This window comes from Gymnoscopelus braueri (genome assembly GCF_963280865.1).
Source record: "Gymnoscopelus braueri genome assembly, chromosome: 4".
In the NCBI taxonomy this organism is placed as follows: domain Eukaryota; kingdom Metazoa; phylum Chordata; class Actinopteri; order Myctophiformes; family Myctophidae; genus Gymnoscopelus; species Gymnoscopelus braueri.
The window spans coordinates 27,638,908-27,710,996 of NC_137605.1; the positions used below are offsets into that span (position 1 = coordinate 27,638,908).

The window sequence follows — 72,089 nt, forward strand, 5'->3', positions numbered from 1 at the left end:
TTATTTATTTTCTATTTCAAGGGGACCAACTACATGCTCAGTCTCTTTGTTTGTGAAACATAATTCCTCAGTTTGATTTGCCAGAGTCACTCCATAAAAAAGTCCTCTAACCCCCTAAATGAGATCATTAAAGTAATGTGCGAAATTGCTTTTATTGTAACACAATAACCACCTGCCTACAGGCCCATGGGAACATAATAACCTCATTAGCGCAACAATGACTGGATGTTTATTGGACAAGCAAACCCATACAGTACAGTTTGCCTGATATCTCCTGTATATCGTCACTGTCGGTCGGATACCTCGTATCTCCATATTTCAACTTTTGGGGGTTTTTTTCTTCCTTTTTTAAAAATGTATGACCTACTTCATCATACAAGAGTGTCACACAAAAGTAGTGAAAATAGCAGGTCTACAAGCTCACAACATGTCACGACGAGAGCTGTTGTAAGCTTAAGTAGATCGGCTACTTTCACACATATATATATTTTTTAATAATAATAAAAAAGGAACGGTTTTAGACATACGAGGTTTCCACCCAACAGCGACGATATCCTTTACATGATTTAGCATGTGACAATGTAAAGAGCACAGCTGTAAGCAACTCACCACCTCCCCAGCCTCCCATCCACTTCCTTCCCTCCCCCTCATTTGCAGCGCCTCCTCTCCCTCCGCAGCTGACTGAAGATGAGGTATGCAGAAATAGGAGGGAGGGGAAGGGCGAGGGTGAGGGAGGAGGGTGGGGGGGAAGGATGGAGGGAGGGTGGGGGGGCGTCATTGGGGAAAACCCGCTCTGGGTTGAGGCTTATGTGGGCCTCCACCTGACACAGCACTCACAAAGACACAAAAAGAAGGAAATTCCCCTCGTCCCGTCTGATCTCACAGAGGAAGTATTTGCTGGCTGCGGAGGCATTTCGCTGTGGCTTTGCCAAATACTAGGATAAGCTTGCTGTAAAGTGTAGGCTACTGTCTAGGCTAGACAAAGTTGTTTGCCTATTAGGACCGCAGATGTTTGTTTGGTGTCTTGGTGTTTGGCGCCTTGATGATTCAACCGTTTGATGTAACATAACAGACAGCAAACCTAAACCAGTAAACTTGAGGACATTTCGGCATTTTAATGAAAAATCAAGTTCATGTACACATAAAAATATATATAAATATCACTGTTTTGACCAAATCCTGACGACATATAAATAAAGACAATAAATACGTATAATACATGATGATAAGTGGCAATAGTGAGTAATACAGAATAAATTACAATAATCTGTGAATCTGCACTCTCCAGTTAAGAGCTGTGTCAACACTTGGCTCAGAATGTTTACCCTACAATCTCTGGTCTATATCAAAATGTACAAAAGTGCATAAAATAGTAATAATATTCCAAACTGTTGCAGTTTGAAAATATTTACATGACGGTAATCTCCATGGAGATCTTAAAATAACATGTCACCATGAAGATGAATAAAGAGTTTTAACATAAAACATAGGGTATGTCAATACCACGGCATAGTTAGTAACAGCTGTTACTATTATAATCATTCCCTTCCTGCTCTCACGTTTTAAAGTGCAAACACACCAAAAAATGTCTTGCCCCCTTCAGACTCCAACTCGGCCAACTGATTGGTCTCGCTCCACAGTCTGTCTCCCTTGCGCAGCTGAAACACGGCACCGAGGTATATGGCATTGTACCAGCGCTCTCCAACTCTGTAGCTGTCCTCTTGAGAAGCACGCTGGCATGCTGACCTCACTGCACTCATCAGAGAAACCTTGCTGCCCAAGGAGTCAGAGTAACGCCAGATTCTGTGGCTGAGCGGTGCATTGTGCTTGCTTGCACTCTCCTCATCGCTGCAGGACACCCGGAAAGATGCTTGGGTGTAGACAAAGTAGAGACCGGATTGCGGGATAATGATTTTGTTGTTCTCCAGTCCGAACCCACCCTGAACAAAACCCTGACCTTGATCCTTCCTCCACTCCACCTGGTTTTTTAAGTCATTGCTCTCATCATAGCTGCCTATAGAAACAGGAAAAAACATGTTTAGACTTTGAAACCTCTTGAGCTATTCATGCAGCAGATAGTGTAATACAGAAGTGAGCAATCCACAGGTAGGCCATGTGGAAGTCAGGTATGTTTTAAAATAACAGGCAGGCAATAAATAACTTGTGCAGTCACTTCCTCATGGCCAACCCACTTCTAATGAGAAGCCATCCTCAAAGGAGACAGAGAAAGAGTTTGAGAGGCTGTGGAAAAACTAGACCATGGACTCATTGTTTGCAGAAAGATAAGTCAAGGTTGACTATGACTCACCCTCTAAATGGATGGCTGCTTTGGATTTGCTGCCAATTCTCCTCAGTGTGTGGTGGGGTTCTAAAGGGAAAGGGAAAAAAGAGAAGAACTTGTCTCAAATGATCCGTAAGGGCTCAAAATATCCCATGATGAATTCAATGCGCAGCATTTGGGAAGGAGCAACAAGGCAAATTATTCACCTGCTGCAAAAGTTTCGTTCTGCTTTTGCTCCTGTCTTGCTTCTGATTGGCCAGGCTGCATCTGTGACAAAAACAGATCAAAGGTCCAAAAGTAAATTAATTTGAATATAGCACCTCCACTTTTTAACCTACATCATTCTGAATTATTTCCAATTAAGTTTAAGAGAGAGAGAGAGAGAGAGAGAGAGAGAGAGAGAGAGAGAGAGAGAGAGAGAGAGAGAGCGAGAGAGAGAGAGAGAGAGAGGTAAGTATTCCTTACCATTGTCTCTGGCCTTCCGCTCCAGTACCAAGCAAATAACAGGGCTCCAGCAACACAAAGGGCCACAATGAGGATGGCCCCGCACACCTTACATAGCCACCCCAGGGATGACTTCTTCTCAACCACAACCACTGTCCTTTCACCAAGCCCAGTCTCCAAGTCTCCTGATGTCATTGTGTATGCCACCATGTTGCCTCTAGCCACTGAGCTCAAAAAGTGTTACTGCTGCTGTGTAGAAACCCTCTGGCAGCTAAATATCTGGTGCAAATAGCCAGTGTCTTCGAGTGCTTCCAGTGTGCAGTGACGATATGCCTATTGTGTTAAGTGAACTTCTGCCAGGGAGGCTGTAGTATTTATGCTGCGGCAGCTGCTTCTACAAAAGGGGAAACTCCAGTGATGTCACGCTGTAAGTGGAGACAGTGCAGCAGGCAGTAGAGCGACCCAGGGCCACGGAGAGACCGCTATGCTTTTGGGAGGGAAAGAAAGCGAACAGAAATCTGTTCTACCAGACTGCGGTATCAAATGGGAAGCGCAACATTTGAGGATGGGAAAGTGGTTAGTTCCTAGTTTCAGCTTTTGAAAAAATAAATAAAAATGACATGGTGTAATTGGCACACGGGTACTCAGAGAGTCTCAGACACACAGACAGACACACACACACACACGCACGCACGCACGCACGCACGCACGCACGCACGCACGCACGCACGCACGCACGCACGCACGCACGCACGCACGCACGCACGCACGCACGCACGCACGCACGCACGCACGCACGCACGCACGCACGCACGCACGCACGCACGCACACACACACACACACACACACACACACACACACACACACACACACACACACACACACACACACACACACACACGCAGGCAGGCAGGCATGCACACATGCACAAACACACACACACACACACACACGCACACGCACACGCACACGCACACGCACACGCACACGCACACACACACACGCACACACACACACACACACACACACACACACACACACACACACACACACACACACACACACTCATGAGTCATGACTAGTGAGTTTATCCAGCAAGTTTATTATTCTTCAGGTCACCAGGGGAATGTTGTTTGTCACTGCTGTGGTTTACACCTTAATTGCTCATTCATTCTCCACAAAGTGTGTTTGGGACAGATTATACCCACTCAGTCCAGATGGTTAGGTCAGCCTTTACTACTGCAGTGCTGCTGTGACACCTGAATATCCCATGGGGATCAATAAATGTATAGGAGTCTTTGAAAGTTTTTAAACAACAAAGTTTGTAACTGAGTCACCAGAAAAGTTGTGTTCTGTAATCATTAAAGCATTTTAGGTTTCCACCCTGAAGGGATTATTCTAGTGAGCAGTGAGATTCCATTTTGTCTATTTTTCCAGATATTGTCAAATATCCTTAAAATAGCCAAGAGCTGTTCTGTCATATTGGTGTAGCTTTGTTCTTACATAATTATTGATTGATTACTTACCATTACAGTAATCCTTTTTTTTTTTTTTTTTTTGTAATGCTTTATTTACAGATTGTAAAGTTACAGGAAACCTAGGAAACACAAGTTTCATTATGTTCAGCGCAGTAACTGGCTAAGCTGCCAGGCAGGCACCCCATTAATATTTCTAATACGCTTGAATGTGTAATAAGCAACTTGAGGCCGGAAGAAAATAGCACTTTTGAGTTTAGTGAGTGAATCATCTATATTCCAGACATATTGAATAATTAATTACTGTATTATTAATATTATTCATAGTTATTTTTCAAACTCCTACTACTTTCTTTGTTTACACTGACACACATTTCAGAATGTCTATATAGAGTCTGCCAGCATTCCTTTCTGACTCATTACTGGTCAGTGATGCAACCATGTAAAAACCAGGCAGCTAAACAGGTTTCAATAAGTTACTTCTCCTTCTTGATGCCTGTCTCTTATATGGGTTCCCCGTTTCTTCCACTTTCTCACCTGACCGCTTGTGAATGTTAGGAAGGGGAAATTATATGCAGTCCGAAAATGTCCAGGACAGCAAGTTTTGTTTTTCTCATCGCTTCTGTTTTCTCATTCAGTATCACTTTCTACTTTCTTTAGCCCCACACACACACACACACACACACACACTTCAGTTAACGCCTTCTAAATTTCAGAAAAACTGTTTTCTGAAAAACATTTTTTATAAACAAAATAAATAATTACAATATTGTTGCTACATAGCAGAATCTAAAATGGCAAAGATGCTGTCCCAGATTGAAAGGCATAAGACGTGTAGGTTAAACAGGTCTAAATGAATGATTTGTTTAATACTCAACTCCAGATACACAAGATATACACAAACACTATTCAGTTTGTGTATCTTGGAAACGTTCAAAGACATCAGTGCAGCAACGGTGACTATTACAATTGGGGTTGTTTTTATTGTGACATCTGTCTCACCTCATGCTATTTCAGCTTTCTGTAGAACTGCTGTAAAACCCTGTTAACACTTCAGGATTACAGTTCAATGTTTCCTTCCTGTGCCAGTGCAATTTTGCAAACCAACAACATGATGCATTTTGGGCGTCATCATCCACACTGTGGATGCACACACACACACACACACACACACACACACACACACACACACACACACACACACACACACACACACACACACACACACACACACACACACACACACACACACACACACACACACACACACACACACACACACACACACACACACACACACACACACACACACACACACACACACAGCACAACACAATCCTCATCTTGCACCAGCGACTTTTTGATGTGCATGACAATACCTATTGAATTGTAGCCTCAGTTTCCTAACAGGAGTGGCACCTGGTACGTGTAAGTCATGGGTTGCCGGTTCCTTTTTGGAACTTGGAATTTCCAAGATGGTGGATTTGAATTAGCTGAAAAAAGACTTTAAAAAAGGTCTGTAGAAATCAATGGGTGACGTCACCGTTCCCTTTGTCTATATTTTTTTGTGTCCAAAACACTTGCACACTACAGAATTACGACAGATGGCTTTTAAGCATAACTGTTCAGAGACTTTCCTTTTACTAGATTTTCAGGCCTTCAAATCTAGCCCTATATTGCGCTGATTAGAGCAATTGTCAGAGTAATGGCCATTTGCAGTGTTAAACACTGCTGTAACACTGCTGTAGTGCCCCATATGTGTGCAATTTAGGCTTATTTTGTGACTTTGAGTATTATTTTTCAGATTTTAGCAACTTTTAAGAAGTTATACTTAAATTAGTTACTTTTTACCTACTTTAATTACTTTTCAGTAATTGTTCTAAAAATAATTATACCCACTTTAGTGACTTTTAAGTAGACTACTTTTACCTAAACTAGAGGATCAGGCCGCTGTGCGGCCCTCACAACTACGTCCCACTGCCGATCCGACCAAAATGTCTGAGTCATGGTGTTGGGGGCTTTGTCAAAGTGCCCGTTGTACCCATCTGTCTGTCTCTCTTTTGTGTCCATATATGGAGATGTCTGTTTCTGTCTGTCTACCGTGTCCCTTTTATGCCCATAGGGCTCCTGGTGTGGCTAAATTTGATTTCAGTGTTTGCACCAAGTTTGGTGCGGACCGACCAAGGGCCCAGCTTGAAAGTTTTACATTGAGGCTAATACGGAAGAGACAGTTCATATGAATGGCCTGTAGTTTCGCTGTTTTACCCCTGCTGGTGTCAGAAAGAATTTATCTTAACGCAAGCGGATGGGTTTTTGTCAAACTTTGGACTAGATTTTCTTACCTTAATAAAAATTGTCAGAAATACTATGCTTCCAGTCGCTAGTTTAAAGTCTCCTTTCAATCATCATGATATGCGTTTTGGTAAACTATGGTCCCGTTTATTTTAAAATTGACGATAAAGTAGGTTATGCTCTAGGAGGGGTGGGATGATTTGATTGACAAGCTACACAACCAATAGCATTCATTCCCCGCCCCCGCTCTTGATTGACAAGCTACCCAATAATGGTCTGGTGTCATTCTGCAGGATATGACGCGATATGACGCGATATTGAAAGATGGCGGATTTGAAATTGCCGAACAATCGGCTTCATTTGCGGTCTGTAGAGGGGGGCGTAACGCTGTCCATTCTTTTTATAGAGTCTATGGGACGGACAGACTTTCAGGTCCGGATGTTTCGTTAGTGACTGTGGTCCACGGTCCACCCACCCTCTAGGCAATTTTAATATAGGATTCACTCATGTAGATTGTTGATTGATTGTACATACAGTATATTCATTCAGATACTCACTGCTGAAGGTCTGTTAAACTGCATTTATATTGATTCTCATATTCACTGCTAATAGAAAGACTGTTACACACATTCATTCTTATATTCATTTTAGATAATATTTTTGACACATTGGAAAAAGAAGGTGGCTACTGCATTTAAAGATGGAGTGCCATGATATTTTTCAACCCTAAAACCTGATCATAAGGTATTATTATTATGTAAGGATTTTTTTCAACAAAAAGAAAGTGTACAGTAAGTGTTAAAATGTTGTTTTTATGTAGACACGCCTCCAGTTCATTAAGTATACCTGGTTCTCACCTTAGCACCTCCTCCACCACCTTAGCACCACCCACCTGTCCTAGTCCCTCCTCCTCCTCATGCCCACACCTGTTGTGTTATGATAATGAGGGGGAGGGTATGGCTTTGTGATGTCACTAAAGCGCTGTTTCTCTATTGGCACGTTTGACCCTCAAGGTTTCAGCCTCCAGGAAGAAACTCCAAATAGTCAGAGAAGACATAAAACACCATAAAAACACCACCGGGGGGCTTAATGAAGTTCTATCAACCTCATAGACACATGAAAAACAGAAAAAGTGCAAAAACATGGCACCACCTCTTTAAACATTGGCTCAAGTACACTTCACCTCGAGAGAATAAGGTACTCCATAAAAAATAATAGTAGCAATTTACGGACAGGACACCATTAGTGTGGTCAACTGTCTATCATCATTTTCACAAGTGTTGTTTTTGTTTTCCATGGCAACATTTCATTTTACTACTTTATTTTATGTAGTGTCACTGTGTGGGTGAGAGGGATTGAGTGTTTTCTTTTCTTTTTGTCTCATTTGTTGTTTTATTTTCAAAACATCTTATTTGGGAGAGATGCACACACTCACGGCTAGTTATACACAAAATATCAGAGTATATTTACAGAGTCTCTGCTAATCTCACCTAATCTCAATAACACATATTCACGTTAATGACGTTGGCTACTGCTTTATGTTTATATATATCACTTACCAATCACCTGTCATTTGATTTTATACCAAAGGTTTTGTAAATGTTTGACTATAGTGTGTTTGATTGTGTCATTCTGACAAAAGCTGTATTTCCCCCTCTGTGACGAAAGCAGAGGTCATCTGTAATATGTAACTCAGCAACCTCCCACTGGATTCCACAGGGAGACAAATGGCCCTTTTCATTGTGCTGGGCAGCATTAAACTAATAAGATCAAAGTTGGGAAACTCAACCTCCACAATTTGAGACTTCATATCTAGGTGGCCTTTCCCACCCTGCCTGTCCTGCTCACAATGCTGTTACCTTTAACACTCCATTTGCTGTAGAATATTAGTGCCGCAGTCCCTTCCCAAAGGTAGTTTGAGCGCTTTCAGAAACCCTACTTGTGTTCTTTCCTGAATTTTCCCAAGGATGATGTCTGATCCTCGGGTCCTTGAAATGTAAAAGATTGAGAACCACTGATTTAGGCAGTGTAAAGGCTTATTTAAACAATCAAAGATTTGTTTTCCTTTTTTTCTTTTCCTCTGTGGTCATCGCACAGTAAAGGCCAATTTCTTGTTGCCGAATGACGATAGAGGAAGGAAGGAAGGTTGCTCTTGAGTATTTACACCACTATGTGTTATCTGTCATATCTCAGTTCCAGGAGAAGCCTGGGAAGTATACATAACTTTTCATTTAGTTCCCAGCTATTTCACTTGGCCAGTTAGGTAGTGCTCTGCTCTGGACTGGGGCACAAAACCAGTGATCGTTGTGTTGAGTGAGAGGGGAGTGTTTTTCATTCATTTGGCTACACGTTTTACTACTTTTCCCACTCAGATTATCTATATATCAACATTTTCACACGACTTGCGCTCCCTCCACTGTCTCCTGGTTGTTCCATTTCATTTCAAAACACTGGTGATTACCTACAAGGCGACCAAGTGCATGCCCTAGTCTCACAGGGTCAGGCTGACCGGATAACATCATCAAGAGACGGACATCGATCTAATCATTTGGCTGCTGCGAGACTAATGGCATGCTACCTACAGGATATGATACAACTCTACACCCCTTCCCACACACTTACATCAGCAAACACAAGATGTCTGTTCCTCCCTTCTCTACAACACCCTGGCCAACACTTCAAACATCCTAGACTCTTCTCCCTCCTGGCTCCCAAGCTGTGGAATAAGAATGTCTAGTATGAAAGGTCACCTATTCAGACACACTCTAGCACTCTTTTCTTTGCGTCTGAACCTGTTGCTATTAACTGTAGATAGATTATCTTATTTAGATAGATGTATTGTATGGTGTTTGCTTGTTCACATACGGTATGCTATGGTATACGTATATGCCATATTTTAAATCCCTCTTAAAACTAGTTTTTACACAGTTGCTTTTAATGCGTAACCCTCCTAATTTTGATTTATTTACCATGTTTTTATCTATAGCCTATGCTGTTGTCTACATATGTGTTTTATTTCTTGTGTGAAGTGTAACAGCTTTTGAATGTAGGCGGGCTCTAGAACAGATGACACTGGTTTAAAAATGTCATGGAAACCAGCCTTTCCACAGCTCGGATACGTTGTGACTGAGAGCTGAGTTAACTGACCGACAGACGTAATGTAGTGATTTTGATTGAAATTGATTGATTTAAAAATTTATCAGGCAAAAGAATGTGATTTCTCCTTCCAGATCCCACTGCAAATAAGGCCACTAGGGGGCCCGCCCTATGTGCCATGCCATCTTGTGGGAGTTGCAGAGAGCACCTGCCCCATTCACTCAAACAGGGCTGCAGTGGGAAGTGAGCCGTTTTCTCTGGGTTCACATCAGCGAGGACCTGTGCAGGTCTAATCATGTGGGCATCATTGTTAAGATGGTGAGACAATGGCTCACTGCTTGGTATGAAAGATGCTCACACCACCACAAGCCGAGGCTCTACAGAGGGTGGTTAAAACAGCACAGCACATCATCAGGACTGAGCTGCCAGCCTGGGACTTATACACCCAGACCAGACAGTAGCAGAGTGAAGATTCTGCCATGCCGGCTTTTCAACAATCAGCAGTAACAAAGGTCAGGGGCAAGAGAATGAAAGAGTTTGCAGGAGGGGCGGCCAGCTCATACACTATAGCTTCTCCAGGGGAAAGAGAACCAGCAGCATGAAAGTTTTTACGGCAACGTTAGGGACACTAACAGACAGAACAAGCTGGTGAAGAAAGCTCTGTTGTCGCCTGTGCTAAACTGGACAGTGTGGAGTTGGTGGCAGAGATGAGAACTAGGAAGAAGCTGGAGGCTATCCTTGCCAACTCCTCCCACCCCCCTCTGAAAGAAGATAGAGTTGGGCGGCTTAGCTCCATGGATACTGGAAGTTTCATCTTCCGACACAGAAGAATAAAAGACTTGGTCAGTCCTTCGTGCCACTGGCCTTGAGGCTTTTCAATGCCACGGCTGCCAATGGTCACTCTGCTCGGTCCAGTGACTTATGTCTCATAACTGTGGTGTTGTGTTGTTATTGTTATTTTCTACTCTGCTGCTCTAACATCCATTTTATGTTAATATTGTACATACACTGTATTTTACAGTACATACATATAGTTCCAAGTGCGGTGGGCCAGGCAAGTTGTTGTTTTGTTTCTGCAGTAGGCTACAAACTGGTGTCTGGGACTCCTTTCCCAATGGGTTGCTACCTGCTGACCCTTTTTTGTATCTTTCAGGTAGGAAGTTTTTTTTAAAGTTTTTTTTTCATTAACTCACCAATATGAAAAAGTTAACTGATGAGTCATGTTGACAACCCAACATGGTGCTAATTTGTTCACGCTTCGTTTCACACTTTATTCTTACCAGTTCTCCTCAGTTATTTGGACTGGACAATCACATGATAAAATGGTAATCATCATGCCATAAATCACATGTGGATAGTGTGACTATCCACATCAACCACAGCATACAAAGCACAACATGAGTTAAAAATGAGTGGAATATTACTGTACTTCATTAGAAAATGACATTGTAATACTGGAAACTTGAAGTCATGTGATTCACAGCTGAGGAACTACAATGAAGTGATAATGGGCCTTTGTTTTTCTGCCACCAGTGATTGTTTCATGCCAAGGTCTTGGATCTTTCTTTTACTGTATTTCTTCTCTCTCTCTCTCTGACTCACCTTTCACTTCATTCATCCTGTCAGTTGCCACTTTCAGTTTTTCTGATAATCAATCAGACTTGTCCCATGTCTGGGGGGCGGCCATAGCTTTAGCTGAGTGGTTAGTGAGCCCGCCTGGGGAGCCAGAGGCCCTGGTTGCCCCAGGTACGATTCCAGGCCAGGCTCTTAACCCCTAATTGCTCACAGGCCCTCATTGGAAACAAGGCCGCAAGGACTTTCATGAACGGACCTGTTAAAGGAATTATCCTTATCCTTATCCTGGCACCAGCCAATACACTGGCTCTATGAACTCTTACATAAATCACCCGTGCCACTTGCCTTTGCTTTCCCCCATGTTGGTACTATGTAAGTTGCGGTCCTTTAAAGTCTATGGATAGTTTTCTGACTTAAGTTTGTGGGGATCCCCCCCCCCCTCTTTTTTATTAAGTTCTTTAATTGCTATCGCATGTTGTTCTTCACTAGTGTTTCTGTTACTATGGATGTAGGTAGCTGTAAATAGTTTTGGTTCATAAACATCACTTCCACTTCCAACAACCCCTGCTCACTTTGCTAGGGTGGGATGGTTCAGGGTAGAGGACAGATTGCAGCAACTTGCAATGGGCCTGGTCTACAAGATACACTACACCAGGGGTTTTCAACTGGTGGTCCGTGGACCACTGGTGGTCCGTGAAGGTATTGCATGTGGTCCCTGACCAATGACCATGCATTTAGTAATGTAGGAAAGTGAAGATTTGTATATTTATCGACCACTAGTTGAGAAACGGTGCACTAAATTACATGGTGACGTAGAATGACGGGTCAATGTTGTCAATTACTGGAAAGTCAGACGTGAAGAACTTCCACAGAAAAGGGAGTTAGAATCTCAAGGGACCACAAGTTGAGAAACGGTGCACTAAATTACCTGGTGACGTAGAATGACGGGTCAATGTTGTCAATTACTGGAAAGTCGGACGTGAAGAACTTCCACAGAAAATGGAGTTAGAATCTCAAGGGACCACAAGTTGAGAAACGGTGCACTAAATGCACTGCCCATAAAATATAATCAATCGCATGTGTCTGCTCGCTCATACATAAGTTAGTTAAAGGGATATTTCACTTTCAAAAAAACTTTTGGTCATTTTATCATCTACTCAGGCCTTTGTGAACCCCCCAGACCGTTTTTAAGTCGCCTGGGGAGCCAGAGGCCCTGGTTGCCCCAGGTACGATTCCAGGCCAGGCCAGCACATGTGTCGATGAAATGAAATATGTCCCTGAGCAAGACTCTTAACCCATAATTGCTCACAGGCCCTCATTGGAAACAAGACCGCAAGGACTTTCATGTACGGACCTGTTAAAGGAATTATCCTTAGGTTAAGAGAACAGAATAGGGGCAACCATGGGAAAAGAATAGATCAGTGGTTCCCTAATCTTCTTTTAGCTCTGGACTGGACCACATCTCAGTTAAATAATGACTGTTAAGGGCACACTCCCTGAATGCCACAGCAGAACCTCTGCCCCACATTTTTCAGATCAGCCTGTAATAGCGCCACCATTTTTTTATATTACTCCTACAGATTTTGTCCAAAAAACACGCGAATCACAGTATCTCCATAGCCATGTGATCAACACGGATCTGTCCGATTTTCCATATTCCATCCTGATTGGCTAAGATTGGCTTCCAAAGTTTGCAGGATGGTTCATTTTGAACAAAATGCCTCAAATCATGAACGCAGCATTCCATTTCCGTGAAATTTTCCACGTAGATTCCCACTTGGCCCAGGAAGAAATGCCACTTGAAAACTTTCAAATCAGCCTCATGGTGGTGCTATAACTGGCCGATTCACGTTTTTAGCTATAACTGCACCGATCTGCGTGAAACTTTGCACATACACTCCCTAGAGGCCAAGGAAAAACCTATGCCCTGCATTTTTCACATATGCCTTTTAGATTATGTGAAATATGATTATGATTATGCATGCACTTCATGGTATCACAACACCTCCAAGGCCTTAAAAACAAGGCTCCAAACATCCCAAAACAAACTTGTAAGGCTACTTCTTGGCCTCAATCACAGAACCCATCTAACCCCTGCTCATTTTGCTAGGATTGGATGGCTTAGGGTTGAGGACAGAGTACAGCAACTTGCTATGGGCCTGGTCTTCAAGATACACCACAACATTGGGATCCCCCTGTATTTGTCAAAATACTTCCAAAATGTTAATGAAGTCCATGATCATAACACCAGAGGCAGCTCCACTGATCATGTTCAACCCAGATTTGGCTCAACTAAGGGTATGAACTCGTTCTCATGCTATTCATCAAAAATGTGGAATGCCCTACCAAAAGGAGTAAAGGAGTGTAAATCCCTACTCACTTTCAAAACTGCCCTAAAGATACACCTTCAGGAGGCTGCAATTCGAAAATGGCCCCTGTCTAAGTCTTAACCTACCCCCCCTACCCCCCCCCCTCCTTCATTTTCCTCTTTTGTATATATATATTTTATTTTTTTTCTCTCGTCATACCAGTAACCTGAAAGCTGATTGTATGACATTCTGTATAGTAGTGTGTATATCTGCCTGCCTCTTATATTTCATCATGATTTGTGTGCATGGGGTTCTCATCTTAAACAAGCGTAATGCTTAATGAGGGTTTCCAGTTTAGTAGACCTTGTATTGTGAATTTGTACTACCATGTACTGTTATGTACTGTCATGTACTATTCGCATGTCTTTCTAAATAAACTACATCAATCAATCAAAGAGCGAGTTTTGTAAAACAATTTTTTTGCTCTTACTCCTTCAGATTCTGTCCAAAAATCAGTACACAGTATCTCTATAGTCATGTGATCAATATCTCTATAGTCATGTGATCAAGATGGATGTGTCCGATATTTAATATTCCATCCTACTTGGCTAACATTAGCTTCCAAAGTTTGCAGGATAAGTCCGTTTTGAACAAAATTCCTCAAATCATGAACACAGTGTGCGATTTCCGTGACATTTTGCACGCACATTCCCACTAGGCCGAGGAAGAAATGCCACCCTTTTCACATTGGCCTGTTATAGCGCCACCAGCAGGTCTAAGCTAGCAAACCACATTTTTGGAACAAAATGCCTCAAATCATGAATGCAGTTAGTCAGGGGATATTAGCAGAAAGATTTCCAATCTTGGAATAAATTCCTTACCAAAAAAAATCTTCACCAATGTGTTTGTAAAGGTGTCTAGTAACACATCTCACAAAGACTGAAATTCAGTTTCCCTAGGAGAATTTTTGACAGCTGCTGAAAGTTGGGGCACCCACCATTTCCCTGCATTTCCATGCAGGGCAAAAAATAATAATTTTTAATTCTGTTTAAAGTAGCATGTGAGGGGTCAAACTAGGGTGTTTTTATGATTCTGAATCCATTGCAAGCATTTGTTTTGCACCAAAACCACTCCTTGGGCTAAAAACAGCCCAATCTCAATGGGCTTTTTACACAAAAAGTATACCTGGACAAGGATGGCTATGGCCGTTTTTAGCCCAAGGAGTGGTTTTGGTGCAAAACAAATGCTTGCAATGGATTCAGAATCATAAAAACACCCTAGTTTGACCCCTCACATGCTACTTAAAACAGAATTAAAATTTGATTTTTTTTTTGCCCTGCATGGAAATGCAGGGAAATGGTGGGTACCCCAACTTTCAGCAGCTGTCAAAAATTCTCCTAGGGAAACTGAATTTCAGTCTTTGTGAGATGTGTTACTAGACACCTTTACAAACACATTGGTGAAGATTTTTTTTGGTAAGGAATTTATTCCAAGATTAGAAATCTTTCTGTTAATATCCCCTGACTAAGTGTCCGATTGCCGTGCAAGGCCTAAGAAGAAATGGCACCCTTTTCACATTGGCCAATTATAGCGCCACCAGGAGGCCATAATAACCTACCTGACCTGGCGGAGACTTGTGCTCCGAGGAGCACTTTTTCTAGTTTAATTTCAAGCTTTTCCCCCCACACCACGCCCATATCCCCCCTCCCAACACAACAGTCGTCCCCAGGTTGATTCTTAGTCAGGGTGGTGGTCCCTGGTTCATAATCAGTTGAAAACCCCTGCACTACACCACAAAGACACCCATGTACCCGTCAAACTACTTCAAAAACGTCAATGAGGTGAAATATATTTCCATTAATAATGCGGCTAGGAACTATCCACTACATGATTTCCCCTTTAAAATTGCTCAGGATGGGTTTACTTACCTTGGAATTCATGTCTCGCGGGAGTATGAGGATCTCCATAAGACAAACTTTGCTCCCTTACTGAAAAGAGTCAAGGCAGACTTCGACGATGGTCTTTACTTAATCTATCCCTAGTTGCACGAATCAACTCGGTTAAGATGAATATTCTCCCTCGGTTTTCTTATCTGTTTCAATGTATTCCCCTTTTTCTCCCCCAGACCTTTTTCAGTAAATTAGATAGCATGATCTCTGAGTTTATCTGGGATAAGAAAGTGCAGAGGTTGCGTAAACAATACTTGCAGAGACCCAAATCTCTTGGAGGAATGGCTCTACCTAATTTCAGGTTTTATTATTGGTCTGCCAATATTAGAATTCTCAAATATTGGATTCAATATTGTCACGATCTGCCTCCCCACAGACCGTGTCACCACTTCGGCCACTCCCACTTTCCATTCCTGCTCTCAGTCCTAGTTACACACCTGCCCTCACTCCCTCATCAGCCCAGCGGTGCCCTGCCCTTTGCCAACCTGTGAACACTTTTCTAATCAACCTGCTGCCTATAAAAGTGGACTCATTTCACACACACATTGTCAGTACATGCTTTGACGTTCCTGTGAGCTGCCTTCGACTTTCATGTTCGTTGCTTCGTGCCTTGTTGGAGGTTTGCTTTTCCTGTTTATTGCTTATTGACTATGTGTTGCTGTAAGCTAAAAATACTGCCTTAATAAATCTGTCAATTGAAACTATTCTGCTTGTGGTTCTGCATTCCTGACAAATATGAAGCCTTTGATCCCCCCCCAACGTGGTTGGTCATGGAGTCAAATTCGGCTGGACCCGTAACATTGAGTGCTTTAGCACACTCCCCTATTCTCTCCTCTACCTCTCCATACACTAAGAACGTTATTGTTAAAAAATCTTTAAAAATATGGCTCCAATTTAGACGCCACTTTGGTCTACAGTCTTTCTCTATTCATGCCCCAGTGGCAGCTAACCATGTTTTTTATCCCTCTCTGGTGGACGGTGCTTTTTCAATATGGTCAGGCCTAGGCATTAGTACTTTTAAACACTTCTACGTCGATAATGTTTTTGCATCCTTCCAGCAACTTCGGGATAAATATTCAATTTCCAGACAGTATTTTTTTCAGATATTTACAGGTCCGTAGCTTTGTTCAAAGAACATTTCCCATATTTCCCAATCTACCTGATGACTCTGTTTTAGACACTTTTTTAACTCCACTACCAACTTTGAAGGGTGCAATTTCATGTGTTTATGATGAGATCTGTTGTCTACGCCTGAAACTCTGAACTCTATAAACGCTTGTTGGGAGGGGGACTTGGGGGAGGAAATAACTGATGAGGTTTGGGATGCAATTCTGCGGCGAGTACATGGGTCCTCTATTTGCGCAAGGCATGCTCTCATTCAATGTAAACTTTTACACCGTATCTATTATACCAAGGCCCGGTTGTCAAGGATTTATGATACTGTATCTCCTGATTGTGATGAGGATAATTCCTTTTAACAGGTCGTTCATGAAAGTCCTTGCGAGAATGAGAACCTGTGAGCAATTAGGGGTTAAGAGTCTTGCTCAGGGACAAATTTCATTTCATCGACACATATGGACTGGACACATATGGCCTGGAATCGAACCTGGGGCAACCTAGCCTCGGTCCCAGCCTCACTCATCTGCGAAGAGAAGAGCCTGGTCACGACCTAAAGCAGCGAGTGTCTAGGAAGTCCTGAGTGGACAGGATTTCCGTTTCCCCCGGAAACTATATTTTTGGACCAATCACAACACTCGTTTCATTCACGTAGAATGTTAACAGATTTGTAAAGCATCAACGTCATTTCCTTTGGCAGTACTTCCGGCAAATTCAACCATTTCTGGTTGTCAACTTCCTACACAACCAACATCCCAGGTCTTGCCCAGCGTGGGGGCAACCAGGGGTCTATTCCACGAAAGCGGAATTAAAGCTGGTTTGAAAGGCAAATCCAGGTTTGGCAAGCCTGCGCTGTTCAGCCTGGTTTATTCAGTTCCACGAACGCCAAGCCGGGCTGAGAAGGAGAGGTTTGTCGAGCCAGGATCGTTAAACCAGGCTGAATGTGAGTTCACATATTCCTATAAAAGACCATGAAAGTCGATAGCAGAATCCTTGAACTTGACCAATCATGGAGCCCAAAACCAGAGCGGCGTTCTTCTCTGTGGCTGAACAGCAGCACTGCAGCAGCTCATGAAATCATACAAGGAAGTAAAATGTATAATAAGCAAGAGAGGAAACACAGCCGCAATAAATATAGATCCAGGGAGAAAGCGTGGCAAAGTATTGCAGACAAATTAAATGCACAAGTTGTCCAAAAATATGCAATTAATTTATATACAAATCCATAAATATATAATTCAGTTAGGCTTAAACATAAGGAGTTTAAGTGAATGTTGGAATTATAATTACACACTTAGAATAATTTTCTAATTTCTAAAATCGAAGATCTACAAGTGAAAAGCTTGCCTTTTGGCGGCCGGGGGTCCCCGGTCCACGGGGGTCAACGGGGGGCCGGGGGTCAACGGGGGGCCGGGGGTCAACGGGGGGCCGGGAGTACCCGGCCCCCCGTGTACTCCCGGACCCCCGTTGACCCCCAACAGAGGTCCGGGGTATACGGGGGTCCACGGGGGTCCGGAGGTACACAGGGGGCCGGGGGTACACGGGGACGGGGGTCCGGGGGTCCACGGGGGTCCACAGGGGTCCGGGGGTCCACGGGGGCGGGGGTCCATGGGGGGCCGGGGACCCCCGGCCGCCATAAGACAAAAACATTTCGGGCTTGTAGATCTTCGATTTTCGCATAAGAATTGAATAAGTGTGGAAAAACTCATTGGTTTATGATTGGAGTCATTGGACTAACAGCTATTTCACAAAACTTGAAGAACAAGGCACTGGATTAATAAAGCTTGGCTGTTAGCCTGGTCCGGACCAGGCTAACTTCACAGCTAAATTGCCATGGTAACTAAGGCAGGATTGCTTCAATTTTCTTTTGTGAAACAGGATCATGGATAAACATGTCCAGGTTTACTGGCTAAGTTAATCTGCCGAGCTAACGCAGCTTTCGTGAAACCGATTCCTGGATAATTTAAGCCAGGATAGCCGATTAAACCCGGTTTAAACCCGGTTTATCCCTAATCCAGGTTTCGTGGAATAGACCCCAGGGCCTCTGGCTCCCTAGGCGGGCTCACTAACCACTCAGCTATGGCCACCCCAATAAAAATAGATGTCAACATTCTCCAGCAGACCTCATCCATATGTTCTGGCTTTGCCCATCTATACACAAATATTGGACAGAGGTCTTTCAGTCCATATCAGGGATAGTGGGGAGAAGGGTGGAGCCTACTCCTTTAGGCGCGCTGTTTGGGGTTTTGCCCTCGCTTTCTAAACTGGAAAAATATGTTTTGGCTTTTGTCACTCTATTGGCCAGGAGACTCATTTTAATTAATTGGAAATCACCTACTTTCCCCTCTCACACTCATTGGATAAGAGACATCTTGTATTGTTTAAAACTGGAAAAGATAAGATTCTCATTAAATGGCTCCTCCAGTAAGTTTGGGAAGGTATGGGGTCCATTCTTTCAATTTGTCTGGAATTTGAATCCATCTCTGATCGGGGATACGTGAGGTCTGGTGGATCATTGATATGATGGGTTTGCGGTGGCGGGGGTGTTGTGCTGTATAGCGGATTTTAAACGTGACATTGATATGTATTGTTTGACTGATGTGTCCTAGTTTTGTTTTTGTTTTTGTCTTGTTCGGTCTGTGTTTGCTTTATATAATTTGTATGTATTTTTATTTTATTTGTACCTGTCCTTTATGTCTTGGGGTGATAATTCAATGTGATTATTGAGCTTTTGTATTTTATTGGTTGCACTAAGGAGCTTTTTTATGCACCTGATCATATGCATTTAATGCTGAATCCTGCTGTGAAAAACCCAATAAACAAAGTTAAAAAAAAAACAATCAAACCACAATCACAACACCAGAGGGAGCTCCACAAATCACGTTCAACCCAGATTTGGCTCTAACAAGGGATAACATTTGTTCTACTGCTATGCCACAAAAATGTGGAATGCCCTACCGACAGTCATAAATTTTTTTAAATCCTTACTCTCCTTCAAAACCGCTCTAAAAGAGCACTTACAGTACAGGTGGCTGCAATTCAGAACGGGCCCCTGTAAAAAGTTAACGCAAAGTATTCAATCAATTGATCAATCCAATTTGTAACTCAAGGATTCAGCCTTTAGATCTGAGTATGTCCGGTGTCTGACTGAGTGAGCAAGTTACAGCAAACAGACAAGCAAAATGTAGAGTTCCAATTGTCCCTCCAGGCTATGGGATGTTGACTTTTCACAGTACATACAAGTACACTGGCCATACACTGGGCTTTGACCCAGTCTTGTTTGTAAATAAACTATGCACATCTACATTTCTGTCTTCATCTTCTGTCAGCCTCCTGGTAGGGGTCATATTAGTGACAGTAGAGAAAGCTCCATAATGATGTTACACATGTGCGATGAAGTTAGGTCTAAGATATGATGTCACACTTTGAACTTGAAACAGAAAGTGCCATTGTTAGTATTCACACGTAGTCAGACCCTCCGTCGCTGGAAACGATGACGTAACACAAGTCAGAGCAAGTCAGCCCTTGGATGGCAGGGGAAGACTTATGAATATTTAATCATAACACTAACACTTGACACAAGGCAGGCAGAGGTCACAGAGTGACGCTTCATAAAATGCTGCATACTCTGATTGGCTGGGAAGATGAAATAAGCTCAGTTACCACGGAGATGCACGAGACTATACATTCACTTCCTTGTTTACATTTTCTGGTACAGCTGCCAGTGAGTTGCAGACGGTATCAATGCTCAAAATGCAGAACGTTGTGAGACACGTAAGTGTGAAGTGTCATTCAGCACTTGTTGCTCAAAGCATAAATTGACCTTTAGCGAGGCGATAGCTGAGCGAGTGCTTGCAGCAAGCGGTGCTCTGACTGCATAGCCGACTCAGCGCCTTCCGAGTTGCATACTGATAGGGTAGAAAATAGAAATCCATTGTTCATGGAGAAATTGCAAATAGTACTTGACCATAAGTCCATAAATGTATTTTTGGTCCAGAAATGTCGACATTCAAGATGGTTTGCAGGAATGCCAACATTTTTCGTCCACCATTAAAAAACAAAATGAATCCTGGAACATGATTGGGTGGCTCCGAATACAAGGTCAAAATGAAAAGGAATATGTGACTGGATGACTCTGAACACAAGGACCCTGCAATCGGTCACTTTTTTTGTGTTAGGGTGGTGGTCCTTGAAAGGAGGTTGAGCCCACACACCATTCTCCAGGAAAAGGATTTACTTTAATTAGCGACAACGTTTCGATCTCACAGGATCTTAATCAGGTCAGTATGGTGGTTTTCAATAGTTGTGCCTCAGAAGTTAAATAACTGCAAGAGAAGACTAGTGTCATTAATTTGACTCATTACCTCGGATTGCACAATAAATGTGTTTTCCCAGGAGGTAGAAATTAATGGGAAACAAAGGAAAACAATATAAAACAAAACTGCATTTGTGCTGCATGCATAGTGATAAGATCAGAGGGTTGAAAACTGATGTCATTCTCAAAACATGAAATTGAAGCTCCTAGGATTTAATTGTCTTGGTGGATCTCATAGTCATTTGAAGTCAAATTAAATGGATTTATGGGACACTTAAGTGTTTTGCAAAGCAACAGAGGATACAAATAGCTATAGAAACACATACATTCAGCATTCAATAGTTCTTGTCCTTATGTTTCTTGATTGAGAGGAACAACTTAGCCTACCCCTGGGACAAAACAATAAATAATACACAATGTTACGTTACTTACTTACTTATACAGAGGGTGCTTTAACTACTTAAACGCCAGATTGTCGATCTGCTATTTTCAGCGACAAACAAAACAGAAAAGACACTAGTATTGAGCCCTGAGGGACTCCGGTTACCCAACCTGTATGGGGTTGAAGTGGTTAAGTTCAAACAGTCCCCGTCTGATCATGGAGCAATGAGAGCAAGGATGTTGGAGCCACAGTGACTAATATTGCACCAAATGTGGTTTCCTGTCTTGTGCTTGTTGCTAGTGCCTGCAAGACATAAAGCCTAATTAAATGTAACTTGCAGTAAACTGCGGTTGTAGTTTTACACAGATTGGATGCATGGACCTTAGGCAAATGCATTCAGAAATGGTATTTTTATGTTAGCACTGTCAAGGTCTTGAAAGTCATTGGCGATATATACTTGCAATTTTGCAAAGCTTTTATTGTAATTGCAGGTACAATGGATTTAATATCTGCAATATCCGAATCCAAGTCAATGCTCTAAAATAAAATGATAAAAACAAAATAATTTGGGATAACTAGACCAACCTACATGTACAGTATAATCTAAATCTAAATCTACAAATCTAAATAACTGAATGAATAAAAAGTGTTTGTAAAGACTATGCGATGCAATGTTAAAATAATAGCATGTTTGTATGCAAAACGTTTGACAGTTTATGTATTTGTGTTGGGGGATGGTGGCACCAGTGCACCACTGTGTGGTCAGTGGCTTTTTAACAGTTGTATGTTAAGCTTTTCCTATACAGAAAGTATTTCTTATTAGTCATTTGTATACTCTCCACATGAATCACAATTAATAAATTAATTACAGTTAAAATCTTAACCTAAACAGCAAAACAATTGACATGAATCTGAATATAGCTTAATTGTTCACAATGCCCGCAAAACTCCACACACTTTTCCACAAGGATATTCAGTTGGAATATATAACTGCAAATGCTGTTGTTTCTTGTTCAATGCAGAGGGCCAGTGACTCTGCCTTCATGGATTTAGATTTGATAGGCACCCCAATATGTATTTCCCGCTTCAGCTCGATACTTATTTGTGATATCTAACCTGACACTATCACCATCTTCGAGCCTCACCATCTTGGCCATTGACACTGAACCCTCTCCCTCATTAGAATAGACACCCTCAAACAGCTTCTTCTCACTTTTGTCAACACCATTACCATTTCCATAAAGAGTCACTGTTTTTTTCTGCATGTTTTGATGCTCTGCGTCAGTTTGAATCTTGAAGAAGGTGACATGAGCATAGAAGAAGTAAACACCGTCCCTTTTGCAATGGATGGAGTCGTTCTGGAGGATGAGGGAGTAGGGCTCGAAGGCGCCAACAACATCGGTCTGCCATGAGTGTCCATCGTCGTGACCTGAGACAGGAGGAAAGCAGGTGATTAAGCAAACCTATATTCAAAGTATACTTCAGTGATATGACATTTATCATGAAAGCCTACTTAAGTTCACCACAGAGAGTTTTAGGAAATGGCAAAGAGTCCCCGCTTTAAGCTGTTGTTTCATTACAATTTACAATTTAGGCATTTGGCAGACGCTCTTAATCCAGAGGGATTTACAGTAAGCACGATAAACATGAGTTAATACATCAAATGCATAGAGATAGTCATCTAGGATCATAGGTAAACCAAGAACCTATTTCATCAGTCTAAACAGTATGATATCAAAAAAGAAATAATCTGCACACATGAAATTATACAAACTGTAGGATGCCAGGTCAACAAATGAACCTGCCATCTGTCTAAATAACTAATCTAAATTACATTTTAACCTTTGCATATGTATGCAAGGTTGTCAAGGCTAGCATATGTCTGCAAGGTCGTCAAGGCTAGGGCAAGTGCTACAGGCTAGAATTATCACATTATCCATTACCAGTCAACTCATCATAACACATTGAACACTGTATACTCCTACACAGGTTCAAATCAGGTTCATTTGAAGACATCAATAAAGAGTTGAAGTTTAGATTACTGTCTGATTTCTGTTTCTGAGTGACTACTGTACACTTCGTCCCACACTCTCTTCGACACATTTTTAGTTCTGTGGAGCAACATAGTCATGCAAAGTGTGAACGAGCAGCTCTTAGCAAACTAACTTTTTTTTGTCTCTGTGGGCTGTGGGTAATTACACCTCGCTGTATTTGCAGCTCAGCTTTGGGTTTGTTGTGGTTCTTGGAACCCACTTCACACAGGAAAAAGACAATGAAGTAGGAGGAACAATACAATAATGGAGTGTCTGATCTTATTTTATCCTGTGTGTGTGCACGTGTGTGCCTGAGTGCGTGCATACATGCATTGTGTAACATTAAGCACATATAGTTTGTTTATAGCAAAACAAGTACATCACCTAATATCACCCATAAGTACTGTAGATAAAGCATGACATTGTCGCTCCCAGAAAATAACAGATTTTCAAGTTAACAATATGATGTGATGTGTAAATCATACATTAGACTTCATGCTTGCAAGATTTAAATTGTCATTTTTGGGAGGTCAGGCCATCATCACACTTTCTATCATACCCTATCCACTCCTGTCATCTACATAATAACTCAAACACACTAGCTACACCTAAAACAGGGAAACGAACACATTGGCTATCTGCTAAATGTCTAAACTGTTGGCAACAGAGGAAGGGCTATAAAACATTAGCAGCTTGAAATGAACAGAACATCTGAATCACACAAGAGAGAAGTGTAAACAGCATACCAGACCATTAAATGAAGTATACTTACTCGAAGTTAGCTGGATGTAGGAGAGTGGAGGACCTGGAACACAAACCTTGTTTTTTTATTCCTGCACTGATATTGTGTACAGAACACCACTTCACACATCAGTTCTCCCATTTGTGCCTTTCACTGCACGGAGTGAATTCTGCAACTCGGTTCAAGGAGACAACTCGAGCTGTGCTTGATAAATAAACTTTGAGTTGAGTTGAGTCACACTGACACATTATGCATTCTTTTCACTGCAACACACATCCAACTACATAATTTTGTAATAAGGTGGTCTATTTAAGCTGTAGAATGCAATTGGTCACTCTCACTCTGCTATGCCACTGCTCCACTGTTCAGATTGCGAGCATTGCCGTACAATTATTACTGCTGATTACCTTTCCAGCATTTCATCACCTCCACCTCCATCCCCTCAGCATCCACCTCTGATTCTAGATTTCCCCTGAGGGAAGTTCACTATTGTCCTGGCAAATTCAATCCACATTCACCCTCAGGTAAATGTGTGTTTTTTTTTTACTGAGTTGAGTTGAGTTGTCTGACTGAAATATCTGTTTTGAAAAGTCTGGTGCTCGTAGACATGATAGTTATAGCTCACATCACAATAAATCATTCATTCACTTTTTATAGATTTCTCATATTGAGGGATCGTAAAGGGTTTTAAGAATAAAAATGTTGTACTTACCATCTGATTTAAAGTGTGCAACTGTGGCTGCAAACAAAACAGCTTCAAGTTAGACGTGTTCCTTTCACTTTAAATTTTATATATTATTGGCAATACCATTCAAACGCCTTTATATAACCAATTTAATACAGGCAAAAAAACAGATGATACATGATAAATGTAACCATAACAACAACACTGGTACTGTACAGTACTAATTGGCCTAATACATACCCGGAGTTGTGTCGTTTTCTGGTATATGTGTAGAGGAGCCATCCTTGAAAAATGGAAGTCAAAGCATCACTTTGGGATCATAATCACCTTCTCTTTTTCCTCTACATCATCATCATCATCATCATCATCATCATCATCATCATCATCATCTTCAGTTTAAAGTCAGAAATGTGATGAGATAACTGTAATCTAATTAGAAGACCTCAGCATCAGGGGGATGCTGCCACCTAGAGGCATTGAAATTAGATTAAATGTGCTCTGTCAGTGAGCAGCTTCTATCCATCCATTACAGTGAATTATAATTGCATACCATTACATTTACTAGGGGAAAAGCATATATTGTAAATCAAATGAAAGGCATTTGGGGCAAAAGCCAGACTATGCAGTTTAAAAAGAAAATGACATTCTGCTTGTGAAATTGTTGATACTTTTCTGTAATCATTCACATGATTACAATAATCATGTAAATGAAGACAAAATTGTTTTTTTATCCAGAGTTAATGTATTAAGGCTTAAACAGCTAATTAAAACCATGTTCTATAGAATAAATCAAAATTAACTTGAACTATTCTGATTATTTTAGTGAGCATGATTAATCTAGTGGACATCACTTCACTGGTTACAAACATTAGTCATTGTTGACAGATCACATTTTGACTATTAAGGATTTATACTTTGTCGTACGATTACTTTGCTTGATGAAAATGACATACCCTCTTTTTTTCAGTTCAGAACAATAACAAGCCATAAATGGTTGTTTATTACAGTCTAAATTAAACCTTACCACCGATCTGAATATACCACGATAGATGTGCATACCTTGTTGGTTGAGCTTAAAGTGAGAACTGCAGCCATAGTCACCACAGCCACGGTGAGGATGCCACACCACAACCAGAGCCACCGGTATCTAGAGGACCTTGACTGTCCCCCCATCCTGGGCACAAACACAAACATAAACATAAACATAAACATAAACATAAACATAAACATAAACATAAACATAAACATAAACATAAACATAAACATAATATACTACAGATGTCTACTGCTGTAGAATTCACTATAGTCTAGCAGGGTCAATTCTCAATTGTCAATAAAAAAAAAATTGTACATAAATTGACAGTCAGCAAAACAGTCTCCCAAAATGAGGATTATGAGCCATCAGGAGTCAAGCGTATTTGGCCTATATGCAGTACATTTACCAGAATCACCTCTTCAGACCGTAGCCTACCTCACCCCTACCCTCACTTTTTCCTCATTTCCAGTACCACTTATTGTTGCCTATTTTCATAGATGCTAGTTATACTATGCAGATTTATGTTGCTTACTTGCTCACACATGCTACGTTTTAGATAGATGTATAGGCTACTGTTTGCTTGTCCACAAATGCTATGCATGTTATTTGGATAGTATGCTGTTTTGGCAGATTTGAATTAGATTTTTTTTTTACCTGGTGTCTTAATTAATTATAAGAGTTAATTGTTTTTTGCACTCTATTGACCAGTTACATTTACCTACCCTGTCTTTTGCTGATAAGGCTCATCCCACATACTTCGATCTTGCACTTTGTAAGTTGCTGGATATGACCATCTGCTATATGTACATGCACCTAGTAGAACCTACACAGACGAATGTGCGAGTAAGAGAATGACACTCTCACTCACATAAGTTCAGACCACATCGCCGTCTACCTCCTCTTCACTGGAAATTCACCTACTGGAGGTGTGGGTGATTTCCCTTTTCAACCACAGTGTGGCCTGTATGTGCTATTTCTGTTTGAAATATGTCTGTGTGTGATTGAAATTGTTCACAGGTCATTTTGCCAATCAACATGTCAAATACAAATATTTACAACACAATTATTTGAATGCAAGCTTTTAAAATGTTATCCACTTTACAACAAAGTGTCATTAAACTGAAAGACAATACATTTGAAATGGACGTATTGTAACATAAATATACTCTTTTTCAACAGTATACTGTAGTTGGTCCTAAAGAGAGGGCGAGAGGTTGTGATGGGGAATGGTGGCAAAGAAATGAGACAGTTATAATATTATTATTTGTAATAAGAAAACTTTGTTGTTGACTAATCAGGTATGACCAAAGTAATTTCAAGATTTTTTAGGAAATGTACTGTAGAATAACTGTAATTAAACAAACTACAACATTGCATCCTTAGTGGTATTATGCTCTTAAACATTTATATGCAATGAAACTCTGTGCTTTTTTTGCAAACTTACTTACTTTATTTGTATTCAATCAATCAATCAACTAAGCCCCTATATGCATACTAATATCACCAATGAATGGATGACCCAGCAAACCAATCATCAATCAATGTAGCAATTATTCACACATTCGAATACAGCCACTATGAACTTTAGACAAATGTCTAAAACTAAATGTTTTAGAATTACCTAAAATGTTTTGAATTACCTAAAATGTTATGTGAATGAAAATGAAGTGAATCTAGCCTCAACTCACCTGGTGTGTAGTGTTGTCACTGTCCAAATACCTCTGGCTGCTGTGTGTTTTCGCGAGTCATTCTATAATGTACTTTACCAGGGTTTTCCCTTAAACACAGGCTTATAATATAGATGAGATGGTTTTGTTGAGTTGTGGTTGGAAAGGGAAGAGGGAGGGAACAAACAATGTAGGTTACTCTAAATATGATCTTCATAGTATAGCCATCCTGTGGTCACATAGAAACCAGTTTGAGAATGTCAGTGAAACCTTTATTGGACTGATGAAACCAAAAGGATGCAGTTTTATAAACTAGGTGCAGCACATGTCTGATGCTGATATAGTTTATTAGGTGAAAACTAGAAACAGCTTTCTATCAGTGGGATTTAGTTCCATTAAGAATCTCAGAAATAGATAATGAACAAGGGAAAGGGTTTGTCAAACTGAACGAAGTCCAATAGATCATTCTCTAGATACATATCCGTGGCAAGCTCCCACATTGACATGGTATTGTATAGTAGGCGGTTTGTTTCCCCGTGTTTATAGGTCAGTGTGTTTGCATACAAATATGACAAGCATGGGGACTTTCTCTTCATTCCTAAACGTGCATTTGTGCTGTGATGATGCCAGATTCAAGAATGTGTTTGTTACATCTCATAGCAGTACACAAAAGAAAAATGTGGTTTGATTTCGGTTCCTCAATATTGTGATAACAACTAGAAAGTGGTGGTCTGCGTTAGGAATGATATACCCGTTGGGAATGCGTGGACCTTTGGTTATATAATACGCTCTGTTCCTGTTGTCAGAGTACTTAGTGCGGTTCTCATTATCATAGTATACTTGGAAGTCAGTCTATGACGTCAGTACTATGATGACATATTGATGACATCAGGGATCTCCATTTATGGGCACATATGTGCACATTTTAGAAACTAGACTAGGTTCGAGCCGCTACGCGGCCCTCACATCTAGGGTTCAGGCCGCTATGCGGCCCTCACACCCGGGGCGGGGGCTTTGTCAGAGTACCCGTTGTACCTGCACCTGTCTCTAAACCTGGAGGTTGAAACCTGCAGTTGTTAAACAGCTATTTATTAAGGCCAGAATGAGCTGGCAAGTGGCAAATGGTGACATAAACGGTAAACCTATTTCAAAAGGTATGATGGAATAAAGTCTGAGGGACAGTTGGTGGGTTTTACATGTGAGATCACCTCAGACAGTTGCTGAATGATGTCTCTGAAAGGTCAGAGAGTGGAGATGAGATGAGTGATTTTATGTTGTTAATTGTATAATTAGTAATTCAGTAATTCAGAAATGTCTCACATGTATCTGTATTGGAAGCAGACACACACACACACACGCGCGCGCACGCACACACACACACACACAGGTGTACACACTGACATATTAAAGGGTCTACACCATGAAAATCAATTTTTTTCTTGTTTTATTATTATATATATTTTTTTTTTTTTTAATTCAGTCATTCCTTCTCATTTCATGGATTTCCAGAATGGGCGTGTCTGAACAGGCGATCTCAGAATGGAAATGTTTATGATGTCATAAACATTAATGATGGCAAACCCAATGTTAAATGAAAAGTGCCCGAATGTGGGGGTCTACGAACAAATACTTCGGGCTCGGATTTTGGCTCCGCCCCCCGGAAGTGGGTGAAACAGGCACCTCAAACACTTGGTGCAATTGTTCAAAAATGTTCAAAGTGTTTTTTTTTTCGATTTTGTATTTTTCTTAGATGCTTCTTTTTTGCAGATTTTTTTTTTTTTTTTAATATATTTTTTAAATATTTCTTTTTATTAACAGACAGAATTGCTCAGTAGCGCCCCCTTGCACAAGAGGACGTTTTGGTATTGCAGCTGAAAGTGCTGTATAAGCCAGAGACAATTGACTTGGGATGAGTATATCTGAGTGATGATTTAGAATCAAACCTTTTGAAAAAGGTTTGAGGGACATACACCATATGATATTAAATATCAAATATTTTTTTTAAATTCATGGTGTAGCTCCTTTAAAAAAAAGCGTATACCGTCTACTAACCACTTCATCCGTTGACCACGCGCGAGCGTATAGCCTATACACGCACATGTCGTGCAGGGAATAATGATCGTATACCCTCCGAAAAAAACAAGAACACACCACTGCATGACTGCATATTGTTTTTGTTTTTAAAGGGATTATGAAAATGGTTTATCTATAGGATTTATGACATATAAGACATATCACAGATATGGTGATTAATCGTGTAACGTTTGTACAATATAATTATTTTTAAAATACTGTGAGCTAGTAATTAGTGTGGCCGTCTGGGAATTAGAAATTCTATGGTTCGATCAAGGCTTAGTGTCAAAGTGTGTCATACTGATCCCCAACCATTCCTCGGGTGCTGTATTAATAGCACCCTCTGTTACTAATAGTTAGGATGGGTAAATGCAGAGGACGAATACCAGGTATATGCAAATGTACTTGGAAATACCCAAACTAAAGGGGACCAAACCATAATTATTATGATAAGAGTGAAAGTTATATTTCCATTCAAATGCATAAAACCGACCTTACATTTTGAATTCTGATCAATTAAGAATATCCACAGTGCCTATATTTCATCTAGCTACATTACAGACAATTTTTATGTGAGCATATCTAAAATAGATTACAGTTTGAATCTTTCAAAAATATTGTGAATGTGATATTCATCCAGAAGTAGTGGGCAAATACTAATTTCATCCATCCTTTAAGAACTACAGGATGTATTTTCAAATACTTTCCAGTGATTATGTAAATGCTCAGGCATAATTGTGTTGTCCCAGTTCTTAAACACGTCAAGAGTGCTAAAAAGTTAATTGATCCAGAACCAGTATGGTTAGATGGTCATTTTAAAGTTACAATTATTTGGGAGCACTTGAACAAGTGTGTTGACTTTTTTGCCCGGTCCAGCACATTAAGACGTCTTCTATTGTGGATGGGAGTGATGAAATAATCTTCAATAGATGGTAATGGAGCAATGCTATTTGAAATGTCAATGACTGAAAAGTGAATACTTGATATTCTTTGGCTTGACAATAGTGTGAGCTAGTAGGGAGTGAAAGTACATTTCTATTTCACTTTCCTATATATTCTTGGTTTCACAGTCCATGGGACATCCCCATTCAACCAGCCTGTGCTTTCCTGGACATCTTAAATGTCACCCACTCTTTTAGACACACACATGCAACACGAAAGTGAGGAGAAAGAGACTTTGCAGATTGGGTGCTGTCCCCACTCAAAGCAACAAGAAACAAACAAGGCCCTATAGTTCAACTTCCCTAAAGTACAAGTTGAACTACGAAACTCATGAAAGGAGAAGTAGCCATTGGCTTTCTGACGTATAACAGCTCTTCAAATGGTCGAGTATAGTGCTGGTCTGCAGTACCCTATTATCAATTAGGGGTATATTATCAATTAAACTGTACTCGTAAACATCTGGTGTTTTCTGCCTGTGTAGAGCTGTTTTCTATACAAAGTCTTTCATCTGCTTTGGCACTGTATATCAAAAGAGGAATTCTGAAACAAGAAATAGGCAAGGCGGTTAGGGTCAATTTGCCAACTGACACGACAATGGGTTTTCTGTTCTCTGTACTTTCTCAGGCCTTTACTTTACTTACTTTATTTGTTTATTTGGACAGGACAATGCATATTAATGGACGTAAATACACCGGATTTAGCAAAGATGCTAGTTTTCATCTGCAGTCCTCACAAGAAACATAAAATCAGAAAACAGACAGACAAACAGTGGATATATTTACATAACATTAGGGAACACAGCATAAAAATAAACCTAAAACAAGATCACAAATGGTTGCAGCTTTGGTTTTCAAGCAACCATCTTTTCAGATTGAATTTAAAAGATGGAAATGTAGCACAATCCCTTATACGCAGAGGAAGGCCATTCCATGCTACACAACCCTGTATTGAGAGGACATTTTGACCGAATGTTGTTTGCCAGTGCGGCACTTCGCAATCTCCTCGAGTGGTTGCTCTGGTACTGATTCCCCTATCAGGCTTCCGTTTAATGAATTCACTTAGGGGGGGTGGCGGGCACAGACCATGTAGGGTCTTGTATATGACCCCAACCTGTTTGAACATTTTAAAGTTATCAAAGCTAAAAAGATTTAGCCTCCGGAGGATGTTACAATGATGATATGAGTGAGGCTTCCTGTCAAACACTTTGAGCGGCAATGAGCGCACTCTTGTAGAGCTGTTCTATGGGTTTGAGAATAGTCACGCCTGTGCAAGACCAGTTTGTGAAACAGTATTCAATGTGTAATAGGATCATACAGTGAAGATACGATCTGGCAGCTCCAACTGTCAGGAAGGGTCTAATTTGTTTAAAATTTTGAAGGTTGAATTTAATCGTATTTGTTTTTTAAAAGTTAGGGTTTAGTCTAATATGACTCCGAGGTACTTGTACAAGTTCAAGTTCCTCCCCACCCAGAAACACATTTGAGGACTCCAACACAACTGGTCTTTTGGAGAAGGCCATGCAGACTGTCTTTTTGGCATTCAAGAGCAGACATGAATCTATAAGCCAGTCTTGAATGCTTGTCAGAGCTGAGGTTAAAAGGGCCAGTGAGCTGCTAAGCTTATTTTTGTCTTATATTCATGCATAATGCTGTCTCTTAACCGTAGGCCCTATTTTCCAAATTTGCATCGTGATGCGTTGTGAGTTTGTAGATCTGCTATTGTTTTAAAAATTTTGACATTTCTTGAAACATTTTGACAAGTTTTACCTATAATGACAAGCCCAAAATAGGGACACCAGGGTTATATGTAGCATTGGCAGGTAGGCCAAAATGTTGACATTTCATGTCTTCTCTAATGAAGTGCTTGTATCAACAAAGCAATTTGTCACTCAAAGGTGCAGATGACAGCAAACTGTATTTGACTGTAATAGCAGGTGATATGTGATAGCACTGACATGGTAAGTTGATCGGATTTGATGTTGCCCTCCTTTCCCCAACATGTCTCATGAATGAATTTTAATTCTCTTATTTTAGACTCTAATTCCCAAATCTCCACAGCTCATTATTTAATTTTTTTAAACGTAACCCATCTGAATGTATTTCAATGGTGGTTTGTGAACACCTCTAACCAATACTGTTAAATCAGCATATTTATTCAGTTCATTCAGTCCTAAAACCCAGGAGTGATTAGAGATGGGTTCCTTGCCAGATTTGTAATGCTTTTTTCCTCTCTCGACCTATGCAGAAAACAAGGTCTGTGGTGAACATGAGCCAGAGAGATCTTCACTTTTTACTCTGACATAAATTACACCTGTTACTATCCCAACCATTACGTTTGAACCTGTTATGTCCTTTTTAAACGTATTAATTGCATGCCTGGTTCAAAAACTATCTTTGTTTGCTACAGAGCAAATGTTCTTAATTTGTCCAAAAAACAGTACAAAAATTCCAATGAAAAACTGTAGTAGAAACCCATGGAGGAGTTGTCCTGCTTTTATACTTCCTTTATTGTGATCGGGACGCTATATCAGCACAGCAGTGGCATTATGGGGATTCCCCCTGTCTACCACTGAAATTATATTCTGCCCCCACAGAGCCCGGTCACCCCCCCCTCTATATGAAGGCGACAGAAACTTTGATGCATATCCGTAACAAACATGACATGGTTTCTGAGGTGGGAGAATTCACGCTCAAAATATTTTACTGTGGGTGCCCCCCCACCACCCACACAAACCTGAACCACACGTGTTGTGCATTTCCCCTGTAAACTTGTGTTGTGCACTTGCATTTTGCATCTCCCTGTTTGACTTTGGCCTATGACAGTGCTGTTTTGTTCTGATAACTATCTATGACTAAGCAGTTTGTACATGAGACTCTCTGGTTTGTATGTTGCTCATACTGTAGTTGCATTACAGAGATAAACACATGAAACGTACCTCACCGGCTTCCACGTTTTTTGCTAAACGTTACATTTTGTCAAATGGGGTGGCTTAAATTTTGCCTAGGGTTGTATAGGCTGAACTGCCATTGCCGTATGCTCGCTGGAAGCAGTCTATACGGTTGACTAAAGTCAATATTTGGACAGTTAGTGAAACATGAAACAGGTTGCAGCTTTAACATCCTACAGTACATGACTGAGAAATCACCTATAGCCTAATGTATAAAAGTGTCATCTTATGCTATGGTGTGCTAATAATAGCAGCAGATTCTAATGTATAAAGATAAAATGTATAATGTATAAACATATTTAAATTAGCACCCAATACTCTGTGGTTAAAGAAATGAAAACCCTCCAGAAAAGAAAAAGGGGGGAAAAGAGTGGTGCCCTAGGCCAGTGGTTCTCAACCTTTTCAGGCCACAACCCTCAAAATAATTATACTTGGGGACCCCCCACCCTGACAAGAACTTGGAATTGTAGGAGTAGAGGCGTTACATTCAGTAATGTAATGTCGATTCAACAGATAAATATTGTGAAAATAGCTGATCTGTTTGAGAACCACTGCCCTAGTCAACCACCTACAGTAGGTAGCCTATGCCTAGAAACGCCCCTGCCACTGTGTAAAGTGAAGATTATTGCTCAATCCATTTATTGACATAAATCTTCATTGGTCGGAAGCCAAACCAATCAAATGAGGCTTTCTGACAGAATGCCCTCTTAACTTCATGTACTCGAGTACTTCATGTACTGAAAAATTATTCACAACTTTTATCAATTCGCACAAATGAATGCTGCTCAGTGACCGAAAGATTACTGAGAAATTATCCATAACTTTTCTGAATTTGCACAAATGCATGCCGCTCAGTGACCGGTGTATGACCTAAAAAAAGCATGTTATAATACATTATGAATGCATTAATACAATAATATATCAATTAAAATGAATATTTTTTTTAGGTATAGGTAATTATTTTATTTGTATCTGACCAATATGCAGTATAGCCTATTTGTTTGTTGAAAAAAGCGTTTATGCAACTTTTGTATTTCCATTAATGAGACAAACATATATATATTTTAGGTTGTATTAGCCAAAGGCAGAACATAACATTGTGATAGACTTTGTCAAGAAAAAATGTGTTAAAACAGCCAAAAGGAATAACACAAAACAGTGGCTCAGGAGGTAGAGCTGCCATCTTGTAGTCGGTAGCTTTCCCGGTTAAGATCCACTCCTGGCTGGCTGCATGTCGAAGTGAGCTTGAGCAAGACACTGCTAACTTATCCTGATGAGCAGGGTTGCCTTGCATGGCTTCCTCCACCGTCAGTGTGTGAATGTGAGTGAATGGGTGAATGTGAAATATATTGTAAAGTGCTTTGGAAAAAGGCTCTATACAAATGCCGCCCATTTACAATGTGTGCAGTGCAAAAGAGACAGGGGACCTTAAACCAAAGTAAAGGACCTATGTAACAGTTAGATAATGACACAATCTAGGGTGCTTTAAAGCCTAGCACATTTATATACTGTATATAAGGCCTTACTGTAATGATGAGCCATGTGCCATCAACAACCAGTTGTCCTTACTGTAGGTCCAGAGGCCTCGGACCTACCTTGGCAGAACATCCCATCAGGTGCTTCTGACCATGTTGAATGAGCCCCTGTGGGCTCCTTATTGCTCTGGGCCCTAGGTAGTTGCCTACTTTGCCCGTTCACAAAATTGGGTCTTTTTGGTTCAGCTTCTTAAATTAAGGGTTGGGCTTTAGAACAATGGGTCTCAGTTGGCGCAGAGGAGCCCCTGATGTTTGGGCCACAGGCAGGGGTGCAATGCTCACTGGACGGCCTTGCACGGCGTGCCGGAACCTATTTGACCAGGAGCAAGCGCAGGCACACGCATAGATTTAAAACTACTTTAAATTCACACTTCAACAAAGTTTACAAAGGCTCCCGACTCACGCCAGGTACATTAACATAGGAATTAGCCTAGATGCATATCAATTGTCCATTGTGTGACCTATAGTGTAGGTGTTAAGCGACGTGCGCGTCACGTCATTAAAATACAGTGCAAGCACTTCCCAAATGAGCAGAGCAACACTGGCCACAGGGTCTGGGCCCAACAGGCCTGTTCAGCAATCCAGCTCTGGGCTCCAGTCATCAACAAGGTACCCTTGAATGACGTCTCAGCCACCATAAACACTAGCCTCTCCATCTGCTGAACATCAGCCTCTTTGTAACTGACCACAAGTATCACTTCCCCATATACTGAAAAACAGAAACAGAGAAAAAGTTAAAGAGTCTGCATAATGGAGGGGAGAGGAAGTAAACATGATGCAACAATGAATGACCTCACAAGTTGCAATAACTACCAACCAGGCCTGAAATTTCATCATTTTAGGGACAAGGCCACGTTCTCATTTCTTTGAGGGCAGAAAAGCCAAATGCCAGGGCAGGAAAGCCGTCAAATAAATCAATGAGTCTCCATGAACTTCCTGACAGATTTATGTCTTCTATTCACAGCACATGAAAATATAAAATATGAAAAATATATGTGACAGACAACAGAACTGGAGTGGAAAATAACAAATGTTGAGATAATAAACCAAGCACATGACAAATACTGTATATGACAATATGACATAGTTGAAGCATAGCCTAATCCTGAATAGAATGCACCTTAATTAATGATGATTAACCGTAGTTAATCATCAGCACACATTCTCTTCAATTTGTGTAATACCATTGGATGTCACTTTTAAAGAGAAACTTCAGCTAATGATCAACAAAAATGGCAAACTCATTGTCCTTGATGTTTAACTTATTTATTGGATAAACACATTCCAAACGAATGAATTCCTGAACATCAACGTGCAAACTCAATTCATGCTGACTCTGATTAAATACAATACATGGGTGCATTGACTTTGGTGTGTATTTATCCTTGGCGCTATACAAACTGTTAATTTGTAAATATTGTTCTGGCATTTGAGTCAGTGAGGTTTGAGGAACTGATTCTTGCATATTTGTTGTTTGGGGAGTTAATTTCACTTTTATCTAATCCTCTGGACCAGGCACACGTGGAGTTTTTGTAGGTCACCTGCCCTCCCAAAAGTCAGTCTAGTTCAACACAGACCTATTTCTCATTGTGTTCATACTGTTGAATTTTTGTGATCTAGTTTTAAGCTGTTGACAGAGTAGGCCTACAGGGTGAATTGGAACACATGAGTGGGGTCAATTGTGACATGTTATAACTAAATTGACCCCAAGGTGTCAGCCAAGGCACATGAAGTGTTAGCTAAGCACAATAGCACCTACACATCCATGACTGCCACTGACTCTGCTGACCATCTTATTTTGTACTACTGTCAAAAAATTACCAGAATTATCCAAAATATACTGAAGATGAAAATATTTAGTACCACATAATACATACTTTCATGTATACAGTCACAATGAGGATGGTGAATGTACAGTAGGCCTAGCGGATTTTCATTATTACATGGATTCCATGTACATTTCAGTTCCGATACATAATTACATATACATAGTTTTTGAAAATAGAATTTAATAGTGTTTAAAAAGTTGTAAAAACAAAAAACATTAATGTTGAATGGTGTCGAATTGTGAAACATATACCAGTCAAAGATTATATAAATAACTATTGTTTCATTGCTACAAGTGACTCGAGTCTCTCCTACACGTTAGTTAAAAATAATGTTTGAATTATCGATTGAACGACATATTCAAGTCAGCCAGCAATCATTTACCACTTGTTCAAACACATTCTCCACCATCCCACCGGTGTTTATTTTTCTTTATCTACTGCAGTTTTGGGGAACATGCCTGCAGCAGCACACCCGTTGTACACCCACCCACACATTACCGTCCTGTTGTTACTTTCACCAAGGTCACCAAAACCAAACAGTCAATTTGCATTAGTAAAGTCTCACAGCAAGATTCCACGTCAAGCCACAAATCCACATGTTCATGACTCAAATCTAAAGTCTCAAGTCTGAACCTCATGGTTGCACCTCCCAGCCACCCACCCCCTTTAGGTTAGGCGACAGACATGTTAATGCATGAGTTCAACAACAACCCATGGATTCAGAGCTAAGATAATTCATCATTCAACATATTATACCTCAGGTCTTCACATGGCCATTTTATTTCTTAGAACAATGATTAAGTTGGTCTCTATTGTTAGCTATGCTGTTCTACTGTTAGGTTTGCATTATGATAAGTGGTAAAAGTAATTACAAATATAGGACCAGCTCTGGAATATAATATTTCAGTAATTTATAATGTGTTTGACAGAATGTATTACCTTCATTTCTTTCAATACAGAGAAGGAAGCTGCAGTAAACATTAGTGAAGAAGTCTCCTAGAATTGTGGTGGGTTCCAGTGAAGTTGAAGGAAATTCCTGCAATGAAAATCCTGCAATGCATTGTGGAGATGAGTGAGATAAAAATAATGACAAAGCAAAATGTAGGATTAAAAAGAGCACCAAAGAAATCGTTGCAAATACCTAAGTGGGTATAGATGTGAGCATTGACGTCTATCTGCAAAACTCTGCAAATACAAATGTACAGTATAGCTGTCAAATAACCAGACTGATAGATTAGACACACACACACACACACACACACACACACACACACACACACACACACACACGCGCGCGCACGCAGTCGCACGCACGCACGCACACACACACACACCAACACACACACACACACACACACACACACACACACACACACACACACACACACATACACACACGCGTGTGCGCGCACACACACGCACACACACACGCACACAGGCACACAGGCACACAGGCACACATACAGACACAAACCTTTTTGTTGAGGTAGCCTGACGAACGCATCCATTCCAAGACAAGCAGATTCTTTCTGAAATGCTTTCACCACCTCAGGATCCAAATCACTCTGACGAGCTATAAGGAAGAACAGTTCAGTAAGGACACAGTTTGACTGACAATCTCCAGGTAAATGCCTCTTATGCTGTTCTACTGTGTGCTCTATGAGGGTATATTGTGTAATGTGTATACATTCTATTGTATATTACATAATATCCTAATTGGCTGGTAAAAGCATCTTTGGGCTGTAGCGTATAGGCGGAAGCACAGCTGTATTTATATTAATTCAAGACAATGTGGGTTCATATCTTTTACACACATCACCTTCAAGCTCTACTATTGTCCCATACCCTTAATAAAGCTCCCAAGTAGAGAGAATCCAGATCACAGCACAATGTCAAGTGGGTCAAAGTATAATGAAGATGAATGACCAACCATAGAGCATTAGTCTGTTCAGGGCATCTTCAGACTCCTTCTCATTCCTCGGAGGCTCTATATCCTGGAGAATGATGCACTGGGAGCAGTTCAACCATTCCCCGCTCCACACCAGGGTCCGCCGCAAAGGACTCCCTGGATCAACACCAACAAAGTGGGAATTGTGCGTGCGTGCGTGCGTGCGTGCGTGCGTGCGTGCGTGTGTGCGTGTGTGCCTGTGCGTGCGTGTGCGTGTGCGTGTGCGTGTGCGTGTGTGTTATAGGTTACTGTTAATGCAGCTATTTTAGCTATTGTTAATTACCTTCCAGTTCCATGTCATCTCTCCCAGGATGAATATGATAACTCCATGTGGCATTGTGACACTTATCTCCACTAAGATCAAAAGGGACACATTGAATAGTATTTGGATAAACAAATATAAATGTACCTGTTCTTACATACAACAACAAAAAAATTGCTTCCACATAATATGATTGCAAAACTGAGTTTCTGAAAAACAGCTTTCAAACATGAAGAAGTAAATCAGAGTTAAAACATTGTAACTTGTAAGAAGTGATGATGTACTTCTTTCCCACATAAAAACAGACAGCTCTCCCATCTTAAATATTCAAACTTTACTGTAGTTATAAGGTTACCTGTTCAGACAATAGTTATACACTAAGTGCCAAGATCTGCACTCAAACATAATATTGTTTTGGTTGTGTTAATAAAGAGGATCCTTCTTTTCATCTTGTGAACTTTGATGTTGGCATGCTGCATAATTTGTTCATGTCTATTAGAACAGTAGGTATATTGTCTCACATATGTATGGCTCCAGTTAGCAGCAGAGTGCCTTTGACTGACATCTCCTCTGCCATAAACACAGTACTGTCCATCGGCCTGAACATCTGGATATCAGCCTCTCTGTAACCGACCGCTGCTATAAAGTACCATTTCCCCATATACTGGTGGGAAAAAAACATCACACAGAGAGAAAGATAGAGATTGGAAAATGGAGAGGGAGAGATTACAGGATATTTGTACAGTAGTAACTACTACTAATACTGGAATGAACTGCATTAAAGCTTGAATTCATATTTTATAACAGGCAGTCACTAAATGGAGTGCAAGGATAACACACACACACACACACACACACACACACACACACACACACACACACACACACAGCTATACAGTGCCTGAACTTTCAGTGCCTAAATGGCTAATATTTATATAATAAACAATACATTTATGTTCTAAATATTTAATGTATTGTGATATTTTTTCGTAAAAGAAATAGAAGAAATTACATTACAAATCACTTACACCGAAACCTGCTAAAGGTTGAATGCCCTCTAATTACAGCAAAGCAGTGAATAAAAGGTAAGAGTACACCTGAAATCAGTGGGATGAATCTTTGCCCCAACATCTTTCTACTATTGCTTTCTTATCATGACTAAAAAGCCACAAAAAACTGACGAAAAATATAAATCGAAATGTGATGTTGCATCTTACCTTTTGAGTAGTTAAATTGCTGGCAGACAAACTGACTGGAGTGGAGCAGGGCAGAGATTGTGATAATAAACTAAACACATTGAAAATTAATGACAATGTTTCATTCAACATTGTTGTAGCCTAAGAACGTAAGTCAGGGCACATTCAATTAGATTTGAGTAATATCCCAGGATGTCACTTTTAAAGAGAGTGGGCATACAGTAGGTAATCATTTACAAAATTCCAAATGAACACAACGTCCTTGAGGTTTGTGGGCATTTGAGGACCATAACGTTCTCTTCGTTATTGACTTCTTGAATAAACACATTACAAACTTAATGTTTGTTCAATGCATACTGATTCTGAATAATGTACTATACATATGGGTGACAATAATGAACAGTGGCATTGTACAGGCACAATAAGCTCTATGAAAGACAGGGCAACGTTAATCGATTGACATGGGTTTAGTCTGTTTACATACTCAATAAGTCAGTCTGGCAATCATTAAAGGTAGTGTTTCTTTTATTTATAATTGTTAAATATAGCTCTGCATTCCAATAGCAATCATTGCTATAGTGTTTGTGGGTCTCTCCAGCTCTTTAGTAAAGAGAAAATACACTTTCAGGTCAGGATGGCAATTCTATCCAGTCAGGATAAAACTTACACAGGATACAGGATAAGAATGAGTAGATGAAATTGGTTCTGAAACACTATAAAATTGAAGCAGATAAATTCATGTTGTGGGGTTCTCTCTCTTGAATGGATAAAATTGGTATCCAATTGGTTATCTATTTGTTTACTGAAGAGCCAGTGAGGTGGGGAGACCCGTTAATGAACATACACTCTATAATTATTACGATCAGAATACAGTATAGAGCTGTCAAATAACCAACTTTTTTAATGTGCAACTTTTAAACAAAAAAACTACTTATGAACATTGCTTAGGAAAATATACTTTTGTTCGCAAGTAGCCTATGTTGTAATGATACTTAATTTTATACGGTCATAAAATTCAGGGACTTTGGGACCCTTGTGATCAACTTGTGATGGCCCATGGTCTACTGTAGGAAATAATAGTGGGGTGCAAGGGTAGCAGAAAACATCCTGAGGGCTGTGCCTGGCTCTCAGCCTCATAGTGTTATGTACAACCCTACATACGTTTATTTCAGTTGTGAAGAAAAAGTACTCTTAAGTAACCTTTCACAGTACATAGTTTAGGAGGCTTCATTGAAATCATCAATGCTAGGGGTTCATTTATTCTAAATGTCAGGATACTCATACACTGCATGCTGGAACATCCATTACTAGTTAAGTTATGGTAATCAACATGCAATGGATGCATTATAATTAATCATTTTGTGGCAGCTCTTAAATTTCATTTAGGTAGACAGAATAAAGAGACAAAGTCCACAACATTGAATGAGATGTTTTTATTTTATATCTCTTCTAGGTGAGCAACAGGAGAGACTTGTTGTATTGATGCTAAGTATTTAACCAGAACAGGTCCTTACACTGTATATATATATATATGCAGGTTTAGACCATTCTACAGTCTGTTAGAATTGTAAACCAATGACACAGGAGCTAGAGAGAGTGGGCACTGGGCCATGTGTTACAGATGGTATGATGGCACACAAGAGCCAGACCATTTGGTCAATGGATCATCCTGAATACTTCATCAGAAGGAAGAGATGTAATAAAATAAAATCAAAATATTATTCGATGTCTATCCTACTGAACGTTTTACCAGAGAAAGAAAGGCAGGGGTTAAAGTAGGCTTAATTTGGCCAATATAGATAGTTCAGTAGGCTTGAAGGGAAATGTAATCGTTTTTTAGTAATGTACACGTTTTTATTAGAAGCTGATTAATTAAGTGCATAGAATTCGTTGTTGACCAGGTAATCTTCCCGCAGGGCTGATTCTATACAATTTCCTGGTTATTTAGCAGTGCTTTATTAGTGGAAGAGGCTTCTCTGAACATGTGTTGTAGCTTATTCATTCTTCGTTTGGCATGGCAGATCTAATTAGATTCCCCCTTCAACACGGACACTAGATCGCCACTCTCCTTCAGCTCCTTCATTATGTCCAGTCCTCCAATCAGTTCTCCTTTCACATAGAGCTGAGGGAAGGTCGGCCAGTTGGAATATGTCTTGAGACCCTGACGCACCTCTTCGTCTTGCAGAATATCAAACGTGTCGTAAGGGACCCCTGCGTTATTCAAAATCTCCAATGTCTGCCTGCTGAAGCCACACTTCGCCTCCTCCTTGTTGCCTTTCATGAACAGCATAACCGGACCCTGGTTGATCAAACTCTTCAGCCGGTGCTCCAGGGTGACAGTCTTGGGACATGTGTTCTCCAGTTCTCCGGTCTCGGCCAGCTCCTTCACTATGTCCAGCCCCCCCAGCAGCTCTCCGTTGGCGTAGAACTGAGGGTAGGTGGGCCAGTTGGAGAAGGTCTTCAACGCCTGGCGGACCTCCTCGTCGGACAGGATGTCGAAGCTGCTGAACTGGACGTTGTGCTCCTTCAGCAGCGCCACGATCTGTCGGCTGAAGCCGCAGCGAGGCTCCTGCGGGGAGCCCTTCATGAAGAGCATGCACGGCGCCGCGTTGATCAGCTTCTGCAGCCGCTGGTTCATGTCATCCGCGGGGGCCCCCTGGCCCTGTCCGCCCTCCTGCGGACCCGCCGACACGGCCAGCCGCTGGATCTTCTTGGTCAGCTCCGGAGCGTGTGCGCCGTCGAGGCGGTCGACCTTCTCTCCCGACTTGAACAGGAGGAACGTCGGGACCGACGCGATCTCGTACTTCTCGGAGACCTCCGGCACGGACTCAGCCTCCAGCTTGATGAAGGTGGTGTGCGTGTGTTCCTTGGCCAGCTCCGCCATCACCTCGTTCATCTGCGCGCACTGCGGGGCCCATTCTGCCTGGAAGTGGACCACGGTCAGGCACTTTCCAGCTTTGGCTAAGAAGTCTTCAAACTGCTGCTGAGACGTCGCCTCCACGAGATTCGCCATTTTCCTCGAGCTCTTCGAACGCTTCCCGTGTTCTTCAGACGTCACATCCGGGCTGTTACATGCATACATACTGTTACAAGGAAATTGGCGACCTATTAAAATATGTCACGCCCAGGGGTCACTTTAGCTTTTAAGCAAATGTACAAAAAACGACTGAAGGTAACTTCGTCCAATATAAATATTACTGTTATAAATATATTGTGAATATAGAAATATGACGTCAGTAGTCTATGACATTTCTATGACGTATCACTCCAAATTTGGGCAAAGTTTCAGCCTGATCCCAAAAATAATAATTTATAATAAAAAATAAAAATAAAATTGGTGCTGATGATTGGTCCAGTGGTGGGTTTGAGAGATTAGCTCCGGGACACTACTATCCAAACCATAGCCATGATCCAAAATAACAGTGGCCTCTGCTGTCACACAATTCGATAGGTAACTAATTGCGGCGTGGCAACGCCAAAAAAAAAAACAACAACCGCCCCAAGCTCAGTCAGCTTAGCTCACAGACAGCTACGTCTTTTTAGTAAGTACCAGAGCTCAGTACCAGGAACTTAATTTTGCATGGCACTGGAGATAAACAGCCGCATATTACGTTGAATAAGTTGAAGAAAGATTGCTTGACTTTCAAGGTAACTGTTAACAAACATACTGCAAAAACCACACCTGTCTGTTGGACTCGACATATTGTCTTCCTAGCTAATCGCTTAGCTTTCATAATGTAGCCTTTACACTACCAGCGTTGCCATGTCTGCTTATTATAAGCGACTTTGGGCTTGTTTTTCTGTGAAGTTGCTTGAAAATATTGGCAGTTGGTAGTTTTTTGGGCTTGTTTCTGTAGTATAGTTGCTTATTTGGGCTGGCTTCCCATTTTTTTAATCATTATTTAAACCAGTGGTTCACACATATGTTCATGTCATCATGGACCTCCTTCATTAATATGTAGCCTATTTGTGTTGTTAGAATGTTTCAAAACGTTTCCAAATATTCCACATTTTATTTTAAGATTTATTTTGAAAATGGCAGATCAACAAGCTCACACGCGTCGCAATCGGCTATTTTCAAATAGCTGGTTTAAAGTGCTCATGGGGCCTAGTCGCGTCTTTTGGGCTTGTTTTCGTAGACCTGGTTGCTTATTTCTCTCTCAAGATCTGGCAACAATGATACCGTCGTTACAGTTTTTACAAACCTCAGTGGGTGCTCTGCTAGCTAGATGCTAACTGTTAGCTAGCTGTCCGTCATGACATGTTCATAATTACACACCGTGATAGAAACATCACAGCAAATTACTGTGTATATATATATATCCCACACTGGAAGTTATCGTGTATGATGTGCCACAGTATTGCAGCTGTCGATATTTACTCGGCGTTAGAGACACATTATCATACCTAGCCTAGCTGCTAACTGGCTAACGTTACTTTTCATTAGCTGCCGAACTCCCTTGTTCGTTATAGCAGCTAATTTCTGATCGTTTTATGCTCCCCTGCTGTGAAATGCACTCCCAGATGTGTTGGTTTATTAATAAAGTTAGCGTAATACTCATCGAATTGTATGTTATTGTAAGCCAAAATGTTGGGCATGTGACTGTATTCTACATGGCAAACTATGCTGACCAATGGCCATTTGATTAAATCCCTAATTTCACCCTAATTTTATTACATATTTATTTAAGAATAGCGTCTATTTAGGGTTTTGGTTGGTCTCTTTACTTTTTAGTGAGTTAATGGTGGTGCATAATAACTGCATATCACAATCTTCTAGGTAGGGCCATATGTACTACTGGTGCAGGTCATGGATGTGACCAAGTTTAAGAGGAGCTGCTGTGTGCATGCATTTGACCTTTTAACCCTTCCCTTTCTGTAATGACACAGATTTACCATGGAAGAACAAACTGGTGACATAGAGGTGACAGTCAAAACATTAGACTCTCAAAGCAGAAGCTACACCGTAGGTGGTCAGGTAAATATTCAATTCTCCTTGTCCTTGTTATTGACTTTTGGTTATTTAGCTGTATGCTTTTGTTTTGTCTTAACAGGAGCATTGTCAATCGTATTTAAATTAAATGCAGTGTACTTTCAGTTAGCTTTCATCCAAAGTATGGCTGGGCGAAACTTCTGCCTCGATTTACAATTAAAGAACGATTATAAAATAGCCGATCTACAAACTCACAACGCCTCGCTTCGCGACACGTTGTGAGCTTGTAGATCTGCTATTTTCACAATTTTTTATACCACCATTGTACAATGAAGTATAATACAGGATTAAGTGGTTAATCACAATCTGACTAATCGACTTAGTCGATTATAAAAAATCTATTCGAATTTCTTTGTGTCAATCCGCTGATATAAGACATTTTGTAAATTATTATATATAAAAAAAAATGCATCTCGATTATTCTATTAATCTACAAAAGTCAGTTATTTTTTCTAAATATCGGTTTTGATATATTTTTGATCAATTGCCCAGCCCTAATCCAAAGTGATTTTTTGTTTTATCTGACCTGCCTCAGTTGACAGTGAAAGAATTCAAGGAACACATTGCACCTTCAGTGGGGATTCCTGTGGATAAGCAGAGGTTGATCTATCAGGGCAGAGTCTTACAAGATGAAAGGACCCTGACAGACTATAGTAAGTAATGCAGTAGCATTGAAAACAAAGCAGAACATGGTATTTCCTCTGTATGTAATGTAGCAGTTTTCAGAATTATGAAAATATCAATTTCCTCTATAGTGAGGCATAATGCAACCTAAAACATTGATAAAGAGCCAAATTAAACAGTGATACTACTACATCTGGTATATGGTTTACCATATGAAAAACAGGGACGCGCATTAGGCCTGCCTTATAAGCAGTTTGATAAAGGACTATCTATGACCCTCCTCTAAACCGTATGAGCTTTGCTTACAGCTGAGAACCATTTGGAGTCTTTTCACAGCTGTTATATTGTCAAACTCTGAAAATTACAAGTTGGCCTATTGGACAGGATTGTCCGACTAGTGCATCCGTTAGCTTATTTCTCTGCTGTGCTTCCAGATGTGGCTGGAAAGGTGATTCACCTTGTGGAGCGGGCGCCGCCTCCACCTTCCCAGCCCGGTTCAGGGTCAGGAGGCAGCTCGGCTGACAGCGGAGCCTCCTCATCTACCCAGGGAACCTCCCAAGGACATCCACATGACCGCAATGCCAACAGCTATGTCATGCTGGGCACCTTCAACCTCCCTGTTAATATCATGGATCCTCAGCAAATGCAGGTATGGCTGTTGGGTAGTATATTTCATCAGCTTATTATTATTATAATTTTTTGCTGTCATAGCTAAGAGCATGTGATGAAAGATAGACATATACTATATAGTACTGTCTGCGCAGTTTTAATATTAATTTTAAAGATCTGTAGAATGCATTTTTATGGAAATGTTATGTATGAGTATATAGCCTATAGTAGGTAAGAGTGACTAAGTCCTATACACTACTCGGAACACACAAGGGACAAAGATGCAAACTTCATAATATTGATAATTTGAAAAAGATAATTTACACTTGACAGAAACAGAAATGGATAGGAACTAGTGAACCAGGTAAACAAACCTAATGTGGAAGGGGGATGATAAATAGAGACAGAACAAAGACATTTGGAGAAGAGGAAAGAAAGACAACAAGTTGAGACATTTGCACCAGTAGCTTACTTATTGGTCTGGTGTTTTTTACTGAGAGGGACTCCCTTCAGATGATCGTGAGTCGCGACCCGTTGTGAGTTTGTAGATCAGCTATATTCAGTGCACGACACCGTCATATGACTAAATGTAAATACACATAGCCAGCGGAGGGGAAGGGGGGCTCATAGAGAGGGATAGTAGCCTACTGCTGATCACATGATAGACAGGCGGTCTGTCTTATCTTTACAGCGCCAGCCACTCCCACATTCACATTGGGTGATTATATTATTGCCAATGCTATTCGGTTTATTTTCGGCCAAATCATTTCGTCTGTTCAATTATTCGGTGCATCTCTACTCTAAAAAGATTAAAACAATTAGTGTTTGACACTAAGCACAGTGGGAACAAGCTTAACAGTGTGTGGACTCTACCTTTTTCTTATGTGTTCATGTATGTTACCTTGTGTCAGGACAGCCACAATTATAGAAGGAGCATGAAATCTATGCTGTTATCCCCTCCATTCAGATGTCCGTTCAGCAGATGGTGTCAGGCATGGGAGACAACGCCAGGAACGCCAGAGTCACAACTAGCACTGGGGTAAGTGGCTGAGCCACGCTGCATGTTCGGAAACGCCCTCGTCCCATTAGCCACTTTGTTGTCGAAGTATTATTTATTGTCTTGTGTTTCTCAGACTAACGGCTCCATGAATGTACACATCGATGTGGACCAGTCAGTGCAGAGTGAGCCCAGACTGAGGCTGCTATTGGCCGAGAACCTGCTTAGAGACACTACTACCCTCATCCAGAGAATGGAGGTAAGAGCTCAGTTGTTTCAAGAGACTCACAACTAGGCCTGTCACAATTATTACATAATCGTCTAATCGCAATTATTTGAGATAATCGCAATTATTTTTGCATAATCGTCATAATCGTCTCCATGTTGAAAAATGTTCACACATTTTCAAATATATAAAAAAGCAGAAATAGCAGATCTACAAGCTTACAACGCGTCACAAAGTGACGTGTTGTAAGCCTGTAGATCTGCTATTTTACATGTATAAAATTATTAAATATGTCAATAATTTCTTTGTATATTTAAGTTATTTTTCATATCTGCCCTCCCTGTGATTTTTTATTATTTATTACGGAGCCTAAAAGGCAAACAGAAATGTAATTTGTATTCATATGTCCCAATATTCAATGGCCAAACACACATTTAAATCATTAATTGCAATTATTTGAGTGACAATTAATCGTCAACTTAAATTTGTAATCGTGACAGCCCTACTCATAACTGGGTAAAAAGCACATCAGGCCAGCCTCTTAAATTGACCCTACATCTGATATTTTCAGGGTCAGCCGCCAAGTGATGCATCTGCCCAACCAGATTCAACTCCTGCTGCTCCTCCCCCGGGTCCCTCCTCCTCATCCACCAACTCCACTCCCTCTCCCTCTGCTCAGCCTATGGACACCTCCCCACCTGCTCAGCCTATGGACACCTCCCCACCTCCTTCCACTCCTCCTCCTCTCCCCACGTCTTCTGCCCAGTCCGAGGGACCGGCACCCCATGCTGGACCCAAGTAAGACACCCCAGATTTATAATTGTGACGTGAATTATGATAGTTATCTTCGTCTTGTCAGCATTATTATTTTTTTAGTTCCTGGGTCCCCTTTTAAATGAACTCCTTTCTTCATCCTATAGTCATCCCAGCCCAGCTGAGCTAGTTGAGATGTTGTCTGAGCTGAGGAGAGTGGAGGAGAGGCTACAGCCCTTTATCCAGAGAGCCCACACCATCCTGGAGACAGCCACCACTGCTGAATACAACAATACAGTAAGCTTTATTCTGCCATAGACTCATTCACTAGCGATTACCCAACCTGTAGGCTAGGGCTCACCGTTGAGCCGTTAGCCTATAAAATAACATTAATATAAAAAAAGAATCATGGTATTTTTTTCTTTAAAACCTTGAAGAAAATGTGTTATATTTGTGATACAGTTAAATAGAAACTTACTTCTGCGTTAGTTCCATTGGCCCAAGCCGTAACTCAATCGGTTGATTGATCATTAAAATAAAAATGCTCTGAAAATGAGAGATCCAAAGTGTCAAATGAATTGGGGGGCATTCATGGAGGATTTGGAATTTAATTAATTTCATCAGTTGATGCTTCATAACCATAATGAGTAAAACCGCTGGACACATTTTTATTGTTCTTATATTACGTGATTAAAAAAAAAAAAAAGTTGATGGGATTTTGAATGAAAAAACATCTTGTGGCTTTTCACGTCAGACTTCAGTACTCTATTATGTCCCCTCGCACTCCCTCAGTTCTGGTGATGCCAACATCCTGGACAGAGGCCTCTTTCTGTATATCCATATATTTAACGTTGGGTAGGAAAGGAATGTGGGTTTCATCTTCGATATTCTGTATTTCAGAGGTGCTCAGAAAGTCAATTAACCAGATTTCATATCCTACACAGGAGAGAGAGGAGGACCAGCGTATTCTTAACCTGGTGGGGGAGTCACTCCGTCTTCTTGGAAATGCTCTGGTAGCCCTGAGTGACCTGCGCTGCAACCTACTGAGCCCAACCCCCCGCCATTTACATGTGGTCCGGCCCATGTCCCACTATACTAGCCCAGTCACGATGCCTGGATCTGTGCACCACCACCACATCCCACTGCATGTAAGTGAAGTTCTTATGCGGGTATGGAAAACTTAGAACAACATAGAAGATGGAGTTGTAGCTCATGTGGATGTTGTACATCCACATGAGCTATATTTGTTTTTGTAAGCAATTACTTTCAACTATAGTTCCGCTATAGCTTTTGTGGAATTCATGTATTTGCTGATTGCAGAGTGACATTCTCTGAACATTACCAACAGGTCAATCTGGGTGCCACGGTGACTATGGGACCCAATGGCAATGAGGGACAGGCACCACCCGCTCAGCCAGCCAGCCAGTCAGAGCAGGCAGGTCAGGGACAGACCTCTCCCCCACAGACTCCTTCGTCCAATCAGCAGGCTGGACACGCTGGCCCCCGGGTCATCAGGATCAGCCACCAGACAGTACCGGTGGTCATGATGCAGATGAACGCGGACGGTGTGTTGTCCCCTACCCGCCACTGATTGAATGCTCCACTAATACCAAGCAGTTTGTCATTAACTTGCCCTGTGGCATACCATTGGAACTGAATTTTTGGTCTTTGCTATACCACCACACTGTGTTCTTTAATATATTGCTGCAAAAAGCTTGCTGAATTTACAGTGATCCAAAGAGGAAAATGGCTTAGAATTCATTTAAAGTATAAACTAAAATCTTTTTGTTGTTTATGTTGAATGGTGGCTCTGTAATTTTGAGTGTGATGCATTGCAGAGATTAGTCATAACTGCTGAGAGGAGCTTAAACCTTTGTGTTTGTTGGCTTGCAGGCCCTGGTGCTAACCCTCCAACTGCAGGACAACAGGCCCCTCCCCCACCTCCTCTTGAGCCAACCCCAGAGTTCATGCGAAACGTCATGCAGCAGATCAACCAATATGCTGCTGCCATGGCGGTCAGCTATGCCACAGCACCCGTCACCAGCCAACCTGGCCCACCCCAGCCCACCCCTCCTGGGTCCACCTCTACGGCCACCTCCTCCACCACCACCACCGGGCCCAACACCCCCACCACAACCCCTACCGCCCCACCACCACCCCCCTATACCAGCCCCCACACCGCCCCACCCCCACCTCCCTATACCAGCCCGCAGCCTCAGGCCAGGGTGGTGTTCACGCGCCCGGCGTTTGCACCTGGCATGCCCCCGCCGGCCTTCGGAACCCGGGGAGCCACAATCAATGTGAGGGCTGCCATGCCAGGCCAGCAGCCAGGACAGGTGGGAATTGTTTGTTGTTATTTGTCATCTCCGCCAGGCTGGAACGGCTGGGAAAAGTGTCTCAGTGGAGCTCACTTTGCTAGTCATTTTATGGCATGCGCTCACTTCTGGTGGATGGAAGTCATGTTTAATGTCAGTGTTGCAGACAAACAATTATCGTAAAACCATGCACACTGCAGGGGTGTTAAACAACTCAAAGAGCTGTTCATTACATTATTAATTACAGAGTCTGTAGACTTTTTCCTGGAATAATGTAATGATATAATGTATTCGCTGATTATGGTAGATTTATTTCCTCTCCTGAAGGCACAGAACATCACAATCAACTGATAGTCAGCTGTAGTCTGTGCAGTGTGTGCAGATGCAACTTTTGACATATTTAACACCGCCGTCTCCCAATGCCGATGCAGTCTGTAATAATCAGGACACACCAAGCAGACTTGCTTGGTGTGTCATGGCCTTAAGACTGGAAATAATCCACTGTCTTTTCCCACAGGCCTTCAACCCTGCTGCCCTCAACCAAATGATTAGTGGACTGGTTGGACAGTTTCTGGTGCCAGGCCAGATGGGTAAGCAAGTGCAATTGTAAGATAGGATGATGGGATCCAGTAGCAGCAATAAGTCAGAAGAGATAAAGTCACCAGTCATAATGAATATACCACTCCTTTATAATTCTCCTTTATCTTCACAGCTGGACAAGTCACCTCCTCTCACACTCACACAACATCTTCATCATCATCTTACTCAACATCCTCATCCTCGTCTTCCCCGCACTCCTTTACCTTCTCGTCTTCCACTTCCACCGGAGGCCAGGGTCCTCCACCCTCCTCGGATTCCACTGCTCCACCAGGCCAAGCTGAGGCTACACCCAGCCAGCCTCAGCCCCAGCCCCAGCCTCTGCCCCAGGGGTTGCCCCCAGAGCTCAGCCAGCTCCTCGGGTCACTACTTGGAGGCACTGCTGCAGGAGGCATGGCGGGTATGGGGCCTGGTGGCGCCCCATCTATCACGGTCACCACATCTGGTGTTCCGGCCTTCATCCAGGGAGTGTCTGAGTTTATGCAGCAGGTCAGTGGTACATTGATAGGTGTGTAATCTGTACGGCCTGAGCCCACTAAATTGACATTAGCTTGTGTGTATGCTTGCATAATGTTCTGTGCATTTTTGCTCATTAAAGCAGTGTTACGTTACACAGCTTGCATGTGGTGACCTTGTCAACAGAACACAGATGGGTCACAGATGGGTCAAGTTAAATTGAAACTTAAAAATAAAACAAAAACAAATGCTGTTAATAAATCGTTCAACAATTGCTTGTGCGCTCAATACCAGCACATACTAACTTTGGCATAAACTATTTACAGAACCACCTGTATACTTACTTGTATGACAAACAGCAATAATGGCTGATCTACAAGCTCACAACACGTCGCGATGTGACATGTTGTGAACTTGTAGAGCGCCTATTTTTGACGATAGGGACGCCAGGAAAATAGGGACGCCAGGTTGAAAGTGGTTAATGAAGAATTTTTCATATCCTTTTCACTTCCAGGCATCCCAGCCTGTCTTCACCCCTCCCCCTTCCGCCCCAGGCTCCACACCTGTACCCCCCACAGGAACCACCCCTGGTCCTAATGCCCCCGCAGACGCAGAGGCCCTCAACCCAGAGCTGTTTACAGGCATTGTTCGGGGCGTCCTCACCACCATGATGGGCTCACTGGGCCAGGCCCAGAATGACACAGAAAGTATCGCCCAGTTCATGCAGAGGCTCTCGCAAAACTCCAACATCTTTGTCAGCCCTGAGGATCCTGCTGGAGGACCTGGAGGTCAGAATGATTCAAATCTAAATCTTACGTCCTGCATTTTGTTGCTCGTTGTCCTCGTTTTCCTGTTCATTTTCTTTGTCTTTTGGTCTCATGTTTAGAACCTCCACCCCTTTCCTTCCCACTGTGCTAATTTGCAACTGAAGGCTTCCCCATTCTTGGTTTTTCGCTTTCCCAAATGTTATCCATGTTTTTTAATATATTAATGTGAAAATATTATGTAGACGTCTGGTGTAGTGTATCAAATGTAAATGCAGTAATTATCTGCTTTTGCTAAAGAGACACTTTTTATTTCCACTCTGAGACAGTACTGTTCAATTCTGTTCCTTATTCTTGATGTTTTGTTTTGGTCCTCCTGGTCCTGCTATCCTCTCATCCCTGTTGGGACGTGCACTTGTGTTGGCCATTGGAGAAAACAAAAAATATTAAAATGAAGGCATTCTTTACTCATATTGGGGGTATTGATATCTACAAACCTCTTCCCTCCCTCCTCAGGTTTCTTCAGCGAGTTGCTGACATTGGTGTGTCAGACGTTCACCATGTCAGACCTGGTGATGCTGCTCCACGGTCAACACCAGCCCCTGGGCCGCATCCAGCCCCAGCTGGCCCAGTTCTTCACCCAGAACTACCTCAATGGCAGGGAGCCCACTGACCAGAACATAGCTGTCAGTATCACTCTCCACCTAGTAGTGCTGTTCAATTAACTGAAAACCAGTAACCGACTTATAACTCATAGAAGCAAGGTCTTTTTGGATAAATGTTTTTTCCTTACAGCATATATCAATGAATTGACCAAAACAAATGTCTAATAGATATTTTATAATTGACTAAGAATCTGATTAACCACCTATGCCCTGTATTATACTTTGTTGTACAATGGTGGCATGCAAAAATAGCCAATCTACAAGCTCACAATGCATCTGGATGCAACACGTGACCTTGTAGATCTGCTTTTTTTTTTATTGAAGTTTGAAAAAAACGTGTCATACCGCCCAGCCCTACCACCTATTGTACAAAACCCAGTTGCATTAATATCAGGTCTGAGTTACTTCTTTCCTCTGTTGATCTGTCCACCCCAAACCCCCATAAACCCCATCTCTATTTTCACACTTAGGCTGCTGCTGACACACTCGTCAATGAACTGGAGGAGGACATCACTGAAAGCTTTGTAAGTCTCCTGCAATACTAAATCTTGAATTTTACTTCATCGTACGATGGAGTATGAATTAAGCATAAAACCTGTGAGTGTGAAATTTCAACATACGTTCATCTTCTCTTATCTCCATCAGAGAGAGTCTTCAGTCTCTGTGTTGGAGGGTGTTGATGTCACGCAGACCAACATGGCCTTTTTCAGACAGCAGCTGACACGCATCGCTACGCATATTCTACGCTGTACCGGTAAACACTGGGCCTCAGTAGAAAACGTTGTGTTGTCTCAATCTTGGTGTTTGGGCTTGGAAAATAATTGGCAGTAGGGCTGGGCAATTAACCGAAAGTATATCGAAAACGATATTTAGAACCAATTTAGACTTTTAATCGAGAAGCAAGGTTTTTTCAATTGTTTTTTCTTTCTCGTATATATCAACGAATCATGAAAAAATTATAATAGATTGTTTACAATCGACTCATTCAAATAGTCTAATTAACCACTTAACCCTGTATAATACTTTGTTGTACAATAGTGCTGTACAAAAATAGAGGAAATAGACGATCTACAAGCTCACAACACGTCATGATGTGACGCTGTGAGCTTGTAGATCTTTTTTTATCGTTCATTAATTGTATTGGAGGCAAATGTTTGATATTATCGTGATATTGGTTTGAAGTAATATTGCCCAGCCCTAGTTTGGCTGTAGTGTTACGCTATTGTTCTAAATGAAGAACAACAATAGAGCACCAAAGTCCTGACGTCACTGCCAGTAGAGGGCGCTTTTCCACAGGTTCGTGGCTTTACTTTTTGTGTTGATATCCTCATTGGGGAATCTTAGATCGCTTCATATAAGAACTGTGTTCCAAAAATAAACACACCACCCTGGCGATTCTACTCATATGGATATGAAGCATCGACTGAAGGTGTAAATGTACACATTTACCCAAAGAGTAACACAATATAAACACTAGAAACGAGTCAAACAACCCAAAGACTACATTTCCCATGAACGCGGCTGCTGTAGGGACAGTGATTTCAGACCCGGAAGTAGTAGTTCTTAAGACTTTTAAGGTTGAATTAATTCCATTTTTGCCAGAAACAGGCTGTATCAAATATGAATGAATATCATAAACGACGCAGAGCCACCCCCCTGACAAAAACGCCAGGGTGGTGTGTTTATGTTTGGAACACAGTTCTTATATGACGTGATCTAAGATTCCCAAATGGGGATTTCAACACAAAAAATAAAGCCACGAACCCGTGAAACAGCGTCACAGAAACTCTGTGACAAGCATATAAGGCAGCTTTAGGGAGTGATATTTTGTTTGTCTCCCATTATTATTGCAGATTGCAGATGAACATAAGGAACAACAAAACAAAAGAAGTATAATGTGCTGTGAATGAGAACTAGAGGAACCATTATTAACTCTTTCTTCGTGCTAATGTTAGCATTTGTGTTTGTTTCACACAGATCAGTCGTTTGGGCTCCGGTTGCTGCAGATGTGCAACCAAGCTCTGTTTGAGTGTCTGGCCCTCAACCTGTACTGCCTGAGAGGAGACCAGGCTGCCCTCACTGCAGTCATCAACCACCGCATAGTCCGTACACTCAAACGCACTCATTCTCACTCCTCACTCGCTTTATTCTTGACAACTGCTCCCTCTGTCTCTCTGTTCTTGTCCTCTCCACTCTCAGGGCCTTTAACACTGGGGGCGTGATGAATAAATAATACTAAAATGCGAAATACTTGCAGGCAAATATTTTGCAAATTAAACATGTTCATATAACCTATTCATATAGTTGAGGCCTCATTCATACAGGTTGATACCTTTTATTCACGGTGAGGAAGCTCATGAACAGCTCAAGAACATGTACTGTATTTTCCGGGGAATTAATTCCGCCCCCAATGTGTAAGGACCTTTTAGAATTGACATTAATACATCTTTTAAATGCTCTTCTGTCAGTCAGCCTCAAAGCACAATTTGTTTTCATTCGATGTCATCAATCAGGACCATCTGTCACTTATGTTACTTAGCAAATCAATTGGTTTGTACGCCAACTTGTTGATAGATGTTTGGTAGATTTTCGAGGGAAACATTAGAGCTTGATGTCCTACTGCTGCCCTCTTGTCATTCCAGAGGAGGATGTCGAGTGACATGAGCCCCAGTCTGATTAACTGGATGACCAGCATGATGACCATGCGGCTGCAGGTCATCTTGGAGCACATCCCAATCACACAGGAGCAGATCCAGACATACATAGTCCCCACACAGGTAACACTCATACAACCTCACTCACACATGTATGTCTGTCTATCTATCTATGTATCTCTCTGTCTGTCTGTTGTATTCCTTTTATCTCTTAGATAATGCATCTGTTTTGCAAAATGCAACCGAAACACCCACATAATATGCCACACTGTGAGAGGAAAAGCATACCCGTTTACATTGTCCCATGGCAGCCACAGATCCTGTTACATTAGACAACTGGTCTGAAATGGCAAATAAATATTGCATGATATCCTTTCACAGCGAGACCAGTCTTCTGCGAGCGATACGCCAGAGCCTGAACGGGCACAAAGTGTAAAGGTAAGCACTGTGTCGTCGTCCACTGCCCTCGATCCTGAAACCAGTCAGTTAAATAAGTAGATTAAGTAGCAACTTTAGATTCGTCTTGGTGTGCTCATTTAGTTTTGCTTCTCTTCGTCCCAGATGGAGGACACCCGCTCTCCGGCTCCAGCCGCCACAGCCGAGGAGGCCATGTCATCGCGGGAAACGGTGGCGTTGCCAGGAGACGCGGGGGCCTCGGGAGGAGCCGCGCCATTGGGCGGCGCCATGGCTGCGGCGGGGGCTGAGGGAGGGAGGGAGGAGTCTGTCAGAGACCCAGACGCCTGGACAGCTGCTGTGCCTCCTGTAAGAACCCTTTACTGCTCTTTGTTCACAATGTGGTTTTCAGCTGTGACCATGCAGCTAGTTCAACGCATTCAATCCGGGAACACATCTCTGTCATTTTAGATTTCTATGGCTATTCAAAAATAGCAGATATACAAGCTCAAAGCGCGGCACCGAGTGCCACACTATGAGCTTGTAGATCTGCTATTTTAGAAAAATCGTGAAAGGTTGTGCAAATCTTTGAGGATATATTTTTTAAAGCAAACATTTGTAACTAAAATGTTTGCTTCTGGAAGTGCCTAGAACAACATATTTTACAAATGTTCGCTTTAAAAGTAAAAAAATATATATTCAAAGATTTGCACAAATCTTCACGATTTGTCAAAAATGGCAGATCTACAAGCTCATAGCGTGGCACTCGGGCCCGCGTTTTGAGCTTGTAGATCTGCTATTTTTTAATAGCCAATGAAATCTTAAAATGACACAGATGCGTTCCCGGTCTTAAAGGGATAAGCTGGACTGTCAGTCCAAAATGTACTTTCTGGTCTGACATGACCTGCCTCTGCTCTGAGCAACTGTAATAGAAGATGGTCAATGCATCTCAGCTTGCACATAACACATATTGCATCTAGTGGAGTTGTGTTTCACTGCTGAAAATAAATGTACTAAAATTATCCCTGGTGAGCCATGATGGTTGTCATTCTTCTATGATTGTAGGAGTGGGTGCCCATTATCAGATGTGACCTGATCACCCAGAGGAAGATGAAGGCCCAGCCTCCATTGTCTGACGCCTATTTGCACGGCATGCCTGCCAAGCGAAGGAAGGTAATTGTTAGACACAATTGTATGTTCCTGCCTCACCCTCAGTTGACCTACACCAGTGATTCTCAAAGTGGGGCCCATGAGGGGGTTCCAGGGGCTCCCCAGCAAAATGTGTTAATATAGCATGAAAATCAGTTTAACCACTTTTAACGGCTATTCAAAAATAGCCGATATACAAGCTCACATTGCTACGCGTTGTGATAGCCTGGGACCAGACGAATCTGCCAGTGCAAAAAAAAGAATTGCCCTCGCCGATTTGGGTCTGGCACCGCTCCATTGTGAATCAATTTCCTGCTCCCGAAGTCTGGGGTGACCAATCAGGGCCCAGTATTCAAATATGGCAGACTTTAATTGGTAGTTGGTTGTAGGTCTAACCAATTGCGTCGAGAGCCATTGTTTTGATACCGCCCCCTTGGAAAAGAAACTTCCTCATAGAAGCACCAGACTCATATCCACGCAGTGATATAGTCTGGCTCATAGACATATAAAGGTAGACGCCTCCTTCGGCTCTGAAGCGTTCGTATCTCGGGCGCGCTTCCTTGTTCCGCAGGGCTAGCCTATCACTTCCTTCCGCTTCAGCAGGGGGCGTTCGGTAGGCCAATCAGAGGCAGGTGGGGCGGGTCTTTTCTTAACTGATTCACTGCCAATCACGTAGATCTACGCGAACCTATTTAAAGCCGCCACGTGCCAATCGCGTAGATCTACGTGAACTTTTATTTTATTTTATTTTTTTAATTTGACCCAAAGACCAAGGAGATATGATTTTTCGAAGATCTAGACTCCTATCCACTTCCTTGTTAACTTAAAACTTAAAAATTCTGTATCTCGGCTCCTGAGTACTTTTATTTTTTCAATGAAAAACTCTGGCACTGGCTAAAAAAATATGAAAATACCTCTGGCAGTTAATGGGTTAAGAGGCAGCCGCGCAGCAACTAGTCAGTTAGACGCGCTGTGATTGGCCAGTAGTCAACGCGATGTGATTGGTCAGTAGTCAAACAGCCCTGCGGAAGAGCCTTGTATTGAGATACCAGTCGCTCCAATGAACTGCAGAGGCCAATGAGGTATCTAGGTTTCTATATCTATGGTCTGGCTACGCGAGGCTAGTGTTGTGATGCTTTACAATCTATTTTTGAAAAATCTTGTAAAAATGTGGAATAATTTTGAATTTTTTTAACAACACAAAGCTTCCCTTATGGGGGTCCCCGTTACAAACACTTTTCAGATGGGAGTCCGCTACCAAATACATATCAATTCGGGGGTTCTTGACATGAAGATGGTTGAGAACCACTGACTTACTGTGTGTTTGTTTGTTTTTCAGACAGGACAGGGAAGTGGAGCCCTCCTCTCCCTCTCTGACGCAGTGAGTCAGGCAGCCAGGACAGCAGGAGTGAAACCTGTTACTGCTCCTGACAGACTGCAGGAGGAGCTAGAGGACCATGAGATCCAGGAGGCCTATGCAGAACAGGTAGTTGAATATTTTAACATTTCATCATTTGAATCCAGTGTTGGGCAAACTACTTTAAAAATGTAAGTCTACCGAAGCTACAGGTTACTCTTCAAAATATCATCGCTGTCGGGTGGAAACCTTGTACGTCCAAAACAGTTTTTTTTTTCTTAAAAAAAAAACATTTGTTGAAATCATAGACAAAATAAAATGAATGGACAAAGGGAGCCCCATTGGTTTCTACAGACCGTTTTGAAGCCACTTTTTCGGCAAATTTAAATCTGCCATCTTTGAAGTTCCGGTCCTGAAATGAAACCGGAAACGGCTATTGGCTGCAACCGCAGCGAGGGCGGGTCTTCACTCGGTAGAACCAGTAGGAGCCCTAGAAACATACCCTACTTTATCATTAATCAATAACATTAATTTTGTTGGGCTTGGGTCAGGCTCAACCTTTTGGGCTCGATTAAAGCTCTTCCATCACCTCAGTTCTCACAGCAGTCGTGTATGGGGTGATAATAATTATTGCTTTGTCCTCTTAGGTTAAAGCAGATCTCAAGAAGCGAGTGAGGGACGACCCCAATTTCAGCTCTCAGCAGTTCCCCAACGCACACAAAGCCTTCTCATCAGACTCATAACGTCTTTATTGCACAATTGATAACTTAACAAATCTGACACTCATAATTAACTTGCAAGCACTCTACTTCACCCTGCTCTTTGTATTTCTGTTGATTACCATTCAATGCAGCTTCACTACCAAAACCTAATAACTGTCTTCATAGTCTTTTGATCAATTATCACCTTGAGATTAATTGCCTCTGGCTAATATGTGACTACTCTCCTAGTGCCTATTTATTGGTTTGTGTTTATTTCTTTATTTTGGCCCTTCTCTCGCTGAGATCATGTTCCTTAAATCATTTTCAAATACGTTTTCACTAAACCTGGTCATTTTATTTCCTTCAGGATACATTTGTATCAGTACATTGTATTTGTATGAATGCATTTGTGTTTTCACGAACGTACTTCTTTTGCTTCCTGTTCCTTGTCTTGCCCTGTTAATTAGCCTGGTTCATGATTATTTGGCTCTTATTTTTGCCTTCATCTCTTGATACCTTTCATGTCAAGAGTATAATTACATGTAATAAAATGCTGTTTGGTACATGAATGTACAGTGGGCTTAATAAAAATGTTGATATACACATTATTCGACTTTATCATATAGTACATATTATATTGGTTCAATGTACTTCACTTGGTCAACGTCATTGTCACATTACAGGTATACAGGTGTAAAGAAAAAAAGAGGGTGAAATAATTTTTCGTACCATCTCCCTTCATTTGTATTTTTCAGAAAAAGGGAACTAGGGAGACCGGTCAGATATTCCAAATATTTCACTTGTACAATCAAGTAAATAAGTCCCTACTGGAAAGAAAAGTAGTTGAAGCCTACATGTAGCTAGCTAATAGTGTGGAAATTAAATATTGTCAGTATTCACATTGTCGCCAACACAGAAACATCCAAAAGGAGCTGATATAATGTGGGTCGGGATACTAATTTTAATACAGAATACAGATTAAACAAGTGAAACTGGAGGTCATCACACAAAGTAATGAGCAGACAAAATTTTTACTGGAACACTAAAATTGAAGCTGATAAATGAGTACTCTCCTGATTGGCAGAAATTGTCATCCCACCTGAAAATTTATTTTCTGTTGGAGAGACTGGAGAACCCTGTTACTGAACAAACACTACAGCAATGATTACTCAGCTTTAACCTTTTAACTCAATACTTATAGTTTTAAGCAAAAAATATCACTTACTACCCTACTTATTACTACTTAAATATGTAGCCTATTGAAAAATACAGTAGCAGGTAAAAATCTGTCTGTCCTTGAAGGCAGGTTGATTGATTTACTATATATAGTACTGCTCAAAAGAATAAAGGGAACACTTTGATCCCTTAATTCTTTTGAGTTTTTTCGTTAGTATGTACACAGTTCATGAAAAAAATCAAAAGAATTAAGGGATTCTTTTGTTCCCTTTATTTCCCTTGTTCTTTTGTTCCCTTTATTTATATCTTTTGTTCCCTTTATATTTTTTGATTCTTGTGTTCCCTTTATTTTTTTGAGCAGTACACATGAGTCAGCTCATAAGCGAGGACTTAAAGCTAGCCATGGAGATAGTGGACTTAACCCTTTAAAAACCAAACGGTTGAGATGTCGCTTTGTGGTAAAAGTGAGTTTTCATGTGTTTATATAGATTTCATCACCTGAAAAATATAGATCTTTATATTCATACATATCTCTGCACATGACTATGCATACAAGTTAGAAATGTAAATAATCCCAAAAGTATACATTATCATAGCGAAGGTATCAAAATACATTTACAAATACAAATGAATGAAGAAAATGTCAAAATAAAGTGCAAGCCTAATAACCAGTGTGGTGTGGGTGATGGCTGATTTAGGCAGTCACACCTGCAAGGCACTGAACAATATGGCTTACCCCTACCTCTTCGATCTCCTCAAACGTAATGTCCCCTCCCGCTCCCTCAGGTCTGGTGAGGCAAACCTTGAGGTCCTCAAGACCAAGTATCGTACCTGGGGCGATAGAGCTTTTGCTGCCCCAACACCTATGGAATGCACTCCCCAAAACTCTGAGATGCCCCCATCCTCCAAACCTTCAAAACCGCCCTAAATTAAATTTGACTGACAAAATACACACCATGTGTCACGAAACGATTGGACACTGGACACAGACAGTGATCCTGAATGCACCATGACGACAACATGCAAATGTATGATAGGAGGAAACCATATAAATGGAATGACTGAATATGTACAGTGTAATTCGACTTCAGCCATAGTAGCCTGAGGTAAGTGACTTATTTATCAATTCTAGTCTTGTAGTAGCCTATTTGTTACAGCCTGTAATCTTTTGCATTTATTAAACAAAACTTTTCTTACTGATTAATCTAATATACCTTGTGATTATTTTTGCTGAATTGTATCTCTCCTTTCTTCTTTAGTTTAGACCTTCCCATTACTTGATGCTAATGTTTGGTAATAATCCTGGATATGTCCACTGTCAATAAAATGGGATGTGAAGGAGGAAGAACTGTGACCATATTGTCATGGAATGTAAATGGATTTCCAAAGAAAAGGACAGCAGTGTTAAATCACCTTAAATCCCTGCAAGCTGATATAGTGTTTCTTCAGGAGACTCATATTGGTCCAAACAAAGACAACATCCTATCTACTTTGACTGTTGACCACAAATTGAGAACGGATTACAGCTGTGAAATCTTCACATTGTACAAAGCCAACAGCCGTGGGGTTGGGGTGCTGATCAGAAACAATGTGGGTGTGGAAGGGGTCACGATTTCTGAGGATGCCAAAGGAAGGTACATAGTCATATCTTGTACAATTTCAGGGGAAGAGTTTGTTTTTATTAACATCTATAACCCAACAGATGAGAAGATTGACTTTGTTGGGAACAGTGACATCTCTTTCACACATCCAAAATCTGGCAATTTGATAATAGGAGGAGACTTCAACACTGTCCTTGAGACACATTTTGATAAGACTTCAGATATAAAAAATCGTTCTCACATAGATATGCTAAAATCACTGAGGGTATTTTTAGAAAAGGCCAAGTTGGTTGACGCATGGCGAAGTCTTTACCCAGATGCAAAATGCTTCACTTACTTTGGTGACTCAAAAAAGGGGAAATCAAGACTGGATTATTTCTTTATCCCGATAGAGGTCTTGTCCAGGGTGAGAGAGTGCAAAATTCATGACAGACCTCAACATGCAGGCAGGCAAGACTATATTTCTGACCATTCCCCCATTTCAATAAAGATCCAAATAGATAATAGCAGGTGGCAATTTAACAAGACTTTATTAGAGCAGGAGAACAGTGTTGCACATCTTTCAGCAACAATCCAAAACTTCTCAAGAAGGGTCATAGAGAGAAAAACAGACATATGGCCTTGCTTGAAGGCAAGACTGAGCATCGAAGCTGTCAGTTGTGAAACAATTAGAAGAGGAGAACAAACCGAATGTAAAAGGATCAAGCAAGATGCAACATTTTCTGCTGCCATAGCAAAACATGTGTCAGATGGAACAGCTCATAGATTGATGGTCTTGCAGGAGCAGACAGAATATGGAGGTAATACAAAAATTAATACATTTGAGCTTGTGTATGTTTGCACAAATTGTAACATTCGTTCTGTAGTTGGCAGAAATACAATTTGCTTCTATCAGATTTAAATTTAAATGTTTTTGCCTGAAACACTGATTGTGCTTTTCCTGTAGGTTCAACCTTAATGAATGAAGGGGTTCCCCTTGCACCACAGCAAAGTCAGAAGACAGACCTCCTGGAGTTCTTGGACAATCTGCACAACAGGGGGAAATTTGAGGAAATACATTGCATTCTAAATGATGTTTTAGTTGAGGGGATTTCAAAGAAAGAAATTCTGACAGCGATACTGTTACTTTGTGATTCAAATGAACCACACCCAGATGGCTTGCCTGTCAAATTCTACCAACATTTCACACACCAACTCCTTGACTATCTTCAAATATTTTTCAACAAGCTCCTCAATACCAAGGCAGTCACTTCTATTTTCAGTGAATCATTCATTATTGATTCTTCTGCATCTGTTGACCACAGTTATTGCAAAGGTCTGCTACAGCGAGTGCAGGTGTTCAACTGTGACTATGAGATTTTGGCATTGATTCTTGCTGAGAGATTGCACAGTGTTATAGATCATCTTCAAAACCCAGGCCAACATAGGCCACATCATCATATCCAAGCTTGCATTGAAGCTTTTGAGAAAGCAAAAGTCCTACTCTAGCAATTAGACTGAAATTAAATCCAGGGACACCGAATTGGGCATATTTGTTACAGAGGCTGCAGAAATACAAGATACCAGAAGGATTTCAAACTATTCTCAAGCTATTATTAAATGGTCATAGTAATGACTTAGACTCACAGGAAAGAGGTTTAAGAACTGGGTGTCGTCTTATTGTAATTTTAGTACAGATCTGCCTGCATTCCCTCATCCAAACCATTAATAGAGCGGAGACAGTTCAAAGTTGTGATGAGGTTAGGGACAGTGATAGGATGAAAGGATTGATGGACTCTGATAAGGCTGTGTTTTTCATTCCAAATCAATGCCAAACTGTTGAGGCCTTTGAGGAAGTGCTCATGAGCTTTTTGGCCAATTCTGGCCTTGTGGTTGATCAGAGATGTTCTGAAATCCTCTCTGTTGGGTTTTCAGAATCCCTAGTATATTCAAAGGTGTTGAAGCAGTTCAAAAGTGTCTCTGATGGATTTTGGTGCCATGGTAAGTTTATAGGCTAGGGCAGGGGGTCTCAAACATTCTTTTATCAGGACCCCACCTCACACTTGATTTATAGTGCAATTTTCAAAGTTGAAATAAAAACAAAGCATATATTGGTAGCCTTGAATAGGATTATGTATTAGGAAATGCATTTATATTACTGATTCCTGCTGATTCTGTGTCTCATCTATGTAGTGTAAAAGCTACGGAAAGGTGTTTCTGAAATATTACAGCTGTGCCAGAGATTCTGCTTTCATATTCATGTCAGGATAAAATATATTGTCTAGGGTGCGCTCCCACCAAGAGTTGGCTGGCCGCTGTTTGCAGAATCTGCCAATGCATTGTCAATGCAAATGCGTTGATTCACGCAAGAGCAGATTTTTCCGCTAGTCGCGCAGACCTTGCGTTTATCTGCTCTCCGCGACTAAGCATAAAACTGCTGGAGGCAGGAGACGATTTTCTCCCTCTGTCCAATCGGGTGAGTTGAAGGCGGACCGTCCCAAGATTCAGGAAGCATCATGGTGCTCAACTTGGCAGCATGCCCATAGAGCATGCCGTGCGGGCTATGGGGACGGTCTTGAATGTGAGTGACAGGTGCGTCACAGCGTTTTCTTGAATCCGCTGGCTGCAAAAAACTGGCCGCGCACAACCTGCGTTTAACAGCGGCCAGCCAACTCTTGGTGGGAGCGCGCCCTAAAGTAGAATAAATTCCGTTCCAACAACCAAACATTATGCTAGCATAACCAGATGCTTGGATTTGGAAACTAATTGCTGACTGAATCTCAAAATGTCTATGCTATTGATGCATTCACACACACACACACACACACACCCCCTGTAAATATAGCAAATTGCTCCTATTGTGAAGCATCAATTAACATAAATTGAATGAATACATCAGGGTTGTGATGTAACAGAATGGGCCTATGAATTACTCATCACAAAAAGGGCTATACCTAAATATATATTTTTTTTAATTCTAAAAGGCACCATAATTGAAAATTATATTTCCATGCTCTCTAGAACCATCAAAGTTTTGCATATTGCGGGTTGGTGTCATCCATTGGAATTAACACAGAAGAAACAGATTTCAAAACTTCTGCAGTGCTTTATTTTACAGAACAATAGGGCTGGCAAAGTTCGCTTGGGTGGGGGAGTGATTTGGGGGGCGTGGCCAAGATTCACCATGTTGGTTGGGTCACTACCAGTCTACAGACCCATCCAACAGGGTACACTACTATATAGCTAGTACACACAGCGGTACATCCAAAGAATTACATCAACAATGTTAAAAGCCAACTGCAAAAACAAACTTTCAAATGTATAAAATGTATAATCATTTGAAAATAGCAGATCTACAAGCTCAAAATGCTTGTAGATCGGCTATTTTCAAATGGCCGAAATGTATGGGCTGAAGTGGTTACTGTATGTTTTGTAATAATAATCAAAATCTACAAAGTAACCACTGTAAGTCAGCGTCACATGAAGGTGTCTTATTTGAAAACAAGGTACATTTACAGGTTACTATGTGTATAAAAAAGGAACCTCATCAGGCTCAAAGAGGAGTAAAATGGTCTCTGCCCATCCATATTATAATGTGATCATTAACAAGTGAGGCAACTGGTGATCTGATCATCATCATCAGGATTCGGTTATATTTGCATTGAATGAAAGCACTGCATAATGATAGAATGGCCTATGCATTTTAGCCATGTGAAAGAATTCGGTTCTATTTGCATTTAATCATTTTATGTAGAAAGACTATGTATTTTATTTGAAAACATGTACAGGTTACTATGTACATAAAAAGGGAACAGATAATGTATCTACAGAGCATAACCTCATATCTGCTTTTACTATGCAGAAGGGTACTATTACAAATAGTTTCAGAACCACACTGGTGCACAAGTTAGTCAGATCACAGCATGCTCAGACCACTTTGTCAAGGATTGTCTTGTCCTGCCCACTCCTGTTTTATGCTAGCCTGATTATCAGCCTGTTTGGAACCAGGCTAGGTGTATGCACCAGAGTGATGGGTACCCTACCATCTAATATATCGTCAGTGTCCAGCCGGGACCAGCTAACTCCATTTTCAGTTTTTTTTTTTTTCATAAATCAACGCTATAGAACCCCCTCTACATCTGTGTAAAAAATGTTTTAATAATAACATATGAAAAGTATTAAAAAGCGCCTCTGACGAAAACTCCTAACTCCATTGGACCCTCAAACTGTCTGTCAAAAACAAACAACTCCCCCCTCCTCTCAGGCTCTCGAGAAGCTCTGCTCTGTATGAGGCAGACAGGGAGAAGATTTTTCAATGCTTTTGGGAGAACATAAACTGGGAAGAGAAGAGAATGTATGTGCAAGGTTTGATAGATGTCACCCCAGTAAAGAGGAGAAGGGTGTCTTCACAAAGGTCATCTGCTCGTGTTTTCTTTTTAAATGTTAATGGACAGAGAATGAGTGTGTGCAGGAGTTTGTTTCAAACATCTCCAAGAGCTCAAGGAGATCATGCCAAAAGACTTTCACAGCTTTTATGACAATCTAAAGCACTAAGAAACACCCACCACACACACGCAACACACAACAGTGTGATAATAAAATGTTGATAGGTATATGATAGGTAAATTCAACTGTGGTTGTTATTGTTAGTGCAGTAGGCTACAGATTTGACAGATTCTATTTTTCATGAATGTATTTTGTATTTATATGCCATTTATTTATTGTTGGTGTGCCATGATCGCTTTTGTTAAATACATGATTGAGTATTGAGGCAGAATTGTTTGTTGCACTCAACTGTAGAAGAACAACAGTGGTAACAGTTAGATCCATGGTTGTTTACAATGCATGTTAAAATAAAAGTTGTTTAAGTACAGAATTCAGCTTGATCTATAGTATATGAGGATGGCGCTCACCATAAATAGCTGATCTCCAAGCTCACAATGCGTTGTGATGTGTTGTGAGCTTTGAGATCCATTGCCAGCTGTTCTTATCAATGATGGACAAAACCTCCTAACTCCACTTGCACTGGATTTGGGTAAAGTGGTGATAATATAATGACACATGCAAGTATCTGATAATATATAAAGTCACAATACCAAGTTTGATGAGGCAGTATTGCTTTGTTTTAAAAATATAAGGTTTTCTTCATTTTCTGACAAATTGATATTTTGTTTTTCATTTCCTGAACAATTACCATTTTGGATTTAGCTGGTTCCGGCCGAACAGCAGAGATATGGTACTTGTTGCGTATCGTGCCTATAACCCTCTCTACATGGATCCTGAGGTGTGCTATCTTGCGTGTTTCTTCCACGTCTTTTTCTGTCATCTGGGCTGTCAGACAACCAAGCCATGCATCGTCTCTTTGTTACGTCGGGAGACCTGGCTGGCTTCCATTTGGGAATGCGGTGAAAAGTTAGTCCGTTGTCCATTTTAGCCCCTTTATTCTCAACTTGTCGATGGTGAGAAGCGGTGGAACAGTTTTCATACAACAATTCATTCCCATTTTGGCGAAACACTGCTGAAAGAGCACTAACTAGCAGGCTACTATTAGCAAACCTCCAAGTGAAGGGAGATGTCGACCCCACCGACCGGGGGCGGGGCTAGCCGCAGCCTTGGAGTGACACCAGCCTTGCCAGCCCTATTGAACATTGACCATACAATGCGCAGAACAGAAAACTGACATGACCTAAACCAATTAATTACTGAGAGGAGTTCTCTCTTGTACACAGACCAGATCACAATTACATGGCACAACTCTCAACTCTAGTCTAGCGCAATGAAAGATTGTTAATATAGAAAGATATACCATCCCAATTGGAGCCACTAGAGGTGAAATAGCACACAAATCCTACAAATGGTCTCCTAAGTAGGCGTGGTTTGCTTCTCCCCCGGCCATCCCACCACCCTCCCCCTCCCCTCTCCCTGGCTGATGTCATGTGGATATGCATTTGTGTATTTAATTCATTAAAGAAAATAAATGCTTTACATGTTTGAAAGTGCACTGTTATTGGCAAAGGTGCTTTTAAGAAACCCATAAAAGTCCCCCCACAAACACACACGTATTATTCAGTCTTATGCTAGATGTGCTCCTGTTTCTACTCAACATTGTAACAGGGCCTTTTATTTATATGGTATATATTTTACCACTATAGACTACAGTATAGTGTGTTTAGCATGAATGTTTAGCAAAATGTCATGATTCCCAAATCATACCCAACCAAGACAGTTCATAATGGAAAATTATATTATTGAGCATTGGAACAGACATTTTATTAAAAAAAATATGTCCATAATGATTTCACGTACTAAATTCACTTATAGAATCTCAGTTCATCAGTTTTTAGAACATATTATGGGGACAGAGCATAGAGTTAAAAATAAGGGATAGAGCCCTCTATGTCTCGTCCGTCAGACTGCAGATGGACTCTTCAGATATCTTCCCAAATCTCGCAAGTGTGTGTTGCAGGGATAGAGAAAGGTCAATAACAAAGTTGGTTTTCTCCTAATTTTTGTCTCTAAAAAAAGCCATTTTAGTATGAAAACCTTGTAAATATTGTGGCTTGTGATGATCGGGTCCAATATTTAGTTCAGTGACCATGGGGCTAAAGACTGGTTCAGAGGCTGTGTTCATTCACTTTCCCATTGGAATCAATAGACTCCAACCTGCTTCCGCTCTCCTAAAAAGGCTTCCACATACATCACGCAGATATGGGAAGTAAACCGGAGATGGCATGTCTTGCCATTTCCATCTTGGGTGCAATATATCACTACAAAATCAAAAGGGAGGCACCACCTTGTGGTGCTATTTGGTATTACAGTAATACCATATTTACTAAACTGATAACTGTATAGTTGTGTTTTTATGTAAAAAGATCAGTGCCTTCAAGGCTGTTTGATATATAATGTGAATAGCTACTATGACGAAAGCATTCATTTGTATATGTATCTTTAAATATAACATTGAATGCTAAAGATCCTAAATATACCCGTTCCCTGGAATGCAATAATCTCAAATGATAGTAAATATAAAACACAACCAATATGTTATGCTCTGTAAGGAACACTTGGCATAGATTTAATTTAAAATTATAGTAGGGATATATATTTATTTACAAACATTTGTTTGTGCCACATGACATTTTTTGGACAGTAAAGTTATAAAATAAGTAATGTTAAGAATTTAAACACATATTTAACAAATGAAACTTGTTTAAACAGTGTTCCAGAGCCAGACTCAACGATGGCCTGAATATACCTTGGAAAACAGGTCAGACCATCATCAGAGTCATTAGCTATTCAGGAATTTAAACAAAGTGTAGTTCCTGGTTGCCTTCCTGTTTGGGTAAAAGGAATGCATTGTGCGGCACTGACTGGTTCTGTGTCAAAACACTGCTCTGTAATGGTTCTGAACCATGAAGTGACTGAGTATCTACTACTGCATTGAACTCTACACAAACTCTACAAATCCTGCGTTAATTTAACTCTCAGTTACATTAATACACTGAAGATTTTACGGTGTAGTACAATGTTGAGTAAAATGCTGTGGAAGCTGGGTTTGCATCTCTGTGACAGCCATTACACAAATGCACTGTCTTAAAACAAAAGACACCACTGTGTGGTTACAAAATGCAAGCACAGCTTTGAACGAGTCCAGAGCGAATCCTGAAACATGATCTTCTCTGCACTCTATTTGCATAAGGTGTGTGTGGGTTAGCATACAGGCAGTCTATCACTTTGAGTCAGATTAGGATTTAAAGTGGTAGTTGTCAAATTTGAGAGAGGCCGTTCAGAGTCACAAATTACTTAACTGATAAACAATTAGCAGCACTTAAGACTCATAAAAAAGGTGTAGGATTTAGAGTACAAAAATATCAAGTACACAGAATTGCAAGATTTGGTTTATTAAGACCTTAAATGTCACAGAAAGGCCTGAGGGTTCGAACGAGGATCCTTCATATTTCTGTATCTGTGAGTTAGCCAAACTCCCAGCATCTGAAACAATGTGTAGAGAATCCTTATGTTAAGAGTGTATGGAAATATCTCTGTATAACTACTAGCACAAAAAATTATAAACTGCTAATGCTACTATGCTAATCAACACCTATTTGATCAACAACTTTTTTCATGAGTACACCATAGCCCCCACCAGTGATGTTTCGCACTAAAACCCAGTTCGCTTTGTCAACATGGCAGTTTACTCACCTCTGTAAAACTAAAGAAGAGCCCAACTCCACCCGCAAACTGTAAAACCGCCCCAGCATACTTCTCGATGGTTACTGAACAGTCGTCACAAGAAGGCGGGCTGTCGCGGAAACAAGTCTAAAGAAGGAAATTCAGCCATTGTAAATTCAGCCATTGTAAGCATCTATGTGTTACTTGAGGTCAAGTTGCTGCTGATGACACAAACAAATGACCCAATTGGGAACTTACAGCAGCACATGTGCCATTATAGTCCACATGAGTAAAGCCACAGCAGTCAAGTGTCTTCTCCACATCTCTCTGGGTGCTCAATGATCTGTTCCATCCAGTCTCCAAGAGGCGGTCCTATGGGTGAACAAAAATCAAAGAGGAAAGACTAAATAATAAACTTAAGCACTCATTTAAAAAGGGCTACTTGCCTGATTTCTTTAACCTGGATCCTGTCATTCCCATTGTGAGGAAGTGAAACATTTGACAAAAACTTCACAATACATTGTGTCTCTTGAGTGTTTTCGTAAGCTCTGGAAAAACTAGTAGTTTTACCTGAGCCTTTAATGGTGATCTCTCAAGACACTGGGAAATTGTATTCAGTCAGATTTTCACAACAGAAGAGGATTGAGGTTAAAAATCAGGCACGTAGCCATCCAAGTGCATATTTCTTAAGTGTGAAACATATGTTGTCAATCTCTTCTGGGAAGTATGGGGAAAAAAAACATTGTATAAATGTTTTTTCTCAATAGCCCAAACTTTTCTTCAGTTATGATCACAGATCTAGACTATACACACATAACTGGGTTTAAACAATGAAACATGTATTTAACAGCCGAATATTCACAGCCCATCTGCGAACCAACATCTAAATCAGTGTATCCAAACACCCTCTGCAAGGGTACCAATAAATTAGTGGAAGACACTAAGACAGTATTTATTATTTGAAATTCATATATTGATTGAGAATACATACGTACCTGTTGCTCTTTATTGAGAGTCAGACAAGCACAGGATACAGAAAACTGCACTACAAACACCATGAACAGGACAATCATGTACTAGGCTCAGTTAAGTACAATAAAAAAAAGAAAGTACAAGGGTCAGAAGGTGAAAGCCATAATAGCACCCTATAATAATATCAAGATTCCTGTTGTTCTGTGTTACATCCTAATGATGATCTTTGTAACACAGAATAACAAATAAGCATGCAATGCAAGCTAAGGAGAGAAGTAGCCTAGAGGAGATTTATTTTTGTATTCCAAGCCTAAGGACAAGACAATCAAGCCCTGGAATACAACAACTGCAATTAAAACGTCCTGCTGCTATGTTACATTAGTGGCACATGTGAATAAGCAAATCATTTTGGTTACCAGACTTGAGACCTCAGTCTGAACGGTGCTGGCACAAAGTGGTTAAAACTATACTCTACTAGACTAGTCTTTTGCAAACGAATGAGAAAAGCATAATGACTTGCTGCTTAATGTGCTCCTACATAAACAACCTGGGTAAACAAGATGAAGGATACAAAAAAGAGCAGGACTTGGTGGTGATTCAGAGCACCACAGAGGCCCACGAAGGCGACCAGAAACAGGAAGGTGCCCACTCCAAGAACCCCTGCCACCACCCCGATGCTGGACACCAGACCGAACCATTTCCCCCACGCTGCCACTCCAATCAGCAGCAGGCTCACCATCTGAGACAAAAACAATGTGGGCAGTGGTGGATAAAAAGTACACATTTTTACTCAAGTAAAAGTATCA

The 72,089-nt window shown here is 41.0% G+C and overlaps 5 protein-coding genes across 6 annotated transcripts in view; 1 reads left to right on the plus strand and 4 right to left on the minus strand.

Annotated features, from left to right (window-relative positions):
• Nucleotides 1-1,095: 1,095 nt before the first annotated feature.
• Nucleotides 1,096-3,050, minus strand: tnfb (tumor necrosis factor b (TNF superfamily, member 2)). Its single transcript, XM_080426537.1, has 4 exons — nt 2,747-3,050; nt 2,488-2,548; nt 2,309-2,368; nt 1,096-2,014 (listed from the first exon to the last, which is right to left on the minus strand). Exons 1-4 carry the CDS (start codon nt 2,933-2,935, stop codon nt 1,563-1,565), a joined length of 762 nt encoding a protein of 253 aa, XP_080282663.1. The 5' UTR covers nt 2,936-3,050; the 3' UTR covers nt 1,096-1,562.
• An 18,744-nt stretch (nt 3,051-21,794) lies between these two features.
• On the minus strand, nt 21,795-26,508 carry lta (lymphotoxin alpha (TNF superfamily, member 1)). Its single transcript, XM_080426525.1, has 6 exons — nt 26,454-26,508; nt 25,755-25,869; nt 24,936-24,978; nt 24,723-24,749; nt 24,041-24,073; nt 21,795-22,664 (listed from the first exon to the last, which is right to left on the minus strand). Exons 1-6 carry the CDS (start codon nt 26,483-26,485, stop codon nt 22,285-22,287), a joined length of 630 nt encoding a protein of 209 aa, XP_080282651.1. The 5' UTR covers nt 26,486-26,508; the 3' UTR covers nt 21,795-22,284.
• A 15,040-nt stretch (nt 26,509-41,548) lies between these two features.
• glrx3 (glutaredoxin 3) lies at nt 41,549-43,244 on the minus strand. The gene has a single exon (XM_080425537.1). The coding sequence runs from the start codon at nt 43,210-43,212 to the stop codon at nt 42,154-42,156; it is 1,059 nt and encodes a 352-aa protein (XP_080281663.1). The 5' UTR covers nt 43,213-43,244; the 3' UTR covers nt 41,549-42,153.
• A 373-nt stretch (nt 43,245-43,617) lies between these two features.
• bag6 (BCL2 associated athanogene 6) lies at nt 43,618-59,986 on the plus strand. Of its 2 annotated transcripts, none has more exons than XM_080426959.1 (24): nt 43,618-43,778; nt 45,021-45,108; nt 45,659-45,776; nt 46,182-46,396; nt 47,324-47,395; nt 47,490-47,612; nt 48,151-48,377; nt 48,500-48,629; nt 49,277-49,480; nt 49,681-49,897; nt 50,226-50,668; nt 51,165-51,237; nt 51,360-51,733; nt 52,215-52,488; nt 52,981-53,150; nt 53,600-53,653; nt 53,775-53,883; nt 55,107-55,231; nt 55,772-55,906; nt 56,165-56,221; nt 56,345-56,545; nt 57,242-57,349; nt 58,665-58,811; nt 59,330-59,986. In XM_080426959.1, exons 2-24 carry the CDS (start codon nt 45,028-45,030, stop codon nt 59,423-59,425), a joined length of 3,753 nt encoding a protein of 1,250 aa, XP_080283085.1. In that variant the 5' UTR covers nt 43,618-43,778; nt 45,021-45,027; the 3' UTR covers nt 59,426-59,986. The 2 variants fall into 2 exon arrangements, with proteins under 2 accessions (XP_080283085.1, XP_080283086.1); XM_080426960.1 differs by having other exon boundaries at nt 43,631-43,672.
• A 10,038-nt stretch (nt 59,987-70,024) lies between these two features.
• The window catches only part of tspan13a (tetraspanin 13a), a 3,137-nt gene continuing 1,072 nt past the window's right edge, over nt 70,025-72,089 (minus strand). The window contains exons 2-6 of the mRNA XM_080427062.1: nt 71,855-72,022; nt 71,307-71,387; nt 70,570-70,683; nt 70,342-70,458; nt 70,025-70,131 (exon numbers count right to left, since the gene is read on the minus strand). Coding sequence (XP_080283188.1) covers nt 70,057-70,131; nt 70,342-70,458; nt 70,570-70,683; nt 71,307-71,387; nt 71,855-72,022 — 555 coding nt within the window. The 3' untranslated portion in view covers nt 70,025-70,056. The remainder of the gene's footprint in view (nt 70,132-70,341; nt 70,459-70,569; nt 70,684-71,306; nt 71,388-71,854; nt 72,023-72,089) is intronic.

Excerpts from the sequence above, each read along its gene's own strand:
- bag6 (XM_080426959.1), top strand. The coding sequence starts at position 45,028 with ATGGAAGAACAAACTGGTGACATAGAGGTGACAGTCAAAACATTAGAC. Across the intron at positions 47,396-47,489 it reads GAGTCACAACTAGCACTGGG|ACTAACGGCTCCATGAATGT; the intron begins GTAAGTGGCTGA and ends TGTGTTTCTCAG. Across the intron at positions 56,546-57,241 it reads GGACAGCTGCTGTGCCTCCT|GAGTGGGTGCCCATTATCAG; the intron begins GTAAGAACCCTT and ends CTATGATTGTAG.
- tnfb (XM_080426537.1), bottom strand. The coding sequence starts at position 2,935 with ATGGTGGCATACACAATGACATCAGGAGACTTGGAGACTGGGCTTGGT. Across the intron at positions 2,549-2,746 it reads GCGGAAGGCCAGAGACAATG|ATGCAGCCTGGCCAATCAGA; the intron begins GTAAGGAATACT and ends TTTTTGTCACAG. Across the intron at positions 2,015-2,308 it reads AGCAGCCATCCATTTAGAGG|GCAGCTATGATGAGAGCAAT; the intron begins GTGAGTCATAGT and ends CTGTTTCTATAG.
- lta (XM_080426525.1), bottom strand. The coding sequence starts at position 26,485 with ATGTGGGATGAGCCTTATCAGCAAAAGACAGG. Across the intron at positions 24,979-25,754 it reads CTTTAAGCTCAACCAACAAG|GATGGCTCCTCTACACATAT; the intron begins GTATGCACATCT and ends CCATTTTTCAAG. Across the intron at positions 24,074-24,722 it reads TGCACACTTTAAATCAGATG|GTCCTCCACTCTCCTACATC; the intron begins GTAAGTACAACA and ends TTTGTGTTCCAG.
- glrx3 (XM_080425537.1), bottom strand. The coding sequence starts at position 43,212 with ATGTATGCATGTAACAGCCCGGATGTGACGTCTGAAGAACACGGGAAG.